At 43.6% G+C, this 72,089-nt stretch overlaps 1 protein-coding gene and 1 long non-coding RNA gene across 2 annotated transcripts; one reads left to right on the forward strand and one right to left on the reverse strand.

Annotated features, from left to right (window-relative positions):
• Positions 1-6,155: 6,155 nt before the first annotated feature.
• Positions 6,156-43,413, reverse strand: LOC111766328 (uncharacterized). The gene is made up of 7 exons (XR_009180590.2): positions 43,369-43,413; positions 25,383-25,740; positions 23,632-23,868; positions 21,963-22,195; positions 21,305-21,501; positions 10,127-10,239; positions 6,156-8,468 (listed from the first exon to the last, which is right to left on the reverse strand). It is a non-coding gene; the product is annotated as an uncharacterized lncRNA (long non-coding RNA).
• Positions 43,414-43,496: 83 nt separating this feature from the next.
• GJB6 (gap junction protein beta 6) lies at positions 43,497-52,386 on the forward strand. The gene is given in 3 exon segments (XM_004467528.5): positions 43,497-43,585; positions 51,507-51,728; positions 51,730-52,386. Coding segments are annotated over 2 exon segments (786 nt in total). The 5' UTR covers positions 43,497-43,585; positions 51,507-51,521; the 3' UTR covers positions 52,309-52,386.
• Positions 52,387-72,089: the final 19,703 nt, after the last annotated feature.

The following is a 72,089-nucleotide window of genomic DNA, read 5'->3' on the forward strand; positions in this document are numbered from 1 at the left end:
AATATCAAAATTTACAGGATGCAACTAAAACAATGCTTAGAAGGAAATTTATAGTTTTAAATGTGTGAACTAGAAATGAAGTAATGCTTGAAAAGTAAGCCACTTACCACATCCTAGAATAATCTTCAGAATTGGTGACTTTCTAAGGTCCATGATTTGGAAATTCCAAGCAGAGTTCCCTGCTTCAAAATCTCTCCTTCAACATCTTTCACAATACTTGAAAATGCTGCCAGAGAATCATTCCAATTAAAATAGTTTTTAAAATATAGCATCTTAAGCTTGTATATCCTCCTTTCTTAAAAGAAATTAGTCAATAGCAAACAAGCACAAGATCTAGTAGCAATAGAATACAAGTTAAGTATCTGAAAAACAAAGATCAAAGGTGGAGAAAAGAATATCAGTGGTGGAGCAAGCAGAGAAGGAAACATGAATGATAAACTTTAAATGTTTCATAGTTTTGCCTACATCTAAGTGTAAAAATAGTCATATTCCAGGTAGGGAAGAGAGCTCAAAACTCAGAAGGTCCAACTAGAGGCAAAATGACAGCTGATAGTGAATTGTTCAATGTTAGTAAGCAAAATGTTAAAAGGTTGGGTATGGCTTTGATTCTAATTCTACTAACTGATGCTAAGGGATACGACTGAAAAATTGTACGTGTATAGCTGAAAAGATCGAAGGACCAAAATATTACATGGACAGATATGAGGATCTCAGCACTTCTGCCAAAAATGCCAGCATGATGCTGTGGTGGAGCATTGGGGTAACAGTGCATAGCCTTAAACGAGAGAATTCATGTAAGGGTTCTTTATCAACTGCAGTTTGCTGTACAAGCTGTGGTATCATTAACTGTTGTCCCCACCTCCCACTTCTCTCTGGCAAGACACCTTTTCTGAACTCTGTGATTAAGAAGAATGTGGGTCATGGGACCAAGTGTCTGGACAACCCCTCCTGCAGCAATCTGGAGTCCCTGGAAGTCCCCAAAAGGCCAGAACTAAGGGTTGTAGCTGATACCTACCCCCACAGTCCCTTTACTCCCTCTCAGCCAAGGCCTCCTGCTGTCTGTCCTTCTCCCACATTATCAGAAGTAAAGGGGACCTGCTGGTCAGGGAGGGAAGGAGCCACACTGAGGGAGTTAGCAGACTCAACTCATGGACTTCCAGGAGGCTCTCGTGGCCACCAGCATCTCATTCTCAGGAGCACCCAGGTGAGCATGGGCTTGCAGGGGTGTATAGACAAGGACAAGGTGAGGTGGGTCCATAGAATCCAGACAGGAAGGACATCAGACCCAGTGGGCCACTGATCCACTCTCCTAACCACTCCTCACCAAAGATTCCACCACTGCTCTACTGGGAAGAACTGTCAACTCTAGAATCACTGTTAGACCTGTACACTATTTATATTTACAGTGCAAGTAACTGCTTACTAAACTACTTGGTTCCATTCTTCTCTTAGCTCCTCATAGACCTGCGTTCTTTTCAGGCATTGCTAAGGAGCCATACCTTAAAGCGTCAATTCAATCAGGGCTGCAAGCCCTCCTTGGGCACTAGACTTAAGCAAGAGCAGGGAGGCAGCATCCTTTAGAAAATGGCTCTAATCAGAGCTGCTGTGACCAGGTGTGCCACCCCATACACAGGCATGTCATCCTCAAGCTGATTAGCAACATGCTACTCTCTCCTGACTGTGCAAGACTCTCTTTATGCTATTGTGTGTCTTATTGGGTGTGGGAGCAGACTCTAGAAAGCAGTCTTTCTATTTTGTATATGCCCTCATGATATAGAGGTCAGGAATACCGACCTCTCTGTTGGTCTGATACAAATTTGTAGCCTGTTCATGTAGAAACACAGCCAAATCATTTGTCATGACACCGCATCTCTGTGTCATCCAGGATTGTGTCATCCAGGATTGTGGGGATATGGGAAGCACACCCTGACTCTAACTTAAGCAGTAATTGGATAGTAAAATTAGAACAATATCCTAATGAAACAACTTTCCCTCCAAAAATTTCTAAAATTGTATATGCCTTCATGATATTTCTGAGACCCAAATAGAAAGTGGATGTTACTATCCATGTCCTGATGGGGATGTGGGCAAAGGATTAGAAAATCTTTTCCTCTGTGCATGGGAATTTGACTTGTGGTTAACTGCTTCACTCTGTTCCCCCAGAAACAAAGATGGAATATGTAATTATATTGCCAAGCAGCACTGCAGATTGTTAAAAATAAATAAATAAACTGCATCTGGACTGGGAGAACTATAAATACCTTCCAGGAAGCCACATCCTTGGGCCTTCTCAGTGTAGTAAATTTGTCTGGCCATGTCCCTTGTGGAGACTCTGGAAGCTATGTCAAAGGCTCCTGTGGAAAAAGGCCTTTGAGACAGGACAGCCCCCAAAACCTGCCAATATACACCCGAGACAGTCACCTGGGGGCCAGATGAGCTGTGTGTGTGTTCCCTCTGAGATGAGGGCCTGACACTGCCCTGCTGGTAGCTGTGGTTCTGGTCCATACTCTTTGGGGAGACTGATGCCAAGGCTATGTGTGAAAGCATTGTAAGTCTGAACATTTATTTGGCTCTCAGAAGACTGGAGGTGGGTGATATGGGGAAATGTGGCATATGGAGGCCTTACACGGTCCAGCTCATATCCAGCAGAAGCTCACAAATGACAACCACTGGCCACTAATCTGGCAATTTTTTCTAAAAATTCTGCCAAAGAAAAAAGCAACTGTCCAGTATATACAGACCAAAAACAGCAACTAAGCTCCCAAGGATCTTTCAAGTGGCTGGGCCTGAATGAAAGTCAAAAATATTCCAGGGGAGACAACCAGCAAGATGGCAGCAGAATAAGGAGCTCCTAGAGTCAGCTCCTGCTACAGGGCAGTTAGTAATCCCCCAGAGCTATCTAAAGCACCTGTTTTGGGGGCTCCAGGAAACCAGAAGAGCATCCTACAACATCTTTAAAAGAATGGAAGGAGGAGATTGCCTATGTGCAGAGAAGATTCATGAGTAGAGCACTCCATGCCCTGGAGGCTGATGCCCATCCTCCACTGGAGGCACAAGTCACCTCGGAAGCTGTTCTGCAGCTGGAATTGGAAGCTCCACTTCCCAAAATTGGGGCAGGAAGAGATGATTAGGCACCAACTTCAGTTACTCAGCAGGCTAAAGTATAAGCCTAAGAACAGCTAAAGTTTGAACCTGCCCAAGTCAGAAAGAGACTGGTAACCGCTCTTTTGATGGGGAAGCCAGGCTAACTGAAAATGACAATGCTGGTAGGGACCAGCTTCTTTCACCCAGATTGGCCTGTAGCCTTAGTCTAGGCTTTAGCTCCATCCCTAGCAGGGAGGGAGCTGGTGGGTCCTGCACCAGACTATCCAGGTAACTGCAGGTACATTTGGACAGCACAGGATGAATAGTTGGAAGTCTACTGGGGCAGCTGCAGTCATTTCGGACGTGCACAGCATAGATTGCTCCTACACTTGCAACTTCATCCCCACCCTAGGCAAGGAAGAAAGGGGCTTGAAGCTTCATTAGTCTCTCTGGGCAACTACAGTCTAGGCCTGTACAACTTGGATTATTACACATGGCTGTGACTCTGTCTCTACCCCTGGCAAAGGAGAAAGTTGGGAGAAGCTTCATCGATCCTTAGGGAAATGAGGGCAACTTGAGCCTCCACGGTTTACAATACCAACTACATCCTTGGCTCCTACTATACAATCAGCAAGGGAGAAAGGGCAAGAAAGCCCTAAACTAAAGACAGAAACCACACTAAGGATAAATACATCTAGTAAGACAGATGCCAAGATGCCAACAAAAAATTACAATCCACACCAAGAAACAGGAAAATATGGCCCAGTTAAAGGAGTAAGATAAACCTCCAGATGACATAAAGGAGTTGAGACAACTAATCATAGATATTCAAACAAATCTTAATAAATCAATGAGATGGCTAAAGAAATTAGGGATATTATGAAGACATTGCATGAGCACAAAGAAGAATTTGAGAGATCACAGAAAAATAGCAGTTAAGGGAAGGATTGGTGCAATAAATGAAATTAAAAACACACTGGAGGGAAGCAGATTTGGCTCAACTGATAGAGCATCTGCCTACCACATGGGAGGTCCAGGTTTCAAACCCAGAGCCTCCTGACCCATGTGGTAAGCTGGGCGTCGTACAGTGCTGATGCACGCAAGGAATGCTGTGCCACGCAGGGGTGCCCCCCCGCATAGGGGTGTCCCATGCACAAGGAGTGCGCCCTGCAAGGAGAGCTGCCCCACACGAAAAAAAAGCACAACCTGCCCAGGAGTGGCACTGCACACACGGAGAGCTGACGCAGCAAGATGACGCAACAAAAAAGAGACAGATTCCTGGTGCTGCTGACAAGAATGCAAGTGGACACAGAAGAACACAGCAAATGGACACAGAGAGCAGACAACGGGGCGGGGGGGGGGGGGGGTCGGGTAGGGCAGAGAGGAGAGAGAAATTTTTAAAAATACACTGGAATCATATAATAGCAGATTTGAGGAGGCAGAAGAAAAATTGGTGAGCTTGAAGAAATGGTCTCTGAAAGTGAACATACAGAAGAACAGATGAAAAAAAGAATGGAAAAAATTGACCAGGTCTCAGGGAACTAGATGACAGCAAAAGACATGTAAATATATGCATTATGGGTGTCCCAGAAGGAGAAGAGAAGGGAAAAGGGGAAGAAGGAATATTTGAAGAAATAATGGTCAAAAATTTCCCAACTTTATTGAAGGACATGGCTATCCATCTCCAAGAAGCACAACATGCTCCCATCTGAATAAATTCAAATAGACGCGCTCTGAGAGACATACTAACCAGAATGTCAAATGCCAAAGATAAAGAGAGAATTCTGAGAGCATCAAGAGAAGAGCAATGCATAAAATATAAGGGATACTCAATAAGTACCAATTTCTCACCAAAACCCATGGAAGCCAAGAAGACAGTGGTATGATATATTTGAGATACTGCAAGAGAAAAACTTCCAGCCAAGAATCTTATATCCGGCAAGATTGTCATACAAAAATGAGTGCGAATTTAGAATATTTGCAGATAAACAGAAACTGAGAGAGTCTGTAACCAAGGGACTGGCTTTGCAGGAAATACTAAAGTGTGTGCTAGAGCCTGAAAAGAAAAGACAAGGGAGAGAGGCTTGGAAGAGAGTCTAGAAATGAAGATTATATCAGTAAAAGTAACTAAAATTCTCAAAAGACTGGGTGAAAATAAAATATGACAGATAAAACCCAAATATTTAGGAATAAACTTAACCAACGATGTAAAGCACTTATATTCAGAAAACTACAACTCATTGTTAAATTTTTAAAAGACCTACATAATTGAAAGAATATTCCATTGTTCACAGATTAACAGACTAAATATCATTAAGATGGCAATTCTACTCAAATTGAGGTACAGATTCAAAGCAATTCCAACAAAAATTCCACTAGCATTTTTTAAATAAAAGGAAAACACAATTATCAAATTTATTTGGAAGAGTAGGGGTCCTGAATAGCCAGAAACATCTTAAAAAGGAAAAAGCAAAGTTGGAGGACTCTCACTTTCAGACTTTAAATCATAATACCTAGCTACAGTGGTAAAAACAGCATGGTACTGGCCTAAAAACAGACACATAGACCAATGAAACTGAACTAATCATTCAGGAACAGACCCTCACATCTAGGGTCAAGTAATTTTTGACAAGCCTTCAAACCTACCAGCTCAGGAAGACCAGTCCATTCAACAAATGGTACTTGAATATACATAGCTAAAAGAAGGAAAGAGGACCCCTGTCTCACACCTTATACAAAAATTAACTCAAAATGGAACAAAAGCCTAAATATGAAAGCAAGAACCATAAAGCTTCTAGAAGAAAATGTAGGAAACATCTTCAAGACCTGGTGGTAGGTGGTGAATTCTTAAAGAAGATAAGAGGAGGACTTAGATGGACTACTGATGTTTAATGTGTGTAGAAGTTTTAATTAACTTTATTGTAAAAGTGTGGAAATGTATAGAGTTGATGATAACACATTATAGTGAGTAACGATTTGTTTATTGCTGCATTAAGTCAACAATTGGTTGCCTCGAAGGGAAGGCGACGCAGAACTTTACGAAATAAAAAACAGAAAGAGACACACAAGAGGAGGAGGTAAAGATGGGACCAGGGGAGTCAACAGCTTCTGGAACTGAGAGCCTCAACCCTAGTTTCCACATCGTATTTATTTGAAAACTAACAAGCAGCTGTTTGCTATAGGAAGCAATTTGCAGCATCTTCTACAATAACAGGAAGCAACGAATAGGTAAGCCAGTTTCCCACAACATATCCCCCTTTTTGTTTTTATAAAGCAACAAAGGTAGATTATACAAAATTCCAACTAGCAGATGATTTATTTCTCATGGGCTTAAGATTTCCTACCAGCAAGGCCAGTAGTCTATCAAAAATGACCTCATTTTCCCCAATATGTATAGTTTGAGGCATAGGCAATGACAAATTATTGGTACTTCCCCATTTTGGGCTTGGGGAAGCTGGTAGTTTATCACACAATTTCAGTGCCTTCGTTGGTCCTGCTCTTAGCATCTTCATTGGAGCTGGGGCCACAACTCAGTGTTGAATTAACTTAGTCTATCATTGTGAGGACCCCTTTTCCAGACAGAAAACAACAGCTGGCTTGTTATAAGAGTCCTGATGTAGTGTCTGTAGCAGTGAAAGCACATCCTGTCCTTCCCAAGAGCAGGAGGGGACCGATGCCACAGTCATTGAAGCGAGCATGAAGGACACCCATGGGTGATGTCCACAAACTGCCGGTGAATAACAGGCAGCTGGAACCACTGGGCTAGGCACCACAAGGTCTGGCAGTCACGACGTTTGCCCCTCCACCGGAGCCACTCTGCTTCTTCTCAGGTCTCAATTGTATGACTCTAGATCTTCATGAGGCATCTGCCTCAACAGTCCTGAGAAGGAAGTTAGAGGAGTGGCAGGGACATGACAGACAGTTACCTGTCAGTGCTTGCAGATGTTCTTCCACAGATTTCTTCCCCACAGAGGGTGATTCACAACAGCCCATCGTTTTTGTCTTGCTTTTAGTATTTGCAATCCACCCCTGGATGGGGATGGCAGTCTTCAGAGTAACCAAACACTATTGGGCTAAGCCTTTCACATTCAGCAGGGCTTCCTATGCTGCACACAACTGCTTTTTTAAATATACTTATTGCCTCTTCCCTCAATTATGACTAAAGCCGGAGGGGTATTCAATTAAAATGTTGCCTTTGCCATAGACCCCACCTAAAGCCAATATTGGTGCTGGCCATATGCAATTCACAGGCTAAGTCAATATCCACCTTCCCCCTTTTAATTATTATTATTTTTTAAAGCAGCCTGCTGGAGGTCCTCCAACTCCCATGAAGGACCTTTCCTAATTAACACATCTCAGTGAGGGATAAAAGATTTTTAGTATCCCAACAATATTACAAATTCTATTAACATGAGAAAACATTGTACTTTATCAATTACAACAGAGAATATAGTTTTGTCTTACCGAACCAAATAACATTTAAGAATTTGATAAAGTAGCAGGGACCTTACGCTTGTCGCAATTGTTTGCCTATTCCGGGCCCTTAAGATACCATTGTCTCTGATGTTTCTTAGTAGGGTCATTGCCACAGGCTTCTTCTATGCAGTCAGATTCATTGCCATCACGCCAGGGCAGAAAGCCTTGAAGAACTGCAAACGTCCATTGTTGCCCTTTTCGCACAGTTTTTGCACTTTTTGTATTAATTTAGGTTTATTTTACTTTTAGAAAACACATTATCTCACTGAATGCTACCACAATACTTTTACAACTTGCTAAATGCATACTAGTTTTGTCCCGCATATCTTCAATTCTGATTTTATAAAACTAATCATTTTATTTTAGAACAAAATACACCTTATTAAATTTCAGTTAGCATTCCCACAAACTTTTTACCTTTTTCAATATTTGCTTAACTTTTAGTTCTTTCATTTTATACTATGAAGAAAAATAATTCATTTTAATTTAAGCAAGAACTATTTTTTATGAAGAGACTTATAGAAATTCTATTAATCAAGACTTACAATTATAGAGATCTCATTAACATTTTAAGCTTAAGTAATAATAAAATTGCTTATTTAATTTTTTGGCCATTTGAATACAGCTCTTTCAGAACCTTTTCTTTATCAAATTTTATTACCATCTGGAGGTATCAAAATATACACCAACAATGAACCATCACAAAAACAGTTACAACATACACTAAAACAATTACAACACACACACTGACATTGAACAAACAAACACAAAAGCAGTACCAAATCTGGAATTTCTTCATTGCTTCCTTTTATAATGCAACATTTCTTTTCCAGTTTTCCTCCTCTCAATTTCCTTCTTAATCTTTTTCTGTCTCCTTATTCCTGTTTTCACACAGACAGAGGTATCCCCTGGAAGCAAGATAACAGGTTCTGCCATAGGGATATCTATGGCTGCGCTTCCTACTGTGATGGGGCATAAGTCAAGGGCACTGACGAGTATAGGGAGTGCCGGGATTGCTCTATTGAACGGGGAAAGCCCCCTTTTGGAACAGGGCAGGAGGGGGGCCCACTGGAAGTTTCCCGACAAGGGGGTGCCATCTTTATGGTATTTAGACCAACATAGGTTAGACCAATGATATCCTTTACCACAGCAGGGACACAGCTCAGGTTGTTTCCAAGCTGAAATAGTCTGTCTGAACAGCATTGTTTTTCCCTCAGACCCTTTCCAACAATCTTTTTTTCATATGACCAGTTTTTCCACAATTAAAGCATTCTCCAGAAAACCTTTTATTGGTTTTCATCCCTGCCATAGCCTGAGCCATCATTGTAGCACGGCGGCCCTCCATCCCTACATCCTGGCACAATTTAATATATATAGTCAAATCCACTTTACCCTTCATAACCCCTACAGCCTTCTGACAATCCTGATTAGCATTTTCATAAGCCATTAGCTGCAAAACAGTATCCACAGCCTCTAAGTTATTGACCTGTTTTTTTATAGTCTCTTGTAACCGAGCAATAAAGTCAGGGTATTAGGTCCCTGTAATATTTTTTGGAATGACACCGGAGGCTGTTCTTTAACCTCAATCTTTTCCCAGGTTCTTAAGCAACAGTGCCAAATCTGTGTGATGGCTTGATTATTCATCGCTAATTGCTGATCTACTCTTGCCCAATTCCCCACCCCCACTGACTGAGCCAAGGAAATGGGGATATTATGGGCTCTATTATGAGCAGCCTGAGTCTCTGCATGATCTGTCTACACAGGTTTTGAATTGTAAAAACTCTCCATACCCTAGGGTGACGTGTGCTAACACAGACCGGTCAGCTGGGATCAGCCTAGAGCCTTCAGCAAGCCCCTGCACCATTCCATAGGTGAAAGAAGAATTGACCATATTGTTGCACGGCTGCTTTTAACTCTTTCAAAATTTTAAATGGGAAGGGTTCATGGGTGAACTCATAAACCCTATTCGGATTTTGAGGATCCACTGCAGGAGCTACTCTTTCTCGTACAGAGACCGGAAAGGCCATTTGAAGAGCCTCCAAGTCCCCCTCCCTTCTAGCCTATAAAATACCTTGTTGTAAAGCTGACAACTTTGGCTGAGTGTCTCCAGGCATAGGAGGGGAAGGAGGTGTATGTGGGGGAAGTGACTTTCTAAAGTCAGTTAATGGTGGAGCTGAAGGCAAAATAACTTTAGAGTAACTTCCTCACTTTCTCTATTTTCTGTTTTCTCTTCCTCATCTTCTGTTTGCAAAGGTTCCAAAACAGATTTAATTATAATCAAAGTGGGTCAAATAGTAATAGGGAGCAGAATACCTTGTACAAGTAATTTTTCTAACTCTTTTCCCACTTTTTCCCTGTCTCTTAACTCTAAACTTCCTATTGCTAGGAACCATGAGCAATATTGTTCTATAACCTGTAAAAGTTCCAAAATACAAGGCTTAGTGACCTTAGTTCCTTTTGCTTTGAGAAGTTGTTTCAAGAGACATACATATGGGTGATATTTTGGTGAACTGTCTCTGTTTTCCATCGTAACCCTGCAAAAACACCCGAGAGCGTCCTTACTTACCAAGGACTTGGAAGGTTTTCTGTACTACTCAGGGTTTTACGCTGTTACAGCACCTTTTAGTTTCACTCCAAGCAAAACTTCTTCCCTTCAGGTCCCTGTTCGGGTGCCAGTAGCTGCATTAAGTCAGAGGGAAGGTGATGCAGAACTTTACGAAATAAAAGACAGAAAGAGACACACAAGAGAGGAGGTAAAGATGGGACCAGGGGACTCAACAGCCTTTGGAGAGCCTCAACTCTAGTTTCCACATCATATTTATTTGAAAGCTAACGAGCAGCTGTTTGCTATAGGAAGCAATTTGCAACATCTTCTACAATAACAGGAAGCAACAAATAGATAAGCCAGTTTCCCATAACAGTTTATAAATGGGAATGTGGCTGAAAAGTGTAGTCTAGGGATGTAAATGCCAACTAACAGAAAGCTAGAGAATAATCTAGGGACTGAATAACACAGTAAACACAGAAGTGGGTGAGAATTGTGGTTGAAGGCACAGACGCAAGAGTGTCCTTTGTGAGCTAGAGCAGATGTATATCACTATTGCAGGGTGGTGGAAATGTGGAGAAGCATGGGGAAAATATAACTGTAGTGACCTACGGATTGTGGTTAACAGAAATAATGTAATATTCATGCATCTATGCCAAAGATGTACTGTGTTGATAATAGGAAAGTATGGAAAAAGTGTGCCAAATGTACACTATGGACCTGATAATAATCTGATGTATGGTTATGTATGATTGATATACTTCAATAAATGAAAAAAAAAACTCATAATCTGTAACAAAAGTTCCACATGATGTGGTGTGTTGATAGAGGTGTGTTGTAAGGGAATTCTGCACATGTGCATGATTGTTTTGTAAGTTTACAATTTCTGTCATGAAAATATATTTTGAAAATAATAATAGGGTAGGTTGGGAGAAAATATACCAAATGTAAGATTAGGATTATAGTTAGTAGTAAGATTTATTTTTTTAAGATTTATTTCTCACCCCTTTCCCCCCCTCCCACCCCAGTTGTCTGTTCTCTGTCTCTATTTGCTGCATCTTCTTTGTCTGCTTCTGTTGTCAGCGGCATGGGAATCTGTGTTTCTTTTTTTGTTGTTGCGTCATCTTGTTGTGTCAGCTCTCCATGTGTGTGGCACCATTCCTGGGCAGGCTGCACTTTCTTTCACACTGGGCGGCTCTCCTTATGGGGCACACTCCTTGCGCGTGGGGCTCCCCTACACAGGGACACGCCTGTGTGGCACAGCACTCCTTGTGTGCATCAGCACTGCGCATGGGCCAGCTCCACACAGGTCAAGGAGGCCCAGAGTTTGAACTGCGGACCTCCCATGTGGTAGACGGACGCCCTAACCACTGGGCCAAGTCTGCCGCCCTAGTAGTAAGATTTTGATGATATTCTTTCATAATTTGTAACAAATGTCTCACAACAATGCAAGGTATTGAAGGTGGATTGATGTATGGGACCCCTGTATGATGTTATGCATGTTTGCTTATATAAGTTCACAACTTTTACTATTCACTTATTGTTTATGTATGTTCATGTATAAATTATATAAAATAATAATGCTAACAGGGGTGTTGGAAAAATACACCAAATTAAGATACTTCAGTTAGTAGTAATTTTTTGAGGATGCTCTTTAATTAGTTAAAAATGTTTCACAACAATGGAAGTTATTGGTGGTAGGGTGAGGTATAAGAGCTCTGTATGATGTTAGGTATGTTTGCTTTGTAAGTTCACAACTACTACTCTACACTTATTGTTTATGTATGTTTATGCATGAGTGATATGCTTCAATAAATGAAAAAATATATATTCCAGGGGATCATGTTAACGATTCAACATGTGGCACTGGAGTCAGCCTTTCTCTATCTGAAGTGCAATTTTCCATCAAGGGTTGAAATGGATCCAGATATGCCATTTTCAATAGCTAAAGATTACAGAACTGAGCTGTTCTTGCCTGCTCCTACAGTTTATCTCCACGGACATTTTATTTCAGTGTGTGGCACAGTCAGCCTCCAATAACTGTTGGACGAAGACACAGATGAACCTTTCTGATCCCATAACTCAGTCCTCTGTAATATGAAAATAAATATCTGCCTCATCCACTTCTGAGAATTGTTTGCAAGTGAATTAAAGTATGGTAAAGCTCTTCATAAACTATAAAGCACTAAACAGTATTATAATGTACTGAATACTAATAACCACCTCCTCCTTTCATTAATGAGTAAGATGAGAAACATACATACTGAGAGTATGTCTCAAGATCCACATCATTTTCCAGAGGGAAGGCGTTATAGCTTTCTGTCCATCACAACAACAGCTTAGACTTTGGCTCAGTAAAAATGAATACTTTGTCTTAATGTCATTTTTGCCTGCTAAATAAGCACATTAAGCTTGTGAGGCTTCACTATTCAAATCCATCTACCTAATTATATAGGAAATACCTCTACAGGGTGTAACTCACAACAAGTTAAGAAAACATTTCCGCATTACTCCTTATCCATACTAAATTACTTGGACTTACATGTTAACTATTGTAGTAGATAAATTTTTAATTACATGCAAAAACATTTACAGCACTATCACACCCATAAAGTTGTAATTTGAGAAAGATGACTTCTTAATAAAAGAAGAGACTGCTTTAAAGTAATTACTTGGTCTAGAAGATTTCAGGGAAGTAAGTGCTTATGCATTTTAACAAATATTCACTGAAAACCTGCCATGTACAAGGTGCTATGCAGGGTGATGGGTACTAGGTGCTGAGTACTGGGTGCTAGGTGCAGGGTCCTAGGTATTAGGAGTGGCAACAATTATTTTTTCCACCCTCAAGGGTCTTTTACTTTAAAAACATGCAAGTAAACAACCAATCTAGTACATGGCAGGATGATCTGAGTACTAAATAAGTTTATGAGGAACACATTCCCAAATGGTCAGACAGAAAAAAAAATACTATTCTTAATGGGAATCAAGAAAAGCAACCTCTGAGCTGAACCCTGAAGACAAGAGTGAATTTTCAAGATAGAGAAAGCAAGTCCAAAACAAAGGAAGAGCACAAACTAAGACACGGGGATACAAAAATGTAATGTACACTAATGGGACAGGGAATGTGAGAAGAACACAACCCATGTATTAGAATGTACTGGAGGGAAGCGGATTTGGCTCAACTGATAAAGTGTCTGTCTACCACATGGGAGGTCCAGGGTTCAAGCCCAGGGCCTCCTGACCTGTGTGGTGAGCTGGCCCATGCACAGTGTTGCCGTGCACAAAGAGTACCATGCCACACAGAGGTGTCCCCTGTGTAGGGGAGCCCCACACACAAGGAGTGCACCCCACAAAGAGAGCTGTCCCGTGTGAAAAAAGCACAGCCCACCCAGGAGTGGCACCGCACACACAGAGAGCTGATGCAGCAAAATGACACAACAAAAAACAGATTCCCGGTGCCACTGACAAGATTGCAAAATGCAAGCGGACACAGAAGAACACACACGAATGGACACAGAGAGCAGACAATGGGGGGGGGGGGGCGGCGGGGTGGAAGGGGAGAGAAATAAAAAAAATAAAAAATAAATCCTTGAAAAAAAAGAATGTACTGGAAGGTAAAGGGAGAAAAGTCATTTCCAGTAAGATAAAAAAAAGTCACTTGAGTAACCCACTAAGAAGTGTAGAATTTGTTGTATTGATGGCAAAGAGGCACTGAGGAGTTTAAGGAGTAGCGTGACATGGTCCAGATTATTTTAGAAAGATAACTCCATCCAGAAAGGGAGAAGCTACAGCCAGGATCCGCTCATCAAGTTCTTTCTGACCGAACACTCTTCTGCCTCCAGGCTTCTACCTTTGAGGTTTCAACTTCAATGTCACCGTCTCTGGGATGATTTCTCTGTACCCGAAAGCCTAGTTTATTCCCCTTTGTTACACTGTCAGAGTCCCCTCTCCTTCCCTTTTGGTGGCACTCATCATCTTTGTGATTCATTGTTTAGTGTTTCTCTCCTTTGCCAGCCTGAAGGATCCGTGGCAGCAGGGACCTGGTTTGCTGCGTTCACACCTGTATCTCCAGGTGTGAGATACTCAACAAGGGCTTGTTGAACGATGAAATGAACAAAATAATCGCACAATGAAAAGATGACAAGGGCCTGAATTAGGTCATAGAACAGACAGAGATCATAGATACAGGAGAAATCTAAAGAAAAAAAACAACAACTGACTGGGGGAGAGGCATTTAAGGATAATGAGGTTTCTAGTCCATGACTGGGAGGACCGGTTATGTCACTGAAGACACAGCACTCAAAAGGAAGGGTGGTGTATTAGTCAGGGTTCTCTAGAGAAACAGAATCAACAAGAGATATCTGTCAATAGTATGTGATTCTATAAGAGTCTCTCATGCAGCCGTGGGGATGCACAAGTCCAGGTTCCACAGGCAGACCACAACCAGGGCCTGCAATGAAAGTCCAGTGAAGGTTCTGGGAGATGTTGGCAGTCCAAAGATGAGCTGAGAAATTCTCTCTCAATGCTGGAATCACTTCCCCTTTTAAGGGATTCAACTGATTGAATTAAGCATCACTCATTGCTGATGGCAATCTCCTTGATTGATGTAATTATAACCAGCTATCTATGATTTACCACTGCAGTAAAGTCAATGGTGATTAAAGCCCATAAATGGCCTTGTATTACAGGTAACCCAGTGCTAACCATTACAGTCCACCCCTTGTCAACTCGGCAACCATACACATTACCTTAAACCATACTTAGTCTTTAAGTAAAAACAATAGCAGGCATGCATATATATATATTTCCGCCTAACAATGTTCAACTCTCCTGCATACAAGCGGAAACACATTAATTCCATACAGGATAGGGTGCAAGTTCTTGGGTAATATTCACTCTCAAACTTTTTTTTTTTTAAGATTTATTTATTTATTTATTTAATCCCCCCCCCCCCCCCCCCCCCCCGTTGTCTGTTCTTGGTGTCTATTTGCTGCGTCTTGTTTCTTTGTCCGCTTCTGTTGTCGTCAGCGGCACGGGAAGTGTGGGCGGCGCCATTCCTGGGCAGGCTGCTCTTTCTTTTCACGCTGGGCGGCTTTCCTCACGGGTGCACTCCTTGCGCGTGGGGCTCCCCCACGCGGGGGACACCCTTGCGTGGCACGGCACTCCTTGCGCGCATCAGCACTGCACATGGCCAGCTCCACGTGGGTCAGGGAGGCCCAGGGTTTGAACCGCGGACCTCCCATATGGTAGACGGACGCCCTAACCACTGGGCCAAAGTCCGTTTCCCTCACTCTCAAACTTGAGATCCTCAAATATTATGACATGAAATGGATACAACTTGTTACATGAGAAGGGGAAAGTTTGGGAAGAAGACAAAGAAATTTGTTTTGTGTACATATACAATCATCATCATCATGAAACAAGGAAGAAAGATCATGACCATTATAGTCCTCATTTCTGTAACTGGTCAGGTGGTCAAAGTTCGTATTTATATCACTACCTTCTTCCACAACCCATTCCATGTTTCCATTACTCTCAGCAAGCACTTCAGCTGGCCGTGGTTCTTTGCTTGGTGGGGTGACCCAAACTTTCATTCCTGAAGATTCTGAGCCATTGTTAGTCCTGCTTGGATTGGGTTGTTGCAATTTTCCATTGACTTTAATCACAGGACGTGGCAGTACTAGGAGATACCCTAGAGGATCTCCTGTATTCCAGGCAAATTCTTCTGTACCCCCATTATTTGGTGCAAACCTATTTCCCCTTGATAGTCAGAATCGATCACCCCAGCTAGTACAGTAATTCCCTTTTTGACTGTTGATTCAGAGGTAAGAGGAGCCCAAAGTAGCCAGGTGGCAGTTTTAACATCCGGTTCAATGGAATCATTGTTGTGTTCCCTGGTGACAGCACTTCTCCTTTTAGGACTAAAACCTGTAGACCAGCAGAGTTTGAGGTTGTAGGGACGGAAAGCAAAACTTTTCCTAATGGGTCACTAGGGCTAATAGTGAGTGGTGCCACTCACCTCCACCCCTTGATTCCTGGATCCATGGATCCTGGGTATGGGAGAAAAAGCACCATAGAGTGGATGCTGATTTAGAGCATACACAGCCTCCTGGAGAGCATTGCCCCTAGCCCTGTAAGGTATTGCATCCTTGTTGGCACCATAATTGATCTTCAAAAGGCCATTCCAGGGAAGTGGCTGTGACTCAGTCAGATGAGCTCCCATCTACCATATTGAAGGCCCTCGGTTCGCGTCCCGGGGCCTCCTTGAGAAGGCAGCCTCGTCTGCATGCTGCGGAGCACCACCTGAGGCCCACAGACACCACAGAGAGCCCACTCAGCAAGGTGACACAACAAAAAAGAAGGGAGACAGGTAAGAACACAGAAGAGCCTGCAGCAAATGGACACAGAGAGCAGACAGCAAGCAAGCCGAAAGGGAGGAAGGGAAATAAAATAAATACAGACACAGGAGAATATACAGTGAATGGACACAGAGAGCAGACAGCATGCAAAAAAAAAAAAAGCCACGAGGGAGGGGATTAAAAAAAAAAGGGTTATGAGGAACATGGTAAGGCCAGTGAATTCCGTGGGCATGTACCCGTTCCCGCACATCATTTGCTGTGAAATGGGTTCCTTGATCGGAAGCAATGCTGTGTGGAATGCCATGGTGGTAGATAAGACATTCAGTAAGTCCATGGGTGGTAGTTTTGGAAGAAGCATTGCATATAAGAAATGCAAACATATCCAGAGTATGTGTCTATTCCAGTTAAAACAAATCACTGCCCCTTCCATGGTGAAAGTGGTCCAATGTAGTCAACCTGCCACCAGGTAGCAGGCTGATCACCTTGAGAAATGGTGCCATATCAGGGGCTGTCTGTGGGTCTCTCCTGCTGGCAGTTTGGGCACTCAGCAGTGGTTATAGTCAAGTCAGCCTTGGTAAGGGGAAGTCTGTATTACAGAGCCCATGCATAACCTCCATCCCTACCTCCATGGCCACTTTGTTCATTAGCCCATTGGGCAATGACAGGAGTGGCTGGGGAAAGAGGCTGAGCATTAGCCACAGAGCAGGTCATCCTATCCACTTGATTATTAAAATCTTCCTCTGTTGAAGTTACCCTCTGGTGGGCATTCATGTGGGACACAAAAATTTTCATGTTTTTTGCCCACTCAAAAAGGTCAATCCACGTACCTCTTCCCCAGACCTCTTTTTATTTTTAAAGATTTGTTTTATTTATTTCGCTCCCCTTTCCCTCACTCCCCCCATTGTCTGCTCTCTTGTGTCCATTTCTGTGTGTTCTTTTGTGTCCACTTGCATTCTCAGCAGCACCAGGAATCTGTGTCTCTTTTTGTTGCATTATCTTGCTGCATCAGCTATCTGTGTGTATGGTGCCACTCCTGGGTGGGCTGCACTTTTTTTTGTGTGGGGTGGCTCTCCTTGCAAGGTGCACTCTTTTTTTTTTTTTTTTTAAGATTTATTTTTTAAATTTATTTCTCTCCTGCCCCACCCCCCAGTCATTTGCTCTCTCTGTCCATTCACTGTGTGTTCTTCTGTGACCACTTCTATCCTTATCAGCAGCACTGGGAATCTGTGTTTCTCTTTGTTGCATCATCTTGTTGTGTCAGCTCTCCGTGTGTGCAGTGCCATTCTTGGGCAGGCTGCACTTTCCTTCACGCTGGGCGGCTCTCCTTATGGGGTGCACTCCTTGCGCGTGGGGCTCCCCTACATGGGGGACACCCCTGCGTGGCAGGGCACTCCTTGCGCACATCAGCACTGCACATGGGCCAGCTCCACACGGGTCAAGGAGGCCCGGGGTTTGAACCGCAGACCTCCCATGTGATAGGTGGATGCCCTACCCATTGGGCCAAGTCCGCTTCCCAGGGTGCACTCCTTGTGCATGGGTCTCCCCTACTCGGGGGACACCCCTGCATGTCATGGCACTCCTTGAACATGGCAGCACTGCATGTGGGCAGCTCACCACATGGGTCAGGAGGCCCTCGGTTTGAACCCTGGACCTCCTATATGGTAGGTGGATGCTCTATCAGTTGAGTCACATCTGCTTCCCTCCAGACCTCTTTGTCACCAATTTTCCAATCATGTTCCTTCCAAGATCCTGGCCATCCAGCCAAACTGTTGGCAACAGCCCATGAATCAGTGCCCAAAAGTACTTCTGGCCATTTCTTCTTCCAAGCAAAATGAACAACCAGGTACACTGATCAAAGTTCTGCCCACCAGGAGGATTTGCCGTCATCCTTCAGGGATGTCCCTCTTTCATCAGGGGGTCTGTGAGTAGAGACTCATCAGACATCCCAGAAAGGGACTGCAGTGCTGCTGCTCTCCACTTTCAGGTGGTACCCGCATATCGTGCAGAACCATCTGTAAACCAGGCCTAAGTTTTCTCTTCCTCAGTCAACTGATTGTAAGGGACTCCCCAAGAGGCCAAAGCTGTGGGCTGGGAAAGAGAAGGTAACATGGCAGGGGTGGTGACCATGGGCATTTGGACTACTTCCTCATGTAACTTACTTGTGCCGTTAGGACCCGCTCAAGCCCTATCTCATATATACCATTTCCACTTTATTATGGAGTGCTACTGCACATGCCCAACTTTATGGTTTGGTGGGTCAGACAATACACAGCTCATGATAGGCACCTCAGGTCTCATGATAACTTGATGGCCCATGGTTAAGCATTCAGTCTCTACTAAGGCCCAGAAGCAGACCAAAAGCTGTTTCTCAAAGGGGAGTAGCTATCTGCAGAGGATGGCAGGGCTTTGCTCCAAATTCCTAAAAGTCTGTGTTGTGATTCTCCTCTAGGGGCCTGCCAAAGACTCCAGACAGCATCTCTATTTGCCATGGAAACTTTCAGCACCATTGGATCTGCTGGATCATAAGGCCCAAGTGGTAGAGCATCTTGCATAGCAGCCTGGACCTGATGCAGAGCCTCTTCTTTTTCCAGTCCCTAATCGAAACTAGCAGCTTTTCTGGTCACCCAGCAAATGGACTGGAGTGGCACACCCAAACAAGAGATGTGTTGTCTCCATATCCAAAGAGACCAACTAAACATGCCTCTTTTTTGGTCATGGGAGGAGCCAGATGCAACAGCTTATCCTTCACTTTAGAAGGAATATCTCAACGTGCCCCACACCACTGGACACCTAGAAATTTCACTGAGGTGGAAGGACCTTGTATTTTAGTTGGATTTATCTCCCATCTTCTCTCACGCAAATGCCTTACTAATAAGTCTAGAGTCTTTGCTACTTCTTGTTCACTAGGTCCTATCAACATGATATCATCAATATAATGGACCAGAATGATGTCTTGTGGGAGGGAATGATGATCAAGATCCCTGCGGACAATATTATGACATAGGGCTGGAGAGCTGATATATCCCTGAGGGATATATAACTGGCCTTGCCAGTTGAAAGCAAATTGTTTCTGGTGGTCCTTACTAATAGCAATTGAGAAAAAAGCATCTGCCAAATCAACAGCTGCATACCAGGTACCAGGGATTGTGTTGATTTGCTCAAGCAATGATACCACATCTGGAACAGCACCTGCAATTGGAGTCACCACCTGGTTAAGTTTACGATAATCTACTGTCATCCTCCAAGAGCCATCTGTTTTCTGTACAGGCCAAATAGGAGAGTTGAAAGGGGATGTGGTGGTAATCACCACCCCTGCATACTTCAAATCCTTGATGGTGGCACTAATTTCTGCAATCCCTCCAGGAATCTGGTATTGCTTTTGGTTTACTATTTTACTTGGTAGGGGCAGTTCTAGAGGCTTCTACTTGGCCTTTCCAAACATAATAACCCTCATTCCACAAGTCAGGGGTCCAATGTGGGGTTTCTCCCAGTTACTGAGTATGTCTATTCCAATTTTGCATTCTGGAACTGGGGAAATAACCACAGAATGGGTCCAGGGACCCACTGGACTAACTGTGAGACAGACCTGAGCTAAAATTCCACGAATCACCTGACCTCCATAAGCCCCTACTCTGACTGGTGGACCACAGTGATATTTTGGGTCTCCTGGAATTAATGTCACTTCTGAGCCAGTGTCTAATAATCCCCAAAATGTCTGATCATTTCCTTTTCCCCAATGCACAATTATTCTGGTAAAAGGTCATAGATCTCCTTGGGGAAAGGTGGGAGGAAGATTAAGAGTATAAATTTTGGGCACTTTAACTGGATCCTTCCCCAAGGAGACCTGGCCTCCTCCTCATTCAAGGGGCTCTGGGTCTGTAAACTGTCTCAAGTCTGGAAATTGATGATTCTCTGTGTCTGGAATTTGAGTTAAGGTTTCATTCACTTGACCCAGAATTCTTCTGTTTATGCAGATCCCAAAGAAATTTAGTAGACTGCCCATCTATTTCACTGCTAGGTATTGCATGACATATTAGCTAATGCCATAACTCTACACGACTCAGACTATTTTGAGTGCTTCTTTGAATCTGCCTTTCATTGCAGTAGCCACATGCATGTTGACTTTGGTGATTAATTGCTGATACTTGACTTTTACCAGACCGACATTCAATCATCCCCATAATGTTTAGAGATTCTAATTCCATCACAGCCTTCCCTACAGTAAAATCTGGACTATAGAGAAGAGCAACCACAGAACTCTTCAGAGAAGATGGAGTTAGCCTTACAAATTTATTCCTTACAGTCCTGGTTAAAGATGTGTCCTCTGGACATTCCTGGGGTGGGTGGGCAGCTCACAAGTGGTAAATCCATTCTAGCATTCCAATCTCCCTAAGCCTTTGAATACCCTCTTCCACTGTGTATCAGAGAAAATTGGGCATCTGAACCTCAGACACACTATGCCATCTTTTGGCCCATGTTTCAATCAGCCACCCAAACAAATTTTTAGAGCCCTTTCTAACCCCTTGAGCTATAGCACTGAATCCAGAATTTCCGCTTAGTGGACCCATATCAATAAATTCAGCCTGCTCCAACTTTATATTCCCTCCACCATTATCCCATACCCTTAGTATCCATTCCCACACATATTCCCTTGATTTCCATCTATATAAGTTGGAAAACTCATGCAGTTCTTTCTGAGCATACCTTACTTCCTCATGGGTCACACTTCGTATTTCACTTTCAGGGGCTTGTTGTGATTTTAGTCTAGTAATAGGTCTCGAAGACAAGAGAGGTGTGGGGGTGGGTAAGAAGGATTAGAAATGCCTTGTAAGCTACTGACCTCAGGGCATTCCCTTGCATTTTCTTCTGGTGAGATAGGATTAATCTCTTCAGACAGGGGTTGAAAGGCAGTTTCCTCAGGGTAGACTGGAGGCTCAGCAGTGCATGCTGGAGTTTGGCTTGTACCTGCTGACCCGGACCCGCCCGCAGGCCAGGCCAATACGACAGGACGTCTCCGGTCTGACCAAGCTCGGGGATCTAGAAACAAAGCAAACGAGACACGAAGAATGGAGGCAAGACAGGATTCTGATCAAGCCTCGTTTATTGGGGGTAAAACATGGGAATATATACTGAGGGAAGGGAGCGTGTCCATAGGTGGTGGGCTGGTCTCACAGGTGACAGGCGTCCAACGAGGGGATTGGCCGAGTGTTCGCGCCAAACCTGCGGAGTTTCGCGCCTCGCGCATGCGTATTGCTGTGGTCACCTGAGTTATAGCGGGGAGGGGAGAACAAAGAAGCAGCGAGGAAGAAGAATAAGGAAATGACAGGGCAGATTTGTGAACTCCGCCATGTTGTGAGATCCTCCATGTTGTGGGAGGCTGTAAATAGGTCTCACAGCGGTGGCTCCCTACAACCTGCCTCAGGGCTCAGAGGAGGTCCAGACTCCCTGGGGCAGGCCCAAGGGTCAGCAGGGGAGGCTTCAGTTTGGCTGGTACCCACCTCAGGGCTGGAAGGTGTTTCAGACTCCCTGGAGCAGACAGGAGGCTGGATGATACAAGGTTGACAAGGTGTGGTCTGGACAGGGTAGGTCATGGCAGGCTTATGTGATAGTCTCAGCAGAATTCAGGGTCCCAATGTCTCCATCAATATCATCATCATCCCATATGTCTCCATCCCAATTCTCTGGATTCCACTCTTTTCCAATCAATGCCTTCACTTTAACTGCAGAAACCCTGTGAGGTTAAAATTTTAGTTTCCTTTGTAACTCTGCTACTCGTACAATGAGAGTCTGAATTTGGTTCTCAGATATTTTGAGCCTGTGGCTACAGGAGACAAGATTTTCTTTCAGAGGACACAAATGGACACAATCACCCAGCTGAGTTGACACAATAACCTAACCATCACAGGTGGGTTTGGAAAAATCCTCATACAACTTTTCTTTCAGTATTTACTAATCATCATACTTTGCCTTTTTCCTCTCTCTTTTCCTTGCTCTGTAATGTAACAGCATTATAAATAATAATAAATGTTAAAAGTCTTTACTGGTCCCAAATCAATTTAATTCTCCCCCTCTTTATTTCCCTGCCTTTCTCATTCACTCCCTGACTCTAGTGAGAAAATAACTCACACAGGAGATGCTAAATCAAACTCCCTTGCTATCCATTTGTCACAGATACGGTTTGTCCTGCTCAAGGAATCAAGCAATTGCTTTCAAGTTTGCAGTGACCTGCTAGAAAGGATATTAAAGTTCAGTGCCACTAAATCATGGGGTTTTAGTTATGGAAAAATTGATGCTAAGCTGCTTTTCTGGCACCAGCCAAGACAGCACATGCCAGGCCAAAGACATAAATCCATGTTGTCAGCTTGAAGACAGATTTGATCCTTTCAGTCCCTGGAGTAAGAGATTATGTGACTGATTCTCCTAACAGCTAAGCTAAGTTTTTTGGTGAAAGATTGAAAAGTGGTGGACACAGTCTTGTTTCATCAGTTAAGACAGAGGATTACATCGGCCTGAATTGCCTGAGCTATTGAACTTTGGCACAGAAGCCAAAGAAGATAAAGAGCTTAGTCTTTAAGCCAAAGTCTTAGAGTTGGGCCAGGGCCAATCCATCCTGCGGAACCAAAGGCTGAAGATAGGTTGAATTCTGCAAATACCCTGATTTAGCTCTCAGCTTTTTTCTTGAATAAGGATGTAACTCTTTAGTAGATAAATTGCTGTCCAAAATCCACTTTGTGCCTCATAAAAACTGGTACTCTGAGAAACCCAGTCTTGGACATTTGGGGTATGAAAGCTATGAAAATAGGAAGTCCTGGGGCTGAAGTCTCTGTTCTTCAGACCCCCTCCATTGGGAGAGCTTCTCAGTAAATTCTTTGCTTATGGTCAATCAGTCTCCATGTCCCAGTAAGAGCTGTATTTTCGCCAACATGTGGTGCCGAAAGCCCGGGACTGGGATCATGTTGAGACTGATTGACTAGTGAGGAATCTCCCCTCTGTCACAGCTGAACACCCATCCAACACCGGACATCAAATCTTGGCTGGCTGCTCTCATGAAGATCCAGAGCCATACTACTGAAACCAAAAAGCAGCAGAGTGGCTCCACCAAAAAAGCAAACATCATGGATACCAGACTTTGTGGTGCCCAGTCCAGCAGTTCCGTCTGTCACTCACCAGCAGCTCAGGAACATCACCCACAAGTGTCCATCGTGCGCCAATGACTGTCACAATTACTTCACTGGATAAAACATGCTGGCCAAGCACAGACTCCAGTAGCACAATGGCAAATGGATTACATCAGTCCCTTCTCTCTCAGAAAGGGCAAGGTCCATACATCTTCATGCAATAACTCAGTTTACCCAGAAAGCCGTCCAAGATATCACCCATGATCATGTACATAATCTTCTCCTGCTGCAAAAATATAGTGCCAGTCACTGTGCCCGAAGCCAAAACATCTCAGCACCAAAAGAAAAACAGTAAATCCCACAATGCCTTCCTGCTCTCCCTCTCCCCCCAACCATATCAAAAAGAGTTGGGAATTTCAGGCCTCCCCTTCCCCAATAACAGAAAACAACCCCAAACCCTCACCCCTGTCCCTAATCCCCAACAGGATGTACCAAACACCAATGCAATCATAAATGAAACTTGTTTTTTTTACATTAACAGAACTTGTCAGATAAAAAATCTTGAAGTCTTAAAAAATATAGAAATCATTCAGAATACCCAAAATAATAATTATGGAAATTAGTCATGGCTATCCTCATTCCTTTTTTATTTTTCTTCACCCATAAAATCAATCCTTTTATCCATTATAACATCATTATTAACTGAAAGAAAAAAAAAAAAAGAAACTAGGAGGTCCCTAAACCTTCCCAGCAACTACACATTGAGACTGTAAATAAGTAATACAACCTATGAAGCCCTGAGCTACCTTTGACACAAAGAGGGGTGGGAGGAGACAGCAGAGAAGGATGAGGGAGGTGATTTATACGCGTTTTGAAAGCCAAATGGGAGGAAAGCAGATGTGGCTCAAGCAACTAAGCTCCTACCTACCACATGGGAGGGTCCCAGGTTCAGTTCCCAGTGTCTCCTGGAGAATATGAGCAAAACAGAGAGCTGGCATGACATGCTGGCACAGCAAGCTGACACAAGATGATGCAGCAAGGAGACACAAAGAGGAAACACAATGAGAGACACAACAAAGCAGGGAGCAGAGGTGGCTCAAGTGATTGAGCACCTCTCCTCCACATGGAAGGTCCCAGGTTCGGTTCCCAGTGCCTCCTAAAGAAAAGATGAGCAGACATAGAAAGCACACATCAAATGGACACAAGAGAGCAGACAGCAAGTGAAAACAACAAGGGGTGAGGGATAAATAAATGACATCTTAAAAAAAGCTAAATGGGTTATGGCTCAGTGTTTTCCAGCAGGGCCAGTCCCATGTCTTCATTCATTCAATAAATGCTTGCCAGGCACTGTGTTAGGCTTTGTAATATGGTGTGTGCTGAATGAATGAAAAAGCTAATTAAGGTGGGAAGCAATATAATAGAGAATGTTTTTTATCAGGAGAACAAACTGTCTAAATGTTTTAATGTTTTGTTTCTATATAATTGCTATTAGTTATAGGATACTCTTCTGTTAACTAATGCAAAACCTTAAGCTGAACAATCATAAGGCTTTTGGAATACCACTGAAATTATAGTCTATTTCGGACATTCTACATTTACAAAGCACTACTGGGCCAGGCCCTGCCCCACACTGCCCCCTCACGCCTGAATGTCCAACCTCTTCTAAAATCTCAGGAGACTCAACCTGGTGAGACCTGCCATTTCAAGGGACTGTGTATGCAGGGCTGAAAGGGGAGGAGCCAAAACAAAGAAGGAAGTCTGAAGGGAGAAAGAGAATCCACCCTGCTTAGAGATACCCACTTTCATAAAATTGTCAACAACTTCATGGACTGTGGGAAACAGCTACCCAGCAACAGGCTTTTTCCAGTTTCCTTTGATCTTCCTCTTCGCAAAGCGTTCTTCCCAGTGTACCACAGAAGAAGAGGAATGCAAAAGCAGACAGGGCGGGATTGGTTGGTTTGTAGTATTTCAACATCAGGTGGGTTGGAGTTCAGCAAGGCATTTCTCCTGATGGGCTGCTGGCTGGCTCGAAAATGAGCGGGAAGAAGCCTGTAGACAGAGCGGGCATCGACGGAGGAACAACAAACAACAGAAGGCAAAGGCCATCCAGCACAGATTTGGAAGAAAAAACTCTGGTAGAACGCACTCCTGTCTTGCCCTGATTAAAAATAATTCAACAAAGAGAGATACCAAATAGATTAAAGCTTTACTTTTTTTTTTTTAAAACTATTTCTAAAGAAAAGATTTGCTAAGCAAATTAGCAATATAAACATCCTGTCTGGGGAAGTGTCAAACCAGAGTTCCAGCTCTCAGAATCCTTTAGAGACACCTGTTTGTTTAAAAGCACTGGCTCAAGAAGCATTTGGGCCAATCTCCTTAGAACTGCTATTAGGCAAGACATGTAAATCAGTCCTGTTGGCCAAGATTGTCTTGAAGCAATGACTTTAGAAACTTTTGACTAATCCAGAATGGATAGGAGTGGGGAGGAAGAACCAGGCTTAATTTTAGATGACGCTTTTCTATACTTTTACACTAAGAAATGAAGGCCATTTATATTAATACATTTGTAATATCGCAATAAAAATAAAGAAGTGACACAACAACGACCCCAGCAAATAAATAAGATCAACCGTCAACCTGAAGGACTGGTTATGCCACTCACTGAGATGGAAAACTTAAAAGGAAGGTTGGGTTTGGGAAATCTTCACCCAATTTTCATTACAGTATTTACTAACTGCCGTGCTTTGCCTTTCTTCCTTCTCTCCTTTCCTTGCTTCATGATATAATTTAGCATTATAAATAGCAATACTAAATAATATAACAATAATAACAAAATGGAGTTCTCCAGAAAGTTAGACCATTTAAATCTTTAAACTGATGGCTTTGCGGTTTTAAGTCTGCCACATACAAAAGAAATAAAAGTAAGGAAGAAGTAGTCTCAAAAATGCGTCTCCATAAGCAAAGGCAAAAAAGAAACTCATGGATCAGCTTTGAACTACAAGGCCTGCAAGACAAATTGCTCCCAGGGATTTTTCCCAAGAGCAATCCAGCTTCTCCTCAGCTGAACGCCTTAGAGGCTCCCAGGAACGTGCCCACGCTAACACGTGCTCCTTGTATACACCATGCTCCGTGAATACTTGATACTGCCATGCACATTCCCTAAGAACAAGGGTCTTCATTTTATGTATCTACCTTAAGTGCCGAAATTTAACATCAATATATAACGTACAGTCTATATTTCAGTTTTTTCCATATGTCTCAATAATATCCTTTTGAGCCTTCTCTCCTCCCCTGTTAGATCCCATCCAGGGTCATGTATTACCTTTAATTATTATTGTCTCCTTAGTTGTTCTTTCTTTTTTTTTATTGTGGGAACATATATACAAAATAAGCTTTCCCATCCCAACCACTCCCAAACACACCATTAAGTGCAGCTTAATCACATTCACAATGATGTGGTGCCCTCACCACCCTCCATTTTTAAACTTTCCTGTTTAAACAGAAACATTATACCCTTTTTGTATTAATTCCCCATTCCACTTCCCCACCCCCCCACCCCCGCCCCTAGCAACCTGTACTTTAATTTCTGTCTTTATGAGCTTGAATATTCTCTGATATTTTCTTTGTATTTAACATGGGGCTGAAATTTAATATCTTAAATCTGTAACAGTGTTATCTGCTTTAATGCCAGCTTAACTTCAATGATGTACACAATGTTCCTGAACCCCTCCACCCTTCCACGTTTATGTAGTCCTTGTCACAAATTATAAATTTACACATTATGAGTCCCAACCCCTGATTTCTCATTACAGCTTTTACATTTGCCTTTTAGATCCTGAAGGAAGTAAAAAGCAGAGTTACAAACCAAAAATACAATAGCACTGGCATTTAGATTTATCCCTGTTGTTACCCTTACCAGAGATCTTTATTTATCCATGAAGCTTAAATCTATTGTCTATAGTCCTCCCATCTCAATCTGAAGAATTCTCTTGTAGGGCCACTCTAGTGGTGACAAACTCCCTCAGCTTTCTTTTTTTTAATCTGGGAATGTCTTAATCTCTCCCTCATTTTTGAAAGACAGTTTTTCCAGATATAGAATTCTCAGTTGGCAGCTTTTTGCTTTCAGCATTTTAAATATGTCATTTCAATACCTTCTTGCCTCCATGGTGTCCAATGAGAAACTGACACTTAATCTTATTGAGGATGGACTGTATATCCAGATAGAAATAGATGGAAAATATATCTAGCTAGAAAAGAGGAAGCACAGGTATGACACAAAACAATAAAGCAAATACATATAAAAGTAGGCCTTATTGGAATTGAAGGACAAAAAAGGTATAAGACTTACAAAGCCTAAGTAGCAAAATGGCAGAAGAAAGAACTGAATAACGGTAGTAACATTAAATGTAAACAGATTAAACCCTCCTGTCAAAAGGCAGAGATTGGCAGAATGGACAAAAAAAAAAAAAGTATGACCCAACTATTTGCTGTCTACAAGAGACTCACCTTAAAGTCAAAGATACAAGTAGATTAACAGTGAGGGGATAGAAAAATATGTACCATGAGAGTAGTAACCAAAGGAGAACTGGAATGACTATGCAAATATCAGATAAAATTGACTTTAAGTAAAAAACAGTTATGAGAGACAAAGATGGTCATACATAGTAATAAAGGGAACAATTCAACAGGAAGATGTAACAATTATAAATATATATGTACCTAACATCAGAGCCCCAAAATAGATGAAGCAAATACTAATGATCTGAAGGGAGAAATTGATGGTTCTACAATAATAGCAAGAGACTGTAACGCACCACTCTCAATAATGGATAGAACATCTAGTCAAAAATTCAATAAGGAAGAACAGGACTTGAATGATACTCTAAACCAACTATATCTAATAGACATGTATAGATCATTGCACCCAACAAAAAGCAGAATGCACTTTCTCTCAAGTGTGCATGGATCATTCTCCAGAATAGACCATATTTTGGGTCTCAAAGCAAAAATATTTAATCAAAAAATATTTAAATCAAAATAAAAAAATAAAAAAATAGGCGGCGGACTTGGCCGAGTGGTTAGGGAATCTGCCTACCACATGGGAGGTCTGCGGTTCAAACCCCGGGCCTCCTTGACCCATGTGGAGCTGGCCCATGCACAGTCCTGATGCACACAAGGAGTGCCCTGCCACGCAGGGGTGTCCCCCCTGTAGGGGAGCCCCATGCCCAAGGAGTGCACCCTGTAAGGAGAGCCGCCCAGTGCGAAATAAAGTGCAGCCTGCCCAGGAATGGTGCCGCACACACGGAGAGCTGACACAACAAGATGATGCAACAAAAAAAAAGAAACACAGATTCCCGTGCTGCTGACAACAACAGAAGCAGACCAAGAGGACGCAGCAAATAGACACAGAGAACAGACAACTGGGGTGGGGGAGAAGGGGAGAGAAATAAGTAAATAAATAAAACTTTTTTAAAAAATCAAAAAATATTTAAGTCATACAATGTATATTCTCCAACCACAATGGAATGAACAAGAAATCAACAGGGAGAGAGGGAAAATTCACAAATATGTGGAACTTAAACAACATACTCTTAAACAAACAATGGGTTAAAGAGGAAATCAGAAATGAAAATAGAAAATATCTTGAGGTAAATGAAAATGAAAATACAACATACCAATATTTATGGAATGCAGCAAGGTAGTGCTGAGAAGAAAATTTATAGCTCTAAATGATTACATTAAAAAAGATTTCAAATCATAGTTAAATGAAATAGAAAAAAACAATAGAGAGAATCAACAAAACCAGAAGTTGACTCTTTGAAGAGATCAACAAAATCACCAAATCTTTAGCTAGACTGACAAAGAAAAAAAGATAGATGATACAAATTACAAAAATCAGAAATGAAAAGGTGGTGAGGGGATCACTATCAACCCTGCTAAAATAAAAAAGACTGTAAGTGGATGCTATACCAATTAGATAAACTATATGAAGTGGTCAAATTCTTAGAAAGACACAAACTACATACATTGACTCAAGGAAAAATAGATCTCAACAAACCAATTACTAATAAAGAAATTGAATCAGTAATCAAAAACCTCCCTACGTAGGAAAGTCCAGGAACAAATGGCTTCACAGGAGAATTCTACCAAGACAATGAAGAGGAGGGAACACTCCCTAACTCATTCAATGAGGTCGACTCACCCTCATACCAAAGCTAGTAACAAGGAAAGAAAACTATAGACCAATATCTCTTATGAATATAGATGCAAAAATCCTCAACAAAATGCTAGCAAATTGAACCCAACAGTGTATTAAAAGAATTATACACCATGATCAAGTAGGATTTATCCCTGATATGCAAGGTTGATTTAACAAAAGAAAATCAACTCATGTAATATACCACATTAATACAATGAAGGGGGAAAAAACGCATGATCATTTCAATCAATGCCAAAAAAAGGGGGCATTTGGTGAAATTTAGTAGTCTTTCTTGATTAAAACACTTAGAAAACTAAATATAAAACTAGAAACTTCCTCAACATGATAAAGGGCATATATGAAAAGCACAAAGCTAACATCCTACTAAATGGTGAAAGACTGAAAGTTTTCCCTCTAAGATCAGGAAAAAGACAAGAATGTTCACTGTCACCACTACTATTCAACCTTGTATTGGAAATTCTTACCAGAGCAATTAAGTATTAAAAAAAAAAAAAAAAGAAATGGCACCTAAATTGGAAAGGATGAAGTAAAACATTTCCTATAAGCAGATGATATGATCTTATATACAGAAAACCCTGGGAAATCCAGAATGAAACCCTGAGAGCTAATAAATGAATTCAGCAAAGTGGTGGGGTATAAGATCAACACCCAAAAATCAGTAATAACAGTAAAACATTGCTTGTATTTCTATACAAAAGCAATGAACAATTGGAAAAAGAAATCAAGAAAATTTCCATTCACAACAGTTACTAAAAGAATCAAATACCTAGGAATAAATCTAACCAAGGATGTAAAGGACTTGTACACAGAAAACTACAAAATATTGCAAAATGAAATTAAATAGACCTAAATAAATGGAAGGATATTCCATGTTCATGGATTGAAAGACTAAATATCATTAAGGTGTCAAGAGTACCCAAAGTGATTTATATAGGGAAGCAGATGTGGCTCAACTGATAGAGTGTCTGGCTACCATATGGGAGGGTCCAGGGTTCGAGACCCAGGGCCTTCTCACCCATGTGGTGAGCTGGCCCACACACAGAGCTGCCACATGCAAGGAGTGCCATGCCACGCAGGGGTGTCCCTTGTGTAGGGGTGCCCCATGCACAAGGAGTGCACCCCACAAGGAGAGCCGCCCTGCATGAAAAAAGCGCAGCCCACCCAGGAGTGGTATCGTACACATGGAGAACTGATGCAGCAAGATGATGCAACAGGGAAATGGACTTGGCCCAGTGGTTAGGGCGTCCGTCTACCACATGGGAGGTCTGCAGTTCAAACCCCGGGCCTCCTTGACCCGTGTGGAGCTGGCCATGCGCAGTGCTGATGCGCGCAAGGAGTGCCGCGCCACACAGCGGTGTCCCCCACGTGGGCTTCGCGCAGGGAGTGCGCCCCGTAAGGAGAGCCGCCCAGCGCGAAAGGAAGTGCAGCCTGCCCAGGAATGGCGCTACCCACACTTCCCATGCCACTGACGACAACAGAAGCGGACAGAGAAACAAGGCACAGCAAACAGACACAGAGAACAGACAACCGGGCCGGGGTGGCGGGGGCGGGGGGGGGGGGGGATTAAATAAATAAATAAATCTTTGGGAAAAAAAAAGATGATGCAACAAAAAAGAGACACAGTTTCCCTATGCCTCCAAGCGTGCAAGCAGACACAGAAGAACAAACAGTGAATGGACACAGAGAACAGACAACGGTGGGGGCGTTGGGGGGAGGGGAGAGAAATAAAAATAAATCTTAAAAAAAAAGCAATTCAGTGCAATCCCAGTCAAACGTACAACTGAATTGCTTTCACAGCCGTTCACCAGCACCACGTCACCTCTTACTTGAAGCTCCAGTCAAAGAAGAAAGGTGTAAGGAAGGAAGTCTCTATACCATGGCTCGTATAAAGTAGAATGCCCACAAACCAACTGGCACCAAGGAAGCAGCTGGCTACAAAAGCCGCTTGTAAGACCCACGCTTCACTGGAGGGGTAAAGAATCCTCATCGTTACAGGCCTGGTACTGTGGCATTCCTTGAAATTAGATGTTATCAGAAGTCCACCGAACTTCTGATTTGCAAAGCTCCCTTCCAGTGTCTGGTGCAAGAAATTGCTCAGGACTTTAAACAGATCTATGCTTCCAGAGTGCAGCTATTGGTGCTTTGCCACAGGCAGGTGAGGCCTATCTGGTTGGCCTTTTTGAAGACACCAACCTGTGTCCTATCCATGTCAAACATGTAACAATTATGCCAAAAGACATCCAGTTAGCACACTGCATACGTGGAAAATGTGCTTAAGAATCCACTATGTTAAGAAGCATTTCATTCTCAAAAAAAATTTTTTTCTCCTCTTCTGGCTATTGGTAGTTCTGAACTTTAGGTATTTTCTCCCATGGGGTCAAAAAGAACCTAACTACATGATTGTGAATGGAAAAATAGGGGACAGAAACCAGATATTGACAGTTTTTCCAATTTCATTTGTGTGTGAATTTTTACTATAAATGCAGGGACATAAAGCATTAAGGCAGGTCAAAATTTTTCAGTGAACAAGTTTCAACAGTTCAACTTTTAACAATTATAAATAAATTGGTTAAATTTTTATGGATAATTCCAGCATATGGATTTTTTAAAAACAAGTAAATTTCTTATTGATGGCAACTAAATGGTGTTTGTAGAATTTTGATCATACAGTAGATTCCATCCATTTACTATACTTTCCTGAGTTGTCCTACATGCAGGTATACATTTTTAATATTGTCTGTCTTCTGTGCTGTTCCTGTAAATTTGCTCTTAAAATATATTAATGACAAAAAAAGAAAAAAAATCCAACAACCTTCTTTGCAGAAATGGAAAAGCCAATCATCAAATTTATATGAAAGGGTAAAGGCCCCAAATAGCAAAACCCATCTTAAAAAAGAATGAAGTTGGAGAACTCACACTTCCCAATCTTAAAACTTACTACAAAGCCACAGTAATCCAAACAACATGGTACTGGCACAACAGAAATATTAACAGTGAGATAGAATTGAGAACTCAAAAATTAATCCTCACATTTATGGCCAACTGACTTTTGGACAAGGTGGCAAAGACTACTCAACTGAGAAAAAATAGTCTCATCAACAAATGGTGCTGGAAAAACTGGATCTCCATTTGCAAAAGAAAGAAAGGAGGACACTATCTCACACCATATACAAAAATTAGCTCAAAAGGGATCAAATATAAGAGCTAGAACTCTCAAACTTTCAAACTCCTAGAAGAAAATATAGGGAAGCATCTTCAGGACCTTGTGTTAAGCAATGTTTTCTTAGACTTTATACACAATGCTCAAGCAACAAAAGAAAAAAATAGATAAATGGGACCTCATCAAAATTTAAAAGTCTTTTTTCCTCAAAGGACTTTATCATGAAAGTAAAAAGACAACCTACACAATGGGAGAAAATATTTGGAAACCACATATCCAATAAAGGATTAATACCCAGTAAAAATAAAGAAATCCTTTGACTTAACAACAAAAAGTCTAACAACCCAATTAAAAAATGGTCAAAAGACTTGAACAGATATCTCTCCAAAGAAAATATACAAATGGCTGGAATGCATATGAAAAGAGGCTCAACATCATTAACCATCAGGGAAATGCAAATCAAAACCACAGTGAGATACCATTTCACACCCAATGGAATGGCTGCTACAGAAAAAAAAAAAAAAAGGAAAATGACAAGGGCTTGAGAAAATGAGGAGAAATAGGAACATTGATTCATTGCTAGTTATGGCAGTTTGATATTGTTTATGAATTCCAAAAAGAGAAATTGGATTATGTTTGTAAACTGGTCTTTTCCTCTGGGTATATTAGAGTGTATTGGATTCAGAGGTTTCACATTTACTTGATTAAATAATGATTAAGGTTTTGATTGGGCCACATCAGTAGGGCATTGAGTCCCCAACCTTGGTGGGCGGGGACTCACGGAAAAACCATACTGCAGAGAAGGGAGGTAGGAGTTTTGAGCTGAGCCCAGTAAGTAAACACATGAGAGAGAACAGAGCAGCTGAGCCCGGAGAAAATCAAGCCCCAGGGAGAGAGACAAAGCCTAGAGAACCTGATAGTCTACAGCTGACCTTGTGGAGAGAAAAGAGCAGTTGAGCCCAGAAAGAAACAAGCCCTGAGAGAGACGAGACTTATCCCATCCTACAGCTGATATTGGAAGAAGCTGGGGCCACAGACCCTTAAGAGGAAGAGGAAGGCTGAATGTCAGCAGCCATCTTGCTCTAACACATGGCAAAAGACTTTGGTGAGGGAAGTGACTTACACTTTATGGCCTGGTAATTGTAAGCTTCTACCCCAAATAAACACCTTTCGTAAAAACCAACCAATTTGCACGTGGGGCACCCCTACACAGGGGTGCCCCTGCGTGGCATGGCACTCCTTGCACGCGGCAGCACTGAGCATGGGCCAACTTACCACACAGTTCAGGAGGCCCCAGGGATCAAGCCCTGGTCCCTCTCTATGATAGACAGACACTATCAGTTGAGCCATGTCTGCTTCCAACATGTTATGTCCTTTCTATGTGCATACCTACACAGATGACAAAATTAGAATCTTATCAAGTACCCTCTGTATTCAAAAACTTTCGCTTTGCTCTCAGTTTCTTGACTGTCAGTGGCCACCCCCATCAGTGCTAGTCGCTGCCCTGCCATCATTTCTCCAGCTGGATGACAAGTCCCTTGAAGAGGACTACCCTGTTCACCATTAGCCCTGGGCTGTGAATGGAGTAGGAAACAGGAAACACCTGCTGTGAGAAGGGCTGAGCCCACTTTTCCTGGCTGTGCCCCCACTTGGCAGCCATGACGTGCCTCCTGCTTCTTCTCTGGCCTAGCCTTCTCTCCCTTCTATTGCCAGCTGCCGGGCCTCCTTTCTGCAAAGCTCAGCTGCAGACCTACACCCTCTCTCCCACCAGAGCCCTTCTAGTGATTCATCTGTCAACTACCAGTTATACTGACTCACTTCCACTTGAACTCAATTGATTGGTGCCATCAATTATACAGAATCGGCAGACATTTTCTGAGCATTATGTAGCTAGTATTAGAGGTGGGAATACAAAGATAAGTAAGATAGGATTTCTGCTCTGAAATTTCTTACCACTAAGGAATTCATTGCAAGGGAGGTGTTAAGGATTGAATCGTGTGCCCCTGAAAGACAAGTTGAATCCCCAGAACCTGAGAATGTGACCTTACTTGGAAATAGGGTCATTAGAGATGGAATTAGGCAAGTTAAAATAAGGCCATATTGGGGTAGGGGGGCCCTTGGACCAATCTGACTGGTGGAAGAGAAGAATTGGGCACACAGAAGGGACAACACTGATGACAACTTGGGCAGAGGATGCCAAGGATTGCCAGGAAAGAGGCGTGGAACAGATTATCTCTGGAGATTTCAGAGGGAGCACAGCCCTGCTGACACCTTGATTTTCATTTTGACCTTGGGGCCTCCAGAACTGTGGGAGAATAAACTTCTGTTGTTTCAAGCCACCCAGTTTGCAGTGCTTTGTCATATGGCAGCCCTAGGAAACTAAGACGGGAGGTAACATTGGTTCATATATAATGGGGCAGAACAAGGAAAGTGGGAGTGGAGGGGCAGAGGATCTGGGAGCAGCTGGGAGGGGCAGGTGTTGAGGAAGGGAAGGCAAGGCCATGGATGATGAGGAGGACTTTAAGCTGGGTGTGGGAAAAGCGCAGATGGGCTGAACAACGCTGAACAGACTGAGGGAGGGGTGAACCGGGGGCATGAGAAACAAGCCCAATTCCCACATCTGGGGTTTCACCCCTGACGCCCAGTGCCAGTGCCCTCTCCCTGAATCTAGGGATATTTCCCCAGAATGTTTCAATGACACGCCACAGTCAGTGTCCCCAAATTCACTAACCTCTTTCCAGAAAAACAAAAAAGGCATTCATTTTCTTCAGAGTCCAACATTTCTTTCTGCCAGTGACAGAGAAATGTGATTCCCTAGATCATGTCCAATGCTAAACTGAATTCCGCTTCCTTCACCCCAATGCGGACTGCATCATCGGTATTTCTCACACACAGATCTCAAGGTTGGAAGACCACTTAGAGGTCCTTCAGTGCGACTCGCATCCAGCACCTGCCTCCACTCACAATGCCTGGTTGTTAAGGTTCTTTTGGCCTCTGCTTGAACTCCTCCAGTGATGGGAAACTCACTGCATCCCAGAGCAGCCTGTAAGAGTTTATAAATGTCTCCCTTAATGTGCCAGGGAAGTAGCTGGATCACACCAGGTGGGACCCAACCAGCTTACACTAGAGGAAACACACACCCACCTCTTTGCAGATGCTCAACTTATACTGGTGCAGCCCAAAATTACAAGGGCTATTGCGTTGGTCCCATTGCACTACTGAAAGCAGAGTTAATTAAAATCTCCAGATTCAGGGTATACTTGGCACTTCCAGGGTCCATTCTCCTCATTTCACACCTAGACTCCTTTCTGTGTCAAATTGAGCCTCAATATTGCTTCCTGACTGATGACCCCCGCCCTGGTCCAAGCTAGCCCTGCTTCACCATTTGTCCCGCTACCCACCAGCACAAGCCCTCCACTCCAGCCCCATGGCCAGCCTCTTCACTGCCACAAGAATGTGCCATGTTCATCCCAGTTGCCGTATGCCTCCCCGCACACTATTCCGAGCCCTCTCCCCTTGCCCAGGCCAGGAAACTTCCCCCAATCCTTTAGTCCTCATCAAGCTCTCCCTCTTCTGATACCCTGAACGACAAAAATGTCTTATATTGTAATATATTATTCTATGTGATATTAATCTAGTATATATTATATTTTATATTATTCTGTGGTCTAAGACTATGAGGGTTATAGCAAGACACACCAGGATGTGGATTTAAGGTCATGAAATGTCACCCAAAAAACAATACATGACCTCCTACAGAAATATCCCAATCTAAGAAATTACTGATATGTTACTAAAGAAAGCCTAGAAATACTAAAGCTCATGAAAACAAATAAAGCAAATAAAAGGGAAAAAACAAAGCGTAAATAAACATATTAGAAGAAAATTATAATCCAGTTAGGTGCATTTTGAGATGCTTGTGAGAAGGAAAGGTGTGTTTTGAAAAGAGCTATGCTCGGTGTGGAGTTTAGAAAGCAAGTCAGAGATAAAAAAAACCAGCATTTCTTTGGGAAGTGAGCCTGCCTCCAGATGACAGACCACATATCTTACACAGCAGGCCAATGTATCAGGCTACTATGGCTGGATGAAACCTATCTTTGAATGCATTCACCTTTTTAATCTTAATTCCAGGCTCACCAAAAACTATATGTGGGAGTGGACTGGCTTCCCAAGTGCACTTTCCCACCACTGCACCTTGGGCCAGGTACATCTCCCACAGAAAAATAACTGAATTGGCATTGTGGCTTATGAGTCAATCCCTTTCAAGTTTGATGAGTTACCAACTTTGTTTCTGGGCCTACAAATTAAGGCCTAGACCTCTGGGCTATGGTGACTGGCTGTTACTGACGGCAACCCGTAAGTCTTAGGATGGGCAGACAGTGGCCTCCACCTTTGACAGGTCTCTTTTCCCTGCATATGCCAGGAATAGCAGCATATGCCACATGGCCCCAGGTAGACTCTCCTTTTTGAGGGTGGCCACAGTGCCTCATTCTTCCTCTAAGGCTTCCACTTTACTAGGACACCTGAATGATTATCAGATATCTTAGAACTACTTTATTCCTCATATTTTCACCTACCAGACTCTTCTAATATTTTCAGTTCATCCATTCAATGAGTACTTCTTGAATTCATTCATTCACTCAACAAAGCTAAGTGAGCCTCCAGAGTGTGTCAAGCCCAGCATTGGTAATGTAGAGGGACATAAAGTGGTGAGCAGCTCAGCTGTGGTTCCTGCTCTCAAGGAGCCTGTTAGAGCAGGGAAGGTGCATTTACAGTGTTCCTAGCACCATTCAATAAAAAATTCTCATAAACAATTTTTTTTAATTAACAAAAAGCAACACCAGAAACCCTGCCCACCTGTCAAGAGGAAATAGACTACCCTGTGAATGTGACCTTATTTGGAAATGGGGTCTTTGAAGATGTGAGGAGCTAAGAGGCCAGGCTCGAGAAGAGCAGGCTCTAATTCATTGTCTTAGGTGTCCTTATAAGAAGAGGGAACTTTGGACACAGAACCAGACAGACATAAAGGGGAGAAGGCCAGTGAAGACAGAGGCAGAGTTTGAAGCTCTGCTGCCACACGCCCAGGAACAGCAAGGATCCCCGTAACCACCAGGAGCTAGGAAGAGGCAAGGAAGGTCCTCAGAGAAATCATGGCCCGCTGACACCTGGCCTCCAGAATTGCGAGACAATAAATTTCTGTTGTTTCAAGTCAAATAAAAAAATAAATAAATGGACTGAGCACACCTACTGCGCAGATTTTGGTTTCTAATGCCATTCTCCAATAAAAAGAACCAGGACTCCTTGGAGAAATGGCTGAATCTAGCTGGGATAGGAATAAACAAGATGAGCCTGGAGCATCTCCTAGCCCCGGGAAGTAAGGAAATTCTCAAAAATAATAATAATGGTAATAATCCACATTGATGGTGATATATCAAAGGGATACAGGATCCAAGTGAAAGAGCTTCCAACAGCCAAAGTTGGAACCATTTGAGCAACAAAATAAATAAAGCAGTATTGGGTTATAATCCAAAGTATAAAATAAATATACATTGTCCATACCGATATAAACAAATGACCAATACATTGATTAAATGGGGGAGAAGAGACCAATCTCCCATGAAGAAGAATTCCAAATAATTTACGTAGATAGTCTGCCCTCAAGGATGTGGAACATAGCCTCACGCTCCTTAAGTGTGGGCTGTGTGCTGCGATGTCCTGCCAAGGAGTACGGTATGGAAAGGGGGAAAGGGAACTTGACATTGGAGAGACCTGGCAAACACCACCTCAGCCAGGTGGACAAGAGCAGAAGCAGTGATTACCCAAGTTGAGGGTAGATCCCTTTGATGTGATGGGATGAGAACGGCACTTTATCTCCTCCCCAAAATACATATCGCTACTCTAATTATGAGAAAAGCATCAAGCAAATTCCAATAGAGGGCCACCTTACAAAACCCTGACCTTAAAACTGTCAAGGAAAGTCTGAGGATCTGTCATAGCTAAGAGGAGCCTAAGGAGACAAGACAATTAAATGTAATGTGGATCCTAAAGGGAAACTAAGGAAGTCCGAATGAAGTACAGACTTTAGTTAATAATAGCTTATCGGGAAACGGACTTTGGCCCAGGGGTTAGGGCGTCCGTCTACCATATGGGAGGTCCGCAGTGGAGCTGGCCATGCGCAGCACTGATGCGCGCAAGGAGTGCCGTGCCACGCAAGGGTGTCCCCCGCGTGGGGGAGCCCCACGCGCAAGGAGTGCGCACGTGAGGAAAGCCGCCCAGCGTGAAAAGAAAGAGCAGCCTGCCCAGGAATGGCGCCGCCCACACTTCCCGTGCCGCTGACGACAACAGAAGCGGACAAAGAAACAAGACGCAGCAAATAGACACCAAGAACAGACAACCAGGGGAGGGGGGGGGACATTAAATAAATAAATAAATCTTTAAAAAAGAAAAAAAAAAAAATAGCGTATCAATATTGGTTCATTAATTGTCACAAATATACCACACTGATAGAAGATGTTCACGATAGGGGAAACTAGTTGTGGAGGATACGGGAACTCTTGTATACTCTCTTTGCAATTTTTCTGAAAAACTAAAGGTGTTCTAAAGTTAAAAGTTTATTTAAAACAAAGAATGCACTAAACCCACAGGTAAACCATTCATTTCAGGAGTCCCAGAGCTCAGCATGGATTACTAAGGAACAATTGTAGGCTTAAAACCAGCCTAATCCAGTGCTTCTCATCCCCCCGGGCAGAAAGAGTCAGCACCCTCAGGCGCGCGTTCTTGTGACTGCTTCATGATGACACACCTGCTGGGCCCCTTCCCAATTTCACAAGGGACTGGCCATCATAAACACACCCCTCACCATCACCCAAAATAAAAGCCCTTTCCTCTGGTTTCAGCAAAATATGAACGGAGGGAAGCAGACTTGGCTCAACGGATAGGGCGTCCGTCTACCACACAGGAGGTCCAGGGTTCAAAACCCGGTCCTCCTTGACCCATGTGGAGCTGGCCCATGTGCAGTGCTGATGCACGCAAGGAGTGCCGTGCCATGTAGGGGTGTCCCCCATGTAGGGGAGCCCCACGCCCAAGGAGTGCGTCCCATAAGGAGAGCTGCCCAGCGTGGAAAAAGTGCAGCCTGCCCAGGAGTGGTGCCACCCACACAGAGAGCTGACACAGCAAGATGATGCAACAAAAAGAGACACAGATTCCTGGTGCTGCTGACAAGAATAGAAGTGGACACAGAGGAGTGCACAGTGATTGGACACAGAGAACAGACAACTGGGGGGGAGGGGGAAGGGGAGAGAAATTAATTAAAAAAAAAAAAAGAATATGAACAGAGCAGAAAATTGCTATGGCCGGACAGCAACCTACATTTTGCTCATAGCAGGAATTCAATAGCTGCTGAGATATCATTACAGGCAAACTTCAGAGATATTGCAGGTTTGGTTCCAGAGCACCACAATTCAGCAAACACAAGATGAAGCGAGTCACAGGAATTTTATGGTTTCCCAGTGCTTATAAAAGTTTTGTTTATAGTATGCTTAGTCTATTAACTGTGCAGCAGCCTTATGTCATTAAACATGCACATACCTCCATTAAAATGTGACACAGAGACACGAAGTGAGCACACACATGGGAAGCATGGTTCATCTAGAGCTGCTCAGCACAAGGTTGCCAACAACCTTAATTTGTAAAAAAAAAAAAAAAAAAAAAAGCGCAGTATCTGCAAAGCACGTAAAATACCTTCACAAACACTAAAACATCCATAATTAAGGTATTTCCAAGGCTGGTTCTCAGGTCCCCTCCATCTGCATTATCTGGGGTGCTGATAAAAGTGAAGCAGACTCTCGAGATTAGGTTCCCAGCAACCTGCTTTGTATCGTATTGTATTTTCAACAAGCACCTCAAATGATTCTGGCACTCAGATTGAAAACAAGCAAGAAACTTCTGGAGACAGGAACTGTGTCATAGTCACCTTGCTGTCACCAGCCTCACACAGGCCTGCTCTGACAGGCTTTTTGGTAGGATGAATAGATCAATGTTAGCTTTCACTATGTAAAGAGCTCACATCTCCCTCTTTTTCAGGTGGCCAGGACTCTGTCAGTTAACAAGAGTCCTGGGCTGAGCTGCCAGGCTGGACCAGGCAAAGGCCTGAGCTATCCCAGGTAGGAGGGAGGCGCACAGTCTCCTTTGTTCTCTACGTAAAGACACAAGCTACCCAGGGAATTTCTAGATTTTCAAAAGGGTGTCTCATCCTTCATCCCTTCAAACTCGCTAATATTACAAAGGAAGATTCAGACTTCATACATTTTGCTGATTAAATGTATGACCTCAGAAATCACCAGTAAAATGCAAAGTGAACATATTGATCAAATGAATTTCATGTCACCAGTTACAGCCAGGGTTACAAATATCATGTTTTTAGAATTCTGTCATATTGGTAAGTGGACAGTAGGCTTGTAATATTTCTTGAGTATTTTTTCAGGTTTGGCCCAGAGTCAAACAGTCCAGTCAGTATATTAGATGCCCTTGTATACTTTAGAGATTGGGTCTCACTAAGATAAGATACTTGTTTAGGTAACTCTTTCAGTTTTCAAATAAACATCTCAACAAGACTGTAAAATTCATTTAGTGCACATTTAATGAGATATGGTATAAGAAGACTATCTAAAGAGAATTGAAAATTGAATTTGTTTAAATGTTCAGAAACCAATGACAAAATAAAAAGCCAGCACCATGGGGCTGACAGAGAGAGCCTGACAGGAAAAAGAGATTTTTTCACTGGGCTGAGCCAGTTCCCTTTTTGGACACCTGAGAAAATGCAACACACTTTTTGTGACTACTTCGGTTTGAAAGTTCTCTCCTAGTGATGGATAGTCATTGGAATGACTTGCGTTGATCCAAAATGTAGATCCTCTCACTCGGTGTTTGTGGAATCACCTGCAGGAATAGACACCAGCAGCCGTGCTTTGGGAGCAAAAGCAATTTCCAGGATTATCCGCTCTGGGGGTAAGGCTTTGCCAATACCAAAATCTCATGGAGCACCCGCCATATACAAAGAACGCTATCTCTAGAGTTCTTTGGGATGCAAGAAGGGCTTATACTCCTCAAAGACACTTTCATTCTACTTTGAAATTTTTAATTAAATGGCTGGAGTGTTTAGGGAGTGACAGAAGATTGGAAAGGTGCATTGTGGTCAGATTGTGGGATGCCAAAAGTGCTGGAGACTAATAGTGAAGGCTCCTAGAACTTTTCAAGACACAGGACACACCCCTGCAGTGCAGGTCTTGCTAATGAAAAAGCCTAATTCTTTTTTTCTTTCTCCACCCCATGTTCAAGGTCATTCCAGGGGTCATCCCAAAGTATTCTAAACCTGTGTAACTCAGGGGCAATTCTCAGACAACCTTGTTCTTCTCAATAGAATATTTTGGAAGGGGAACCTTTATAAAGTCTTGGTTCAACTTTCATAACCTTGAAAAGATCCTAAACCACCACCATCAATCCTGTTGCCTGAGAGAGTATGGCCCAACACTGGCATATGGTTTAGGTGGGGACATTTAATTACCAACCAGTTTTATGGAATAAGCACGTCACACGTGTCTTGTACTATGCAGGGCAGGTTTGAACCTGTAAAGCCGGGTCCCTGAATTGCTTCCAACACTCCCACCCCACCAACCTCTCTACCACCATCCTTGTGCTGGGCGTTCTGAGCTCGGTCTGTAAAAGGGACAGCTGCCTTTGATGGCCCACCAGGCGCTGACCTCAGCTGGCCTGGGGGAAGCCTGTTCTGATTCCCAAGGAAGATGCTGGAGACAATGAATGGACATAGCTAATGAAAACTACCCTAATCAACTGCAAACTCTTTAACTGTTGTAAATGGTCATTAACTAATAAATAGCAGTCACTGTGTCCGCTGGCTGCTGTCTAGGGAGAGGGCCCTACCTGGGACCCTGAAGGACAAAAGAAGGGGTGGAAGTGTCCACAAAGGAGGATTGGTGTGTTCCAAAGCACAGCCAGGGGGGTCTCTTCCTGACCCCTAAGACTGGCCCGACTTGCCGACGCCAAGACAGGCTGTCTCGCTAGGGCGGGTGGGCCATTTGCGCAAGCCCCCTTCCTCGGGGGCCGCAGCGGGCATCCCGGGTCTCGGCCACCTGCTCCCTGTGGGCCAGGAGCCCGGCAGCGCGAACCCGGCCGCCCGGACCCTCGAGGGCGTTCCTGCCCTCCCCGCGACCCCGCGGGCCCCCGCGCACACATCCCCCGACCCCTCCCCGCGCGCCACCCGCGGAGCCCACGGCGCGTGACCCCGCCTCCCCCGGTTCCCCCGCGGACCCGGGAACCCCCATCCTCTGCCCGCGCCCCCACCCGGACCCCTCCCCGCCCCCGCCCGGCGCCCCGGGCCGGGAGCTCACGTTGGCGGAGGTGCGCCCCTGCCCTCGCGGCCCGCGCGCCGAGTCACCGAGAGGCGGGGTGGGGGCGCGGTTAAAAGCGCCGCAGGTGGGAGCGCGGGCCTCAGCCGCGGCGCGGCGGGGAGGCGGGACTGAGACTCCGAGACGCGGCGCCGAGCCCGCGCGGGAAGCCCCGGCCCCTGGGTCCGCTCGCCCACCCGCTCGCCGCGCAGCGCACCAGGTAAGTGGGGGCCCCCGCGGGGTCGGGGGCTCCTCCGCGCACGCAGCTGGCGGGGACCCCGACCCCGGCGCCCCTCCCGGGGGGGACGCGAGAGGCGCAGGCGAGCGGCCGCGGGGGAAGAGCCCTGGGCGCCGGGGTTCCGGGGCGGCTTGGAAGCGCGCGCCTGGACAGGGACACCCCGAGGCCTTATCCGCCCTGGATCCGCATCCCCGGGCGAGGCCCCTCGCCCACCCGCCTCCCCCTCCGCGCCGCGCAGGCAAGAGGGTGACTGGTTTGCCTTTTAACCCAGACGGCTCCTCGGCGGCCGGCGCTGCAGGTTCTAGAAATGTGCCAACCCGTGTGCAGAGGTCGCCGCCGCCGAGGCCCGTGCCCCCCGGCCCGCGTCTTTTGCTGCTTTTTGGGGTTTTCTTCGGCTTCTCTGCGTCGCCCCCTGGTCTCGCTTGCATTTGGGGAGGGGAAAGCAGTTCCACCGGGTGGGCGTGCACCTCCAGCCTGGCTCTGGACTGTGCCAGTCCCTGGTGGAACCAGCCAGGATGCCTGCGGGGTGTAGCCTGCGGGACTTGGGAAACGCGGACAGGAGTGACAGGACAGTCACTTCTTGGTGATACATCCAAGAAGTGGAGGCACGCAAGGTCCTTCCGGTCCGGTGACAGGGACCAGTCACAGGTGTCACCAGGCCTCCTGCCTTGCCTTAGCGGCCTCCCCTCCTGCACAGCAGGGTGGGGCTGGGGTGAGGGTGGCAGCAGCCCCCGAGGCGCGTGCAACGCGAGCCCCCGGGAGGCAGCTGGGCCGCCCTGGCAGTGGCCCTGGCTGTCACGTTGGCGCTGGCTGAATGTCCTGGTGCACCACTGCTGTTTGCCTTCGGTGGACGCATCGTCCTGCCCCAGTTCTGGCAGAATTTGACCAGTGTTTTAGAAGAGCGTGTCCTGTCCTGCCCAACGCAGTTCCCTCAGAACTGCAGAATGCGGCTCAGAACTGCTCCTGGGGAGCGCTTTGTTTGGATCCCGCAGAGTTCGGGGGTGAGGCGGGAAGCCTGCCCAAGGGAACAGGGGGGAGGAAGGGAGAAGGTCCTCCCTCCAGCTTGTGACCCGGCGTGGCGGGTGGTGAGAGGTTCCCCATCGCCGTCACCGCCTGATTAGAATCGGCAAGACGGTGTTCCTTCCAGCCGCATCACTGATTTTTAAAAAAAAATTTGATACAGGTAACGAATTCATTCGCTTTTTCTTATGCTTTCTTTTCTGAAATATTAGCTAGAGAGTTAAGAAGGAAAAGAACTATAAGGAGGTCTGACTAAACAATTTCAACAGTGAAAGGAAACTTCTGACTTACCAATGAATCCTCACCATGCATCTTTAATTTGCTCTGAATATTCCAGACGCTATGAATGGTTCGTCTACATTGGCTAAAATGTTAAATAGAATAAAATCGTGGGAAAATAATTTTCAACCCAGGTCTCTTGATCCATGAAGGCATAATCCTTCCAATGGCTACCTTACTCTATGTTAGATTTCCTTTTAATTTGCTTGATCCGTGAGAATGGAACTGGACCCACAGAGAGTCTTTGCAAGATAATCAAATTCTAGTTATACTTAAAATGTTTGGAAAACACAGATTTCCCTTGAGGGAACAGAGACTGCTAACAAGATTCAGAGAAGAGAAGTTGAAGGTAATGGATGTTATTGCTTAATTATTTGAATTCTTAAATGGAGTAAGGAACACAGGTAATTTTATGAAATGTCCGTTTTTATATTTAAATTTGATAGATGGAAAAAATATTTTCATTTTGGTTTAGAGTTCATTTTGAAAGGATCTTATTCTGAAATTCATCGTTATCCCCAGTAGTTACTTGGAAAAGATTATCCCTGAAGTTTTGAGTCATTAAATTTATAAAGCAGCTATCGGGATGTCCCTTGAATGACCTAAGGTTTCCAGAAACAAAAAAATATATATATTTCTTGAATGGGGAGGGAGTATGAGATTTTTCAAACTACTGATTTTGGGGGTAAGAATATTATACTGTTTCTCAAACTCTCCCCCTCTTTTTTTAATGCTCTGGGAATGGGTTTGAGGTTTGGGATTGAGTGGTTTTATAATCAGATTGATAGGAAAAGGAATCTACACCAAAGAGCACCTTTGATTTTTACTGTATCAGAAGAGTGGGCCATCAGAAAACGCTAGTATCCAGTCTTACCACACACCAGTTCTGGGGACGAGGAAAAGCTACCCAAGAAGTTCACGTGATAAACACAGGGCAGGAGTTAAAGGAGCGTGGGCAACAAAACTATTTTTTTTCTCAACAGATGACATCCCCACTGACGTCAGAAACAGAGCAAAGGCTTATGTTCAATGCCATTACCGTGAACCCTTGGCTTCTAGGCAACCCAGTGGTGTAGAAGAATTACCTTTATTCTGGAAGCAGGGCCCTTGCCCTAATTCCTTCCTGTGCCTAATACGCTGTGAGATCTTGGAAGCAAGGCTCAGCTTTGCTTGTTTTGCTTTGACCTTGTTTTCTTTTATCCATATTCAACTATACAAAGCTAAAGTGGGAACTATGAAGTGTGTGTTCTGTTCCCAGATCTAGCAAATATTCACTGAACAAGACAGGCAGATGATGGATGGATGATGGATACATAGAGAGAGAGGTGGATAGATAGATGAATAGAGAATGATGGGGCAAATGTAACAAAATGTTAAAATTGGTTGGTCTGGGTATCTGGGGGCCTGGGGTATGATGGAGTTCTCTGTGTGGAGTTTGTATTATTTTTACAACTGCCCTGTACATCTGAAGTTATTTCCAAATAAAAGGTTTAAAAGACAAAAAACTCACTGAATGACTTTGAAAGGGTCATTCAAGGGAAATAAAACTAAAGAGATACTTTCCACCTCTTGGTGTACACTGAGGGTTAACACGATAATTTTTAGGGCTTATTCTTTGTTTCTGTCATCAGTGAAACGAAGAAGGTATTATTAAAGAGTCATGGTTAAAATCTTAAACAAGAATTTTTACCACAGTCAAGAAGTTACATTACTGTAGTAGAATACTAGTAGATCTAAATTATTTGAATTTTACATGGGGAAAATATATGTGTTATCAGTAGTATGGTCAATGGTTTACTTATTTTTAGAGTTAATTATTTAGAACTATAACTTTACTATCAAGAATGTGATGTGGAGTTATTCACAGTGATTAGCTGTGCCACAAAGCCAAATACAGTTTATCTTTTTTAGGTTAAATGTGATCAAATTCTTATAAATTGATTACTATGGAAGCTGAGCACATCTGTTCTTTCCTTAAAAGAAGGCCAGTTAAAATCAGCCTCTCTTGTTTGAAAAGTTAATAAGGTATTTTTTATAGAAAGAGACCCTCCAATTGGCTGCAGGCCTCTCATAGCATAAAAGGAAAGAGGCATTTTGTCTATGAAAATTGCAAAGTGCTCAAAGGGATGCAGTGATTTTGGAAAAGAATTTCAAATATGTGAGAATTTCAGAAAGAGTAATTGGCCTTTGAATCTTCTATAGTCAAAATGTTCAGGAAAGTTTGCCTCCAGGGCTTATGTGTGTAGAAGGGAAAGTCTGGGGCTTGGAACTTGCTGCATCATTGCTTCCCCTGGTTCACACGCTGCCCAGCGCCGCCTCTGGCCCCTGGTGAGTGCTGGGCCGCAACCCGCCGGCCATCCGGCCATCCGGGGAGCAAGTTCACCCCAGCGTCCTCCCTTGAGTGGGGTGGAGCTCCCTGGGGCAGCCGGGCCTCGCCAGCAGCTGGAACAGTGCGCCGGGAATTGATAGGTTCGGGACCCGAAGCAGCTCCATTGCCCTGGCCTGTCGGGAACCATGGTCAGGTGCGTGCTCCCTTTTGCTTCAAGTCCACGGGGAAGACTATGCGGGCCTGAGAGCCGGGCCGCACTGGCAAGACCCTCGGGGATGCCAGGGACCAGATAAAAGACGTGGAAAGAGAAGCTTCTGCTGTTGGGAAGTCTTGTTCAGATACACTTAGGGTGCTGGTGAAAAACAGAGAGGATGAAACGGCCCTTCCTTTCACATAGTATCTGCTGCTGTGGCTCTTGTAGGAAGATGCTTTGAACCAGGTGATGTGGATTTAGCCTGCTGGGTTGTCCTGAACAACCATGGGCTGGACACTCACGTACTTAAGTTTAAGCACTCATTTTTCTTGGTGAGGTAGGCATCTCTTTTTTTCTTTCTATAATGGCACAGATAGATTGCTGATCAGGGGTATCCATGTCAATAAGGATTTTTTTAAGATTGATTTATTTATTCATTTATCCCCCCCACCACCACCACCACCATCTGCTCTCCGTGTCCATTCACTAAGTGTTCTTCTGTGTCTGCTTATCTTCTCTTTAGGCAGCCCCAGGAACTGATCCTGGGACTTTCCGGACTGGGAGAGAGGTGCTCAATCTCCTGCACCACCCCAGCAACCTGGTCTGCTGCGTCTCTTATTGTCTCTCCTCTGTGTCTCTTTTTGTTGCATCGTCTTGCTACACCAGCTCTCCACTCGGGCTAGCACTCCACATGGGCCAGCTCACCTTCACCAGGAGGCCCCAGGAATCGAACCCTAGACCTTCCATATGGTAGATGGGAGACCACTCGCTTGAGCCACATCCACTTACCTCAATAAGGATTATGAAATGGATTTTTGTGGTTGCTGTTCAGTCTTGTTTCTTGAGTAGAGCAGTCTTCAGAATGTGTAATTTGGGGAGAAGTAAATCAAGCTACTGCAGTCATAATTCTCATTTTTTAAGAGGGAGAGGTCAAAGGGGCAGAGGGAAGTCTGCTCCTTCTGGAAAGCTAGGATCAGAAGTACTTGTGGGAACAGTGTGACCTCTTGACCCTGTGACTTTGCCCACTCAGAATTCCTTAGGGCAAAGATGTCCTTGCACCTTGGACCATTTGCCTCCTGGCAGGACAGGCACTATGTGCTCAAGCAGGTATGTAACAGAGACCACCTGAAGAAAAAGGCATCCTTACCTGGGGGGGTTTTAAATTCCATGGACTTGGCAGGGTTTGAGAAAATGCAGGCTTTTTATGTGAAATCTAAAAAATTAATCAAACTTCATTGGGAGATGTTACATCAGGGAACAGTCTAACTTTATGAACAGGACTGACCTTGAGGTGAATGCCCACTGTAAAATATGTTTAAACCTCAGATGGGTATGTCTGTGTTTACATCTGAATTAACAAATACACTTTAACTACAGAACCTTAGAGACCACTACTTGGGCCCCCACCCCACCCCATGAATGGACAAGATATCCACACCATCCCTGACTGTGTGCTTCAAGGGATGAGAAACCACAACTTTATAAGGTAGCCTATGTCGGAAGGCCTGGCTTCCTGTTCATCTCATTCACTGGACCAAATTCTTAGTCCTAGGTGGATGTGTCAGGTGCCTCCTAGGTCTTCTTCAGGCAAATTGTCCCAGATCTTTCTGCTATGACTCTTGTGAGATAATTTCCAAACCAGGTGGTAAGCCCTGATTACGCTTCTATAGCTACACTCTAGTCTTTGGCTATAGAATTCTACCTAACTTTTCTTCCCAACTTAAAAATTTATTATACTTCCCTAAAGTCTAGGCTTATAGTTAAAACGATCATGTGAGTTTTTCCATTAGTGTCACAATGTGAGTTTTTAGCTCTATTTTAATTTGGAGTTAAAAACCTAAATATTGGGACTCAGATTTGGCTCAACTGATAGAGCATCCTCCTACCATGTGGGAGACCCAGGGTTCAAACCCAGGGCCTCCTGACCTGTGTGATGAGCTGGCCCATGCGTGGTACTGATGCGTGCAAGAGTGCCATGCCATGCAGGGGTGTCACCCGTGTAGGAGAACCCCACATGCAGGGAGTACACCCTGCAAGGAGAGCCACCCTGCGCAAAAAAAAAAAGTGCAGCCTGCCCAGGAGTGGCACCACAGACACAGAGAGCTGACACAACAAGATGATACAACAAAAAGAGACATAAATTCCTGGTGCCACTGACAAGAATACAAGCAGACACAGAAGAACACACAGCGAATGGACAGAGAGAGCAGACAATGGGGCAGGGGGAGTAGGTGGGAAGGGAAGAAAAATGAATTAAAAAATCTTAAAAAAAAAAGAAAAAAACCTAAATATTCTTATCAAACTCTGTTTTAAATCTTTTCATATTCCATGGTATTGGAACAACTTTTAAGACTCTAAACATTTTGAAGCCTTTACTGTTTTCTAGGCAATGGAGTTGCAATAGGCCAGTAGCCGCACAGGCCTCCAATTCTGCTGAGAACCTTCTCCATGCCAGTCAAAACAGCCAACATCTGCCCACCTTAGGCACTCAACAAGTGTTGCAGGAAGGTTGGGTAACTTTTATTTAGTTGACTTTGGCAACGTGGTGAAAGCGAGCAGTTCTCCCATAAAGAGGTGGGGGGGCGGGGGTAACGCTTGGAACTCGGCGCGTGGACATCTCTACCTGGACCTCTGCGTGTGCCCCCATTTCTGCCCCCCGACAGAGACCGTGTCTTCGACTTCTGCTCCTTAGTTCAGGCAACCGAGCACTCAGCATACAGCCATCAGAGAGGTGGTGGTGGTAGCCGCCTGCACCCAGCTCTAGTGTCTGCCTGAGAAAATCGGTGTGTAAAAGTCAAACAAGGGCCAAACGGCATTTCTAAGAAAGCCAACCACGAAGGGAGGCCCCCTTGGCTACCGGGCCTGGCTGACTTCCTCAGCCTGTAAGACGCGTTGCTTCTGTCCTGGTGGGGGCGGCGGCGTCCACACTTAACCAACAGCTTGAGAAGAGCGGGGACTGCGGTCAGGGTGGGCCTGTGGACAGTGAGGAATAGGGTTAGCCTGAAAGCAGTAGGGCTGAGAGCGGCTCCCGCGGGCCTTCGGGGAGAGCAGAGTTTCTCTAGGACTGTGGCGACCAAAGGACTTTTTTGGTGGCTTTTTTGGTGGCTCCCTCATCCCCTAAAATGGTGTGAGTTATTTTTCCAAGGAAAGGGTTTTTCACTTTCCTCAGGTACTCAAAGGGTCCATGGTTTACTTTTTTTTTTTTTCCTAAAGAGAACGCTGACCAATTCTGTAGTCTTCTGTGCCAATGCAGGATAAGAATTGTAGCAAAACTTTCCAGAGACATGAAGAAGTCCTTTCTCTCAGGACGTGAAGTCAGCGCGGTGGACGGGGGCTGGGGCGGTGGGCTCCCTAGGCCCAGCTGCAGCCGGCTCTCTTTTTTCTTGGGGGTCTTTGTGGGAATTGTTCCTGGCTGGTGAAATAAAGCAAGCCCTGGCCCCTGGTTTGTTTTAAGAACAAGTGAGCAGTTTTTAGAAAAGCTTGTGGTCCTCCTTTGGAAGAGGCCGTTTCAGTCGTTTACAATATTAGGTTACCTAATGGCACATGATTCTGGTGGATGATGTTATTCAAGCTAGAATTGACTAGAGATACATAAAGTAAACTAATAAGTACTTGATCTCTTTTCTGCTTTCTCAGTCTGCTGGGTAAACCAGATGATACTCCAATGAAGGCTTTTCTCCCCCTTAGTTGAGCCATTTCATGACTAAAATCGACTGCGGAACCTTTGTGATCCCGTGGGCAAAACCAGACTGATGTAATATGTGTTTAGATAGCCATTTAAAGGGAGCTTAGAAGTGAATCTGATTACCTGCGTTCCTGGATTAACACTGAGAAGGAACCTAATACAGAGTTGGAATTTGGTTGACTCAAGTTGATCTAAACTTGCCCCAACAGTTATTGGTCAAAAACACTAGAATGTTTGTAAAGCAGGCAGTCCTTCTCAAAGAACCTCCTGCCAGCAGGCTGGCGGGTTGAAAGGCTGAAATGTCACATTTACGTGACGAGAAATGTGCTTGTATGCATCCTGTCCCTCTCGAAGGCCCCTTCTCTTGCCTGACCCTGGGTCTTTTTTGCCTCCTTAGGAGTGAGCCGGCACAATGGATTGGGGCAGCCTGTACACCTTCATCGGGGGTGTAAATAAACACTCCACCAGCATCGGCAAAGTGTGGGTCACTGTCATCTTTATTTTCCGCGTCATGATCCTCGTAGTGGCAGCTCAGGAAGTGTGGGGCGACGAGCAGGAGGATTTCGTCTGCAACACTCTGCAGCCAGGATGCAAAAACGTGTGTTATGACCACTTTTTCCCCCGTGTCCCACATCCGGCTGTGGGCGCTGCAGCTCATCTTCGTCTCCACGCCCGCGATGCTGGTGGCGATGCACGTTGCCTACTACAGACACGCGACTGCACGCAAGTTCAGGCGAGGAGAGAAGAGGAAAGAGTTCAAGGACATAGAGGAAATTAAAACGCAAAAGGTTCGGATAGAGGGATCCCTGTGGTGGACATACACCAGCAGCATCATTTTCAGAATCATCTTTGAAGCCTGCTTTATGTACGTGTTTTACTTCCTCTACAACGGCTACCACCTGCCCTGGGTGTTGAAATGTGGCATCGACCCTTGCCCCAATATTGTCGACTGCTTTATTTCTAGACCGACGGAGAAAACCGTGTTTACCGTTTTTATGATCGCCGCATCTGTGATTTGCATGCTGCTTAACGTGGCTGAGTTGTGTTACCTGCTGCTGAAAGTTTGTTTTAGAAGATCCAAAAGAGCACAGGTGCAAAGGAATCACCCCAATCATGCCATAAAAGAAAGTAAGCAAAATGAAATAAACGAGCTGATTTCAGATAGCGGGCAAAACGCAGTCACAGGGTTTCCAAGCTAAAATTTCAAAGTAAAATGTCGAGACAAAACAATTGTCTTCTCCTGAAGGCAATGCCAACTTAAAAATTCCTTCTCTAGGTGGAAGAGTTCTGTCTATAAATGACTCTCGTAATAGATACTTGAGTTAACTTTTTGTAGAATAACCTCACCATTAATATGCAATAATATCAGACATGTGGCCCAGCTCTGAAAATGAAAAGATTGGTTGACAACTCTGCCTTAAAGTCACTTTAACATGTTTGTTTTAAATGGACTGTCTGACATAGTGGATATTTCCTGTTGTTGATAAAGAATATTTTATCTAGAAAATGATACTTTTATTAGTAAAAGATATTTTTATAGGATTGAATATTTTAGTTCTGACTTGGAATTTATGTAAAGTATTTTTATAATGGCTGGTCTTCCTTACCTGGAAAAACAAAGGATATTAGTCTTGGAATTATGCCAAGTATCTACATTTTGTACTGACAAAAGGTCTATCTTGTAAATAGCATTTGGCATTGCCTATTGACACTTTTATGAACTATCATGATACTTTTAAGGTGGAAAGTGTTCATTGTACGATATATTCTTACTGCTTTCCAAATGTCTTCATAGCCATGTGAAAGTGGAATGCTTTTTAAAATTAGCCTATTTGTCATTGTGAAAAACTGAAACATGAATGTGATCAGCTCAATAAAGGAATTACATTGCTTAAGCCCTCATATGCAATATAAGTTTCTGTTCAATCTGTCATCAAAACACCTGTGGGCCACCTCACCCTCTTCCCTCATGGTACGATGAGTTGGTTGGGTGACTCTAAGCACGGGGGGGGGGGGGGCACCAGTTTATGCCAGTGGAGGGAGTTGCTGAGGAGTCTGGCTTTTGCACATCAGGTGAGCAGAGCCAACTCTAGCAACCCCCCGGCTATTCAATGTGGAGGGAAGCTGGCTGCTTGTGGGACACTGGGCAAATGTCCTCTGGGTCATTCAGCCTTAAGAGAGAGCAGGTTGGGGAAGCAGCTCTCAAAGCCTGTCCCCCAGGTCTCACTTCCTGAGTCCTTCAGTCCACTGAAACCTGAAACGTGTGACAGCTCCACACCCATAGATGGAGAAACCTCTTTCTATGCAGGGATTGCCAGAGGGAACCTGAAGGACTTCCGTGTGGGTGTTGGCGAATCAGTCACAGACTGTGTCGCTCTTCGGCATAACAATACCCACACCAATACAACGTCTACGTAAAGGAAGTGTCTGGCATGGAACACCGCCATATGCGGGGACTCCTAATGAAGAGTGAACACAGACGAGGGCTTAGATGTGGTGCTGATTCCTAAAGGACCCCTTTCAGAACTTCTTTCCAGAAAGATAAAAAAGGCACTCATTTTCCTCAGAGGCCAAAGCAAATCCCAGACATCATATCATTTCCTTGATAAATGTTGTATCCTATTTTTAAAAAAAGAACCAACCTTTTTAACCAAAATCACAATTCCATCATCGTATTGAAAACAAGCAAAACCAGTCTTCCTAATTCCCTAATTATCCTATAATGTTCTTTTTAAATAGTTGTCTAAGCGGGTGTCAAATGAAGCCCATAAACAGGAATGGGACACATAAGGGGAAGATAACCCCAACAAGGTGACAATCCCAATGCGCACCCACCCTGTCCTTGGCCCGTCCTCTCTCCCTCGTGACTGCCCCATTGGTCCTGTTTTCTTTCCTTTTCAACCTCTTCCTCTTCTCTAGTGTCCGCCCTGCGTCCTCGCTCATGCCCCTTCCCCAGCGGCAGGCCCATCACCCCAGCAGCGCCCTCGAGGTTCTTGGACCATGGGCTGCACTCACTGCTGCAACGGCTTCTCAGCACAGGAACCCGGGCTCCACCCTCGCCCCGAACTGCAGCTATTTCTCAAAGTTAACCAAACTTGATGACTTCTTCCCAATTCCCATCCTTCTAAATCTCCTTTTGAAAATCTTTTTCTGATTCTAAGATTCTGCCCAAGCGAACCCTGGGTCCCTGTTCCTTCTCCAGCTGCTCCCTGGTCTCCTCCTCAGCCTGCCTCTCGGGTGGAGTTAGCCCCCTGGCCTTTCCTCTCCTCACAGAACAGTCTTCTTGTCAATCTCATTGATCCATAAAATTACCCCATGAGATAGCATCCCTGTTTTACAGATGGGGACACTGAGGCTCCGAGAGTCTGCCCAAGGCCACTTGGTAAGAAGTTGCAGAACCAAGATTCAAACCAGGACTGACTCCCAAGTCAGTGGCTTAACCACCATGTAGCACTGACCCCACAGCTTCGTGCATGCCAACCACGTGTTGTGAATTGTGTTAAGAAACCCCACATACCCATCTGCTTATCTATTTGTGTTCTTTTTCCCCAGACACCCCCAGCCCACTTTGCCCTGCCCCCAACACCAGGTTACCCTGAAGCAAATCCAGTATTGCACTCACATGTAGATATTTCAGGACAGATCTTTTAAAAATAAGGACTAGCACAAGCAACAACAGCCGAAAAATCAGATTAAATTGGACTCCTTCAAAATTAAAAACTTTCATGCTTCAAAAGGCATTACAGGGGAGTGAGTATGGCTCAAGCAATTGAACTCCCCACCTGTCGCATGGGAGATTGCTGGTTCCGTTCCGGTGCCTCCTAAATAAGACGAGCAATACACCGAGCTGACGAAACGGGCAGGTGCAGCAAGGTGATGCCACAAGAGACACAAGAAGGAAAACAGGGAAACGGACTTGGCCCAGTGGTTAGGGCGTCCGTCTACCATATGGGAGGTCCGCGGTTCAAACCCCGGGCCTCCTTGACCCGTGTGGAGCTGGCCATGCGCAGTGCTGATGCGCGCAAGGAGTGCCGTGCCACGCAAGGGTGTCCCCCGCGTGGGGGAGCCCCAAGCGCAAGGAGTGCGCCCATGAGGAAAGCCGCCCAGCGTGAAAAGAAAGTGCAGCCTGCCCAGGAATGGCGCCGCCCACACTTCCCGTGCCGCTGACGACAACAGAAGCGGACAAAGAAACAAGACGCAGCAAATGGACACCAAGAACAGACAACCAGGGGAGGGGGGGGAATTAAATAAATAAATCTTTAAAAAAAAAAAAAAAGAAGGAAAACAGAATGAGAGACACAACAAAGCAGGGAATGGAAGTGGCTCAAGTGATTAGGCGCCTCCCTGCCACATCGGCGGTCCCGGGTTCAGTTTCCAGGGCCTCCTAAGGAAACAAGGAAAACGAACAGACACAGCAAGTGCAAACAACAAGGGGGTGGAGAGAAATAAATAAATAAAATTAATATTTTTTTAAAAAGACATTATTAAGAAAGTAAAAGAACAGCAAAATTGGAGAAAATATTTTGAAACTACATCTGATACGGATTTAATACCCAGAATATATTTTTAAAATCCTACAACTCAACAACAAAAAGACAGACAACCCAATTCAAAAAAGGCCAAAACACTAGAGTAGACATTTCTCCAAAGGAGATACACAAATGGCCAATAAGCCCGTGAAAAAATGCTCAACTTCATTAGCCATCAGGTGCAGCCACTGTGGAAAACAGTTTGGAGGTTTATACCCAAAAGAATTGAAAGCAGGGACTCAAACAGGTATTTGTAGACCGATGTTCACATCAGCATTGTTCACAAGAGCCAAAAGGTAGCAGCAACCCAAGTGTCCATCAGCAAATGAATGGATAAACAAAATGTGGTATATCCAAGCAATGGAATATTACTCAGCCTTAAAAGGACGATGTCCTGATATAATGCATGCCACTACATGGATAAACCTTCAAGACATCATGTTGAGTGAAATAATCCACATACAAAGGGACAAATATCGTATGCATCTGCTTATATTAAATTACTAGAATATGCAAATGCAGAGAGAAAGTACAGTACAGGGTATGGGGAGAGGGGAAGGGGGAGTAAATGCATAGTGGGTATAGGGTTTCTGCTTAGAGTGATGGGAAAGTTCTGGAATTAGATGGTGATGAGGGTAGAGCAACATTGTGAATGTGATTAATCCCACTTGGAAGTGGTCGAGAGAAGGGAAAGTTTATGTTGCATCTATGTTCCCACAACTGAAAAAAAAGAGATTTTTTAGAGTATCAAAAATGCTCTAATATTGATTGAAGTGATGAATGTACAACTATGTGATTATAACAGATGTCACTGATTGTACACTTTAGATGGAGTATATGGTTTATGAATACATTTCAATAAAATTGGTTTAAAAAACTAAATAATTTTTTAAAAAGAATGGACCTAAAAAGCATTGTACGAAGTGAAAGAAGTCAGACACAAAAGACTAGATAATATATAATCCCATTTATGTGAATGTCCAGAAAAGGCAAAAAATTAAAAACTAAAAGATGAGAGGGAGAGAAAGCAATTAAAGGAACAGTGACAATTAAATGCCATCCATGATCCTGGGCTGCTCTAATAATGGAAGAGAAAAGCCTAATAGGATATTATTAGGACTTATAGAAAAATTAGAATATAGACTAAAAGCTTGATATCAATGTTAAAGTCCTTCAACTTGGTAACTGCACTTAAAGTGGTTCCATACATTAATATCCTTGTTCCTGGGAAATGTACATGGAAGTATTATGTGTTCATGGAACATGATGTATACAACCTACTCTCAAATGTTAGAAAGTAGATGGATAAGTTTAAGAAAAAATTAAGGACTACTCTTACAAGTACAAAAGCTACAATCACAATAAAAAAATCACTGTTCTTAATTCCCCAATTGTCCTATAAATGGTCCCTTTTTAAATCGAACTTTTTATTTTGAGATAATTCTAGATTCACATGCAAGGGTAAAAAACAATGCAGAGAGATCCTATTACTCTTTACCCAGTTTCCCCTAATGATAGCATATTATAAAACTACAATGCAGTATCATTACCAGGATATTGACATGATATAGTGAAAATACAGAACATTTCCATCACCACAAGGATCCTTCAGGTTGTCCTTTTACAGCCACGGCCACTTCCCTCCAGCCCCTCACCCCCTCCTCAACTCCTGACAGCCACTATCTGTTCTCCATTTCTCTAATTTTATCATTTCAGGAATGTTATATAAATGGCTTCCTTCGCTCACCATAATTCTCTGGAGATTCATCCAGGTTATGAGTGCGTCATAGTCTGTCCCTTTTCATTGCTTAGTAGTATTTCCATGTACAGGTGTACCACCATTTGAACCTTTACAGGTTGAAGGATGTCCAGACTGTTTCCAGTTTAGGGCTTATAAAATGATGTTATGAACATCAATGTACAGGTTTTTATTTCAACATAAGTTTTAACTTTTTAGGATAAATGTCCAGGATACAACTGCTAGGTCATAAGATAGTTGTACATTTGGTTTATTCTGAAACTGACAAACTGTTTTCCACATGACTATACCACTTCACGTTCCCACCAAAAAAAAAAAAATGTATGGGTGCTCCAGCTTCTCCCCATCCTCACCGGGATTTAGTGTTAGCCCTACATTTTTTTCATTAGTTTATTTTTTTGTTGTTTGCTTACCACTACTTTTTTTAAGATTTATTTGATTAATATCTCTCCTCTTCCCCCCCATTGTCTGCTCTCTGTGTCCATTCGCTGTGTGTTCTTCTGTGTCCGCTTGCATTCTTGTCATGTGGCACCGGGAAACTGTCGCTTTTTTGTTGTTGTAGTTGCTGCGTCAGCTCTCCGTGTGTGCGGCACTACTCCTGGGCAGGCTGCGCTTTTTTTGCACAGGGCAGCTCTCCTTGCAGGGTGCACTCCTTGTGCGTGGGGCACGCCTACGCAGAGGAGACCCCTGTGTGGCATGGCACTCCTTGCACACAGAAACAAGGTGCGTGGGCCAGCTCACCACACGGGTCAGGAGGCCCTGGGTTCAAACCCTGGACCTCCTATATGGTAGGTGGACGCTCTATCAGTTGAGCCACTACCGCTTCCCATCTTACCACCACTTTTTATGTTAGCCAATTCGATAGATGCGTAGTGCTCATTGTAGTTTTATTTTGCATTTCCCTGATACCTATGTTGTTGCTTTCCTTTTAAAGGTTTATTTTATTTATTTATCCCCCCCCCCCCATCTTGTTATTTGGGCTCACTGTCTGCTCTCTGAGTCCATTCGCTGTGTGCTCTCTGTGCCTGCTTGTCTTCTCTTTAGGAGGTACCAGGTAATCAAACCTGGAACCTCCCATGTGGGAGAGAGGCACTCAATCACTTGAGCCACCTCAGCTCCTTTGCTTTGTTGTTTCTCTTATTGTCTTTCCTCTTTGCATCATCTTGTTGTGCCTGCCCATCCTGCCAGCTTGCTGTCTTGCTTGTCTTCTCCAGGGGGGACCAGGAACCAAACCCAGGACCCCCCCATGTGGTAGGCAGGAGCTCAATTGCTTGAGCCACATCCATTTCCTCCTCCATTGTTGAGCATGTTTTCATGTGCTTATTTGCTAAGAGTATATCCTCTTTGCTGAAATGTCTCCTCATTTCTTTTGCCCATCTCCTAGATTGTTTTTTTTTTTACTACTGAGTTTACTATTGTACTATTAAGAATTCTTTACATTTACATTTTCCAGATACTAGTCTTCTGTGGGATAATTGGTTTACAAATACTTTCTTCCACTCTGTAGCTTGACTTTTCATCTTTAGAACAGGGTGTTTTGCAGAACAAAAGGTTTTAATTTTGATGAAATCCCACTTATCAATTTTTCCTTTATAAATCAAGTGTTTGGTGTCAGATCTGAGACCTCTTTGCTTAGTCCTAGATCCCAAATATTTTCTCCTATTTTTTTCTCAAAGCTTTGTAGGCTTATATTTTATATTGAAGTCTGTGATTCATTGTGAGTTAATTTTTTATAAAGAGTGAGGCTTAGATTAAGGTTCAGCACCATTTGTTGAAAAGGCTGTCTTTCCTTCTTTGAATTATTTTTGCACCTTTGTCAAATAGCACTTGGGCATCCTGGGGGCCTAATTCTGGGTTCTCTGTTCTGTTCCACTGATCTAAGTGCCTGTCTGCCTGCCAAAACCATGCAGTCTTGGTTACCGTAGCTGCAAGGCTTGAAATCGGGTAGATTCTCACTTTCTTCTTCGTTTTCAAAAGTGTTTTAGTTATTCTAGTTCCTTTTCCTTCCATATAAATTTCAGAATAATTTTGTGTATACCTACAGAAAAACTTGCTAGAATTTTAGAAGAAATTGCACTATACCTTTGTATCAATTTTAGGAGCCTTGGTATCTTTACTATGTTGAGTCTTCCAAACCTTCCTTTAAGGTTTCTTTTATTTCTTTCATCAGTATACAAGTCCTGTCCATGTTTTGTTAGATTTACACCTAAATCTCTCTCTATTTTAGCATCGTAACTGGCATTTTGTTATCAGCCAGTGGAGATTAAAGCCTCAGCTCCCTCTTGGGCTTCTCTAACAACAGAGAAGTTGTGGGGGCACCTCGTTACAGCCCAGCAAAGGCACAAGTCCAGAATCCCCCACTCAGTCTTTGCTGGGGCTGAGGCCACAGTTTTTCTTCTATTTTCAGAATCTTCTCTCTTCCTTTCAAATTCTGTTTATGTTTGTTTTATATATAACATCCAGAGTTTCCAGTTGTACTTGGAAGGAATAGAGAAGAGTATATCTACTCCATCTTCCCAGAAGCAGAGGCCCCTTTCTTTTTTAGCAGTCGTTTGAGTGTGGATCAAATGAAGCCCAGATGCTGTCATTAGTTCATGTGTCTCTTTAACCTACAGTTTCCCCTCTTATCTCTTTTTTTTCCTTGCTTTTTTTTTCTTTTTTTTTTTTTTTTTTTTTTGGTAGAAGCTGGGTCATTTGTCCTGTAGAGTTTCCACAGTCTGGACTTTGCTGGTTGCATTATTTTACATATCCTCTATCCCTGTATTTTCAATGAATTGATAGCTAGATTTAGAGGCTTCTTTTTTTCAAGACTGATTCATAAGTGGTGGTTTATACTCCCACCAGAGGCGCATAATGTAACTCTTTTGATTTCAGCACTAGGTAACTATTGCCTGCCTGACTCCATTAATTCATTAGGGGCTTCAAAATGGGCTACTCAGGGGAAGCAGACTTGGCCCAGTGGTTAGGGCGTCCGTCTACCACATGGGAGGTCCACGGTTCAAACCCCGGGCCTCCTTGACCCAGGTGGAGCTGGCCCATGTGCAGCGCTGATGCGCACAAGGAGTGCCCTGCCATGCAGGGGTGTCCCCCGGGTAGGGGAGCCCCACGTGCAGAGTGTGCCCCGTAAGGAGAGGTGCCCAGCATGAAAGAAAATGCAGCCTGCCCAGGAATGGCGCCGCACACACAGAGAGCTGACACACAAGATGACGCAACAAAAAGAGACACAGATTCCCGTGCCGCTGACAACAACAGAAGCGGACAAAGAACACGCAGCAAATAGACACAGAGAACAGATACTGGGGCAGGGGGAGGGGAGAGAAATAAATTAATAAATAAAATAATAAAAAAATTTTTTAAATGAGCTACTCAGACTAATACTTTCCAACTATCTCCCAGACCAGGGGTTCTTAATTAAAAAAAAAAAAAAAAGCATTACTCGTGTGGGGATGTTTTGGTGCAGATGTGATATACTTATTAAATAATATGCAGTATAGTGTAGACTTAGTAAGGCATCTGTGGTTTTCACCTGCCTGGCAAAGTGGTCCGTGAAACAAAAAATGTTAAGAACCCCTGTCCTAGACATCTCCAAAGAAGAGTCCATAGACACCTCGAGCTCAGATAGAAAATGGAACTAATCCTTCTCCTTTGAAAAAAGAAATGTTCCTTATATTGATTAAAGACATTACTCCCAGTCCCTCCGGTATGACCCCTCAGTTCAAGGCTCACACTCACAGCTGCCCTAACCAGAGGTGAGCTAAGGAGCCAAGTGGGCCCTCACTGGAGGGGCAGCTCCTCCATGGCAACAGGTGCTTCTTGACATGAGACTATGGGTCCAATGTTGCTAGAGCTCCAGATTTTTCAAGCAGTGCTAGGAATAGGAATATCTGTTTAGAAATATTCTGGTTTTTAAATATTGGCAATTAATTTTCAAAACATAATACTCTGCAGGCCAAAATAAGTGCATCAGTAGAATGGCCATTACTAAAAAATCAGACAACAATAAGTGCTGGAGAGGATGTGGCAAAATAGGAGCACTCCTTCACTGTTGGTGGGAGTGTAAAATGGTACAGCCTCTGAGGAAGACAGTTTGGCAGTTCCTCAGGAAGCTAAATATAGAACTGCCATATGATCCAGCAATTCCTCTACTAGGACTATATACAAAACTAAAAACTATGACATGAACAGACATACACATACAGATGTTCTTAGCAGTGTTATTCACAGATGCCAAAAGATTAAAACAACCCAAGTGTCCATCAACCAATGAATGGATAAACAAAATGTGGTATATACATACAATGGAATACTACGCTGCAGTAAGAAGAAATGAAATTGGGACACAGATGCTAACATAGATGAACCCTGAAGACTATACTAAGCGAAGTAAGCCAGACACAAAAGGACAAATACTGCATGGTCTCATTAATATGAACTAAATACAAGATAAACATATGGAGTTAAAACCTAGAGTTTAGGTTATTAGGAGATAAGAGGAGGGTTAAAAAGAACTACTGATGCTTAATGTATGTAGAAGTTTTAACTGACTGTAACAGTGTGGAAATGAATAGAGTTGATGGTAACACATTATAGTGAATAGCAGCTGGTTTATAAATGAGATTGTGGATGAAAAGGGTGGTCTGGGGAAGTAAATGTCAATTGAAAGTAAATTAGTATTCACCAAATGCAATCAATGTCCCATGATGGATGAAAGAGGTTGTTGATGTGGGAGGAGTGGGGTGAGGAGGGTGGAGGGTATATGGGGACCTCTTACATTTTTTTAATGTAAAAAATTTACATTAAAAAAAATAGAAAAATTTAAAAAAGGAAGTAAGCTAAAAAATAATCTAGGGACCGAATAACACAGAGAACCCAGAGGTAGATGAGAATTGTGGTTGAGGGTACAAATGCAAGAGTGTCCTTTGTGAGCTAGAGCAGATGTACATCACTATTTCAGGGAGGTGGGAATGTGGAGAAGCATGGGAAAACTACAGTTGCTGTGACCTATAGGCTGTGGTTAACAATACTGTAATATTCTTGTATCAATGCCAAAAATGCACTGTGTTGATAATGGAGGTATATGGAAAAAGTGTGCCAAATATACACTATGGGCCATGGTGGATGGTAACAGTCTGATGGTATTATCTCATAATCCGTAACAAGTGTTCCACCACAGTGTGGTGTGTTGGTGAAGGGGTGTTGTATGGGAAGTCTACACATGTGTATGATTGCTTTGCAAGTTCACAACCTCTGTAATAAAAATGTATTTTTAAAAAATAGGGTGGGTTGGGGGGAAAATACACCAAATGTAAGATTGGGACTATAGTTAGTAGTAATATTTTGATGATGCTCTTGTATATTTGTAACAAATGATGCACGACAACACAAAGTGTTGGTGGAAGGGTGATGTATGAGACCGTTAGATGTTGTTATGTATGTTTATATTTTAAGTTCATAATCTTTACTATACACTTGTTTATGCATGTTCATGCCTGAATGATACACATTTAAAAACAATAAGTGCATCAGCAGGCCAGAGGTGGCCTGTGGGTGTGTGCTATGAGCCCACTCGTTCTCACCTCAACCCCTCCCTCTGCCAACCCAGGACCCAGGCACACCTCCTGCAGCTCTGCGATGGGTCTCGAGTGCACCCCCCTCACCACGCGGCTCATCACCTCTGCCTGGGGTCACCACAAGTCCTGTCTACTTGGTCCCTCCGGCACAATTATTCACCCCGCCCCCGGGCCGAGGGTCAATTCACTGAGCCTGAGACTCAGCGTACCTATGCCACTAGGTGCCAGGTCCTGTGTTGGGGACAGAGATGACTGCGACACGGTGGCTGCCCTCCAGGAAGACACCGTGGGGTGGAGGGGCGGAAGCTGAAAATGCTAAACCCGTGCGCCCCGCAGCAGTGGTGAGAGCGAGGTCCACGGGGTCTACCAGAGCTTGCTGGGTCCGGGGCAGCCCTCAGCCCGGGGGGTGGCGGGGGGCGCTTAAGGGATAATTACAAGTAGGAACACAGGCAGAGGGGCAGGAAGGAGCCCTCAGGAGCTGGGGGCTCCCACCCAACACAAAACAAGTGCCGCTCCTCGGACCTCAGCGTTCCCACGTGCACCTCTCTCTGCGCTCCCCCGCGCACCCCTGCCCAGGGCGCTGGCTGTTTCCCGAACATTCGTTACTTCCACTTCTGGGCATTGCACAACAGCTCCCCTCTGCCTGCAGCGTCCCTCAGGCTCCTTCAAAGTCTCCCCACTGAGTCTCCCTCCTCTCTGCCTGCGCCCTGTGGGCCCCGGGGTCCCTGTGCTCTCCGCTTCTCCTCCTGCAGCGGGGGCCAGTGTCGCTCGCCGTGGTTCCCCACCCACCACCCCCAATTCCCCTAGCGAGCACCATTAACTGTATGTTGCAATGGTTGGTTCCTGGAGACGAATCCTTCATCTCCCTTCTTCATGGGGGAGGTGTTGGCGGGAGGGGGCTTGTCGGCCTCTGGGCCTGCGGGGACCTCGGGCAGCCTCCCGAAGCCTGGGAACGACTCTCCTCCCGGGGCCAGCACCGCAGTTGCCATGGTTTCCCCCGCGCCCAGGAGCGCTTAGGTGAATGCTGATGGCAAAGCAGAGCGCTCCAGCCAAGGCCTTTTCAGGTCATTGAAAAGGGGAAAAAACAAGGCACCGAATGCCTTGAAGCCATTCGGATGTCAGGGCACAGCGGGAAATCCACAAAGATGCGGGAAAAAGCAATTGTGACATAATGGCCAAGAATCTGTTTAAAGATAACACCACAGAGATCAGCAGAGAAGCCATCGTTAATCAACTTGCTAACCTAAATTATTTTGAGGTACGATTTACTAGACAGACACGAAAATAATTTAGCCTAGATTCGTTGCTAACATAATTTTTAAATTTAGGCACTCAAGATTAATGTGCTCTTTTAAATGATAGGTAGCACTAAGCTGTAAGTAATCATTTCTTTGTGTATCCTGTTACCCTGAGTCATCTCTTAACTAAGAGATGAATTTCCTGTTCAAAACATATTAAAACAATCCGAAGTCGGCCTCTACTGCCTGGTAATACATATACATTCAACTTTTTAATGCTCAGAAAGGGGAAAGCATAAACTGAGAGTGGAATGGATTGTTTGGGGTTGAACTTCAGCCCCAAGAGAAACCAGCGAAGCCTGGAAGCCTCTCCCAGAAGGGGCAGTGTCACACTTGTCAGGAGTTCGTAACTGGCTCGGCACCAGGAACAGTGAGATGCTTTTGACGGAAAATGGGCACTATCTTGAATCAGTCAGAGCCTCTAACCTACTTAGCAGATGCCTGAGGTTGGAAAAGTTAGCACATCGTGAGTCCTCATACACAATTCCAACGCGTCAGACACCTGCTCCTGGAGTCAGAATCAGTGGGGCCTTATGCTTCCCTTGAAGTGCAGATCAAAATACAGCTAAGTCCACTTACCAGCTCAGCAGGGCCAAATTAATGTGGACAACCTACCAGGGGGGTCCCAAACCTCCCGGGTCAGAATTCCTGGTCCTGAAGCTCAGGAATCCATATCTTTAACAAACTTCCCAGTCGCTCTCTAGCCAGCCAGCCTACTTCCATGTTCCCATGGAGCAGGTAAACTTGTCAAATTCCAGGGTGCCTAAGAATCACTTGGTGAAGTCATTTAAAATGAGGTTTTCTGGGTCCCACCTCCACAGCGTCTAATTCAGTCAGCCTGGGGTGGGGCTTGGGAATCTGCATTTTTAACCAAGCTCCTAGAGCTCTTCTCAAGCACATGGTCTTCAGAAACACTGATCACACCCACTTGTCGTTTGACGCAGGCTCCTGAATGTCTGTCTCTTTGATCAAAATTCTGGTCCTCTAAACTGGCTATTTTTAATTTTTTTTCCCCAAAAGCATAGGAAAATTAAAAGTGGTCACAAAAGATTATTTGACCAGGTCAATCTCACTTTTCTTAAACTTAGGTATGTGTTTGCTGAGACCAGCTCAGCAATAGGTTTGCAGGAAGGGAAGGCGATGCAGAACTGAAGAAATAAAAGGACAGAAAGAAAGGCACGAGAGAGAAATTAAAGATGAGACCAGGGAACTCAACAGCTTCTGGAACTGAGAGCCTCGACCCTAGTTTCCACATCGTATTTATTAGAAATTACAAAGCAATAGTTATCCATGTTTATTTTCAAGGCTGCTGGTTATTAAAGCTGCAGAACCTGCAATGCCAGGGAGCTGGCCACACAAAGTTCAAACGTCTCCACATGCAAACAATTTTCATGCTGACCAGACAGTGTTCCATCTAATCAAGCCGGTGTTCCTAAGCCCACACTTCTTATCTGCTTTATGGAAACGTCTCAACTTCAAGCCACATTCAAGTTCAAGCTATTTTCCCACATGTGTTTACTGCAACATCTTCCCAAACAATTCCCAATGTAACTGCAGAGCCACAGTCACAGAAATGTGGTTTTGTTTGTTCGTTTGTGGGGTTTTTTGTTTGGTCTGTTTTGGGTTTGTATGTGTGTGTGTATTTTGTTTTGTTTTGGCTAAGTGCTTTTTAAAAAGTACAATAAAAACAATTTCAGAGACGACAACTAAAATGATCCTAATGTATTTATTCTGAAAATGACTTTTATGAAATTCATTCTCAACCAATACCCAAACTATCACCTAACTTTGTTCAGTTTGGATCTTTAAAGCTTATTTTAAAGTTTGCACTCTAGCTACTCTGTTTTCAGTCTCTGATGGAAGCAATAAAATTCTGGCCTGTATCTCTTCATTCTTCTTTTTAAAAAAAGTATTCCTTTTTCCCATCTCTAATGGCTGTATTTCAAACATATATTAATAATAAATAGATTCATGTTCCTGAAATATTTCCACTCTGGAAAAAAAGAGTTTGACCTTTCAGCAACTTGCTCAACATTGGGAAGAGGGGATGAGAAGGACAGGGGCGTCCTTCAGTAACACCCCACCTCCAGGTGTTGCCTGGCCGCCGCTTCCCAGCCATGACCGCCCTCAGGAGCTGTCCACAATTTTTCCATGACCCAAGTCTTAGCATCGCCAGGCTTCAGAGAAGTCCTTCTCTCCAACACCCGACAGTCAGCCGCATCACTCCTCACAGAGGAAACCACATGAAAGACCTCTGATAAATTCTTCTGAGGAGCTCCTTTCATCTCTCTCCTATTTGGTGTATCCATTTCTGCTTCCTTTGGTGCTACAGACCTCATTTCTTTTTCTGCCAGCTTCTTTGCTTTGTTTGTCCGTGGCTATCTTCTTTCTCCTTTCTTTCAAAATGTTCTCCCTTATCTTCTCTGATACAGACCAAAGGTCAGAAGCCAAGCGCATCACAAGGTGAGAACCAAGTGCCCTACTTTCCTCTGTGCCCCAGTGGCCGTCAGGCTCAGGTGGGGGTGGGCACCAGGCCATGTATGATGGAACAGGGACCAGGGCAGAACCTCTCCAGCTAGGGTAGCCTTCAGGTCACGCCTTCCTGGAAGGGTGCAAGGAGATGGATTTCCTCCTTGCAACGATTACTTCCTCCTTTCTGCAAACTTTTAAATTAGAGACTGTCATTTCTCAGGTGTCAACTAGGCATTGGACACTCTCCGTGGTGGGTGTTGTAACCCTTCTTTTACAGGTGAGGAAAGGGACTCAGAAGGGTGGTATAATTTTGCCACATTATTAATAAGGGAAAGAACAGAGATTCAGATTCAGGTGTCGCTGGCTCCTCTACTCTTTCAGCCCTGGCCCACCGAGGATTGAAAGGAGGAGGGGCCTGCAAACCTCCATTCTCGATGCTCTCCATTCTCTGCCCTCCAACACTGCACCCAGGTGCACAGACCTGGCAGGAGGCAGGGAGACTAAAGCAAGACTGAAAGCAACCTGCACCATTTGACATGGAGGACACCACAGGCCTCTTTCCTTGTCCAAGAACAAATGCCACCTCTCTGTCACTTGTCTGATAATCTATCATCAGAAGTTCATCCCACAGTATTTCTCAAGATCATAAATGCATATCCTATTTGCTCTAGTAATCCCACTTCCAGGAATCTATTGTACAGAAATACTCAAGTACACAAAGATAAACATACAAGGATGCTCTTTGCAAAATTATTTAGAATAGCAAAAAAAAAAAAAAAAAAAAAAGGAGACAACTGATATATCAGTTATCAAAGAAGAGCCCAGAGGCATTTAGTTAGTATTTGCACAAAAATTTACTCACTCTTATGAAGAGCAGATACTAGACCATTGTTGTCGCTGAAAACTAAGGCAAAACAAAAAACAATTTATCAAGAGAAAAGGAAAAGAGGGAGGAGAGGGGAAAAAACACAGTCTAAGAACAACGCGTCTTTTGGGGGCAAGGAAGAGCCTCTAAAAACCCTGGGAGTATAACTGTGGACTATACGTCAGGCTGTCTCTGGGTGACATCTGCCAGCGGGCTTCTGGTGACAACTCCACCTCACTTAAGCCAAGTGTGCATCAATTCCAACATTAGAATTTTCTCACAATCAGTAGGGAAACTGGTCAAATAAATTAATTGAGCCATGCTGAGAAATAATAGGCAGCTGTTAAACAAAATAAGGTAGGTCCACTATGTACTGACATGGCCTGCGAATATGTAATATGACCCATCAGAGTAAACACAAACAAATAAACCTCTGTGTGTGTGTGTGTGTGTGTGAAATAAAGATTGGATGATTACTCACAAATGGTTAATAGGGAGAGAAGAAAGATGTCTTTCACTTTTTATTCTGTGGTTGCTGATTTTTTTGTTATTTTTAAAAGTATAAAGTAGAATTAACTTATCTTTAAAAGAAACTGTTTTCTTTGCACTAAGGCATTACCTCATAAAGACCTTTTCAAACTGCAAGTACAGCCATACTACTTATTGAACTATCAGATTGCTTCCATACTCGTTGGTTAATAATACAATAGTAAATGTGATGAGGGAGGTAAAAGGGAATTAATAATGTAAATGCTATTATACGCTCATAGTTCAAGCTCATTGTCAAAGGATATCATAACGGCCATTGATAAATGGATCACATCACTGCAGACAACCAGCTGCCTTATGCACCTTTTTTTTGTTTGTTGTGGTGGAAACATATAAATATATAACACCAAATTCCCCATTGTAACTGTTTCTAAGTGTAAAATTCAGTGATATTGACTCTACTCACGATGTTGTACTACCATCACCACCAACCATTACCAAAACTTTTTTCACAACAAATTCTGCACCAATTAAGCAAAAACTCCCCTTTCAAAATCTCTCCCCTGCAGTGCCATAGTAACTCTAATCTACTTTCTGCCTCTATGAATTTGCAAATCCTAGATATTCCATGTAAGTGAAATTATGCAATAGCTGTCCTTTCGTGTCTGGCTTATTTCACTCAGCATAATGCCTTCAAGGTTCATCCATGTTGTGGCATGTATCAGCACTCCGCTCCTTTTTTTTTATATTTAATTTTTATATTTTTTAACAAACCAGTTTTATTAATTGTTGGCCTCCGCTGCGGCACTGCAGGCGGGTCACTGCAGGCGAGTCGCTGCCGGGGATCGGGCCTACGCCACGGCCTGACCGGGGCGGCAGCGGGTGGCTCAAGGCTTGGGGGACGCGCGGTTCGATGGAGGAAAAACCACGGAGACGAGGTCTATGCGCAGGTCTGATTTTATTCGGGAAGTACATGGGGTTTTATAGTGTCATGGAGGCGGGGAGGTTGTGGGAGGGGCATGTCCGCGGGGCAGCTGAGGATTGGCTGCAGAGGCAAGGGCGGACCTGCGGTTTATGACGTAAGCCATTGATGGCAGAGGGGGTTGTTTCCGAGGTTGTGCCGGGGCGGATACAGGATGAGGGCGGTTGAAATGAGGCGGGGAGAACAGCGATCGGCTGGGAGGGGGAAGATAACAGTGGCTGGGAGGAGGGGCGGAGGGAGGCAGCAGCACAAACTGCTGCTGAGAAGGGCCATAATACAGGGAGGTTACGAGGAACAGGCGGGCAAAGTGTAAGGAAGCGAAAGGCAGGGTGGGAGCAGGGGACAATTAATAAAGCATAAATCCAACCAAAGTGTACAATAAACGGTATTTGGTGTTATCACATTTTTGTGCATTCATCACTTCAGTCATTCTTAGGGCACTTTCATTATTCCAATAATAATAATAAACAAAAAGCAAACTAAACTCATCACCTCTCAATCTCTCTATGCTTCCCCTGCTGTATATAGCAGCTATTCTGTTTCCTTCTCTCTAATATATTTGTATTTATATTTTGTAAGAACAGTCTTAATTATGCAATATCACCCATATTTGTGTTTCACATGAGGGTTTACTATCTTATACAGTCCCATGTTACAGTTTTTAGCTTTCCTTCTAGTAACATACATGACCTTAGACTTTCCCTTTCAACTACCATCATACCCACACAATAGCACTGCTAGTTACAAAGACCATGATATACTTAAACCATTTCTATTCATTTCCAAAGATTTAAAAACAACCTTTTTACCAATTCTGCACAGATTAAACTTCAGCTTTCCCTTCTCTACCCTCCTTCTATTTTCTGGTGTCCTATATTCTATTTATTAATGCCATGAGTTTATGCAATATCTTTTGTTCATAATAGCACAATCATACAGTATTTGTCCTTTTGTGTCTGGCTTGCTTCACTCAGTGTCCTCCAGGCTCATCCATGTTTCATATGCTTTACGATTTCATTTCCTTTTACCATGTAGATACACCACAATTTGTTTATCCATTCATCACTTGATGGACACCTGGGTTGTTTCCAACTTTTGGCAATCGTGAATAATGCCACTATAAAGATCAGTGTGCAGATGTCTGTTCGTGTCTCTGCTCTCAGGTCTTCTAGGTACATACCTAGTAATGGCAAGTCTATATTCAACTTCCTTAGGAACTGTCAAACAGTCCTCCACAGTAGCTGTACCATTCTACATTCCCACCAATGGTGAATAAGCATTCCTATCTCTTCACTTCCTCTTTGACATTTACGATTTTCCAACTTTTTTAACAGCAGCCAGTCTAATAGGTATGAAATGATATCTCATTGTAGTTTTGATTTGCTTTTCCCTAATCGTTAGTGATGTTGAAAATTTTTTCATGTTTTTTACCATTTATATTTCTTCTTTTGGACAATTGCTTTTTCAAGTAATTTGCCCATATTTCAGTCAGCTAGTTTGTCTTCATTGTTGAGTTATAGAATCTCTGTATATCATGGATATTAAACCCTTATTGGATATGTGATTGCCAAATATTTTCTCCCCTTGAGTCAGTTGCCTTTTCACCCTTTTGACAAAGTCCTTTGAGGTGCAATAGTGTTGAATTTTGAAGAGGTCCCATTTATCTATTTTTTCTTTTGTTGCTCGTGCTTTGGGTGTTAAGGTTTAAGAAACCACCACCTACCACAAGATCTTGAAGATTTTTTCCTACATTTTTTTCTAGGAGTTTTATGGTTGTCACTTTTATGTTTTGATCCTTGATCCATTTTGCATTAATTTTTTGTATAAGGCGACTTTACTCCTCTTCATGACCAAATAATATTTCATTTTATGTTTAGACCACAATTTGTTTATCATCATCCATTTTTGGACACTTGGGTTGTTTCCACCTTTGGGCTATTGTGAATGCCATGAACACTGGTGAACAAGAACCTGTTTTGAGTCTCTGCTTTCAATTCTTTGGCTTATATACCTAAAAGTGGAATTGCCAGGTTATATGATAATTCTCTTTAACTTTTAAAGAACCACCTAACTATTTTCTACAGCAGCTGCACCATTTTCCTTTCCCACCAGAAATGCATGAGGTTTCCAGTTTCTCCACATGCTTGCCAAAACTTGTTATTTTCTCTTTTTATTAATAATCATCACTCCAGTGGGTGTGAAGTGGTATCTCATTGTGGTTTTGATTTGCATTTCTCTGATGGCTAATGAGGTTGAGAATGTTTCATGTTCTTATTGACTATGTATCTTCTTTGGAGAACTGTTCACATCCTTTGCTCATTTTTTAATTGGGTTGTTTACCTTTGGTTGTTGGGTTGTAGTTCTTTATATTTGGATATTAAACTCTAGCCATATACATAATTTATAATTATTTTCTCCCATTCTATAGGTTTCCTGTTTATTTTCTTGATTATGTCCTTTGATGCACAAAAGGTTTTTTAAAATTTTGATGGAATCCCACTAATCTATTTTTTTCTTTTGTTGTTTGTGCATGGTGTAAAATCTAAGAATCCATTGTCTAACACATGTTCCTGAGGATCTTCCCCTATGTTTTCTTCTAGGAGTTTTGTAGTATTAGTTCTTATATTTAAGTCTTTGATCCATTGTCAGTTAATCTTTGTAAATGTTGTAGCATAGGGGTCCCTTTCAATCTTTTGCATGGGAATACCAAATTTTCCCAGCACCATTTGTTGAAAAGACAACAAATGAGTGGACTTGGAACCCTTTCAAAATTCCCCAATGAGTAGACTTGGAACCCTTTCAATGTTCAATTGGCCATTGATGTGATGGTTTATTTCTGAACTCTCAATTCTATTCCATTGCTTTATATGTCTGTCCTTATGCCAGTACCACATTTTCTTGCTTACTGTCACTTCATAATAATTGGGAATTGTGAGTCCTCCAAATTTGTACTTCTTTAAGATAGTTACGGTTACTTGGGGTCCCTCACTCTCCCACATGAATTTGGTGACTGGAA

This window comes from Dasypus novemcinctus, chromosome 15, assembly GCF_030445035.2.
Source record: "Dasypus novemcinctus isolate mDasNov1 chromosome 15, mDasNov1.1.hap2, whole genome shotgun sequence".
Lineage (NCBI taxonomy): Eukaryota > Metazoa > Chordata > Mammalia > Cingulata > Dasypodidae > Dasypus > Dasypus novemcinctus.